The sequence below is a fragment of the Onychomys torridus genome, chromosome X (genome assembly GCF_903995425.1).
Source record: "Onychomys torridus chromosome X, mOncTor1.1, whole genome shotgun sequence".
Lineage (NCBI taxonomy): Eukaryota > Metazoa > Chordata > Mammalia > Rodentia > Cricetidae > Onychomys > Onychomys torridus.
The window spans coordinates 118,147,196-118,219,284 of NC_050466.1; the positions used below are offsets into that span (position 1 = coordinate 118,147,196).

General features: G+C 39.7%; 1 protein-coding gene across 1 annotated transcript; it reads right to left on the reverse strand.

Annotated features, from left to right (window-relative positions):
* Nucleotides 1-8,560: 8,560 nt before the first annotated feature.
* On the reverse strand, nucleotides 8,561-36,164 carry LOC118574785 (leucine-rich repeat-containing protein 14-like). Its single transcript, XM_036175665.1, has 6 exons — nucleotides 36,038-36,164; nucleotides 22,351-22,472; nucleotides 13,574-13,695; nucleotides 11,096-11,380; nucleotides 10,057-10,638; nucleotides 8,561-9,074 (listed from the first exon to the last, which is right to left on the reverse strand). Exons 1-6 carry the CDS (start codon nucleotides 36,162-36,164, stop codon nucleotides 8,561-8,563), a joined length of 1,752 nt encoding a protein of 583 aa, XP_036031558.1.
* Between the last annotated feature and the right edge of the window lie 35,925 nt (nucleotides 36,165-72,089).

Here is a 72,089-nt window from a genome sequence, read left to right on the forward strand (position 1 = left end):
TCCCGGTATAGTCTCAGCTTATTCCCTCTGCCCCAGAAACATTTCCCAGTGCCACAGTGGCAGCTTTTCTGCTTCTGAATGTAGGGGCTTTATTCTGTCTGCTTTCAGGGTCTGTGTGGTTTGCGTACAGACTGAAAATCAAGCTTCTCCTTTTCTAACAAGGGGAGTTTTTGCTACCTCTAAGCTCTCATTAGGACAGGTATACCTCCCCAAGCAAGCCTTCACCTGGCCCACTTCCCTGGTGGATTGCACGCTCAGGCAGAGCTTAGGGACAAGAGGCAATTAACCCCTCAGGGCTATACTCCCTCACTTCACTGGGAGTCAGCTGGAACCAAGCTTTTCTCAAAAAGATGCTTTCTGATCCAAAAGAACTTTACTCCTTCTTAGCTCTGTTCTTCCCTGGCTAGGCTCTTTCTCCAGACAACATTCCTGATTGGGCAGCCTAACTGCAGACACAGTTCGGCTTTACTGCTTCCCCAGAAAGGTCATTTCTCTGATAGGAAAGGTTTTCTCAGAGAGATTTCTTTTTGCAGCTGTGGACAACCAGGGACTTGCAGGCAAGCAGGAAACTGCCAGGTTTAGCTCTGCTTGTTCATGAGCAGTTTTCCCCTGGATTCTGCACCTTCCAGCCTCAGCTCTGCACTCCAGGAAGTTGTTTACAACTGTCCAACTCTAGTTTCTCTGGAATGCACTCTTAGTTGGAGGCCCTGGTGAGTCACCTCTCAGAAGCCAGGATGCAACACTTAACACAGAGTTTCAGCTCATTGCTTCGGGGATCTTTGCCTTAGGGCCATTAGGAGCACTCTATCATTTTCACTCAAAAAGAAAAGCCTTGATGCCTCAGCTCAGCTATAACTGAAAAGTCTTGGCTTTTCCCACATAAACGTATTCCTGCCCTATTGGTTTCTTCATGGCTCTTTCCCTACACTCTCCCAAGCACTTCCACAGGGGACTCTGACCCTCTACTGCCTTTTACTAGCTTGAAGAGACAGAGCTTAGAAGAGAGGTTTTTGGGGACTCAAGCACTGCCTTCCTCATAGCAGGGAGGATTTTTAAAGCTTAAAGAGGTTTTGCTAGTCTAAGGAGTTTGTGGTATTGCCTTAGAGTGAGTCACAGGTGATTCCCATACTAATATCTTCAGGTGATTCTAATTTTTGTCCTTCTGAGAAAGTTCTGAAAGGTTTTGGTTTAAGTCTTTTTTTTTTAAAGAGAGCATTTAATTTGAGAAAGATTAAGACTTTTTAGAGAGATATTCTACCAAATTTTTCAAGAAAAGCTTTTTATTTTAGGAGAAAGATTTTTTTCCCAAGAGAGAATGACCACCTTTTCACAAAACTTCTGAACTCTAAACTTTTTGGCTTCTTAGACCTGCATTTTTGCCTCAGGGAGAAATCACTTTCTCCTGCCTCTCATACTTAGTATTTCAACTGTCCCCAGGCCAAAAGCTTCCATAGAAAACTATTTTTCTGCCCTATAAGTTCAAGGAAGAGATTTACTACCAATAAAGCTCAAAGAAAGATGTTTTTCCCAGTTTGTGTTCATAGCCCCCAAAGGTAGAACATTGAAGATTTTTTTCTGTCTAATTGCCTAAATTATCTTAAGTAATTTTTTTACACAATATTACATTCTAAGTCTTTACTACACTATATTACTATACTATACCATATACTTAATTTTAACAGATAGAAATTGAGAAAGAGAGATAAGGTAGAAATCTTGATAGAGGAGATCTTTGCGCTATAACATCAGACATACTTCCAGTCCATTTTTTCTCTCTCGAGGATAAAACGCTCTGCCTTTATTAATTTCTTTACGTTCACTACAACAATGGACTGGCCACTTCAACTGGCAAGACCTTACTCTCAATTTAGCCAAAAACTCCTGCATAAAACTAAATATTACTATTGGTGAAAGTATTAAGGCAACTCCACGTGATTAAAAGGGAGGTTTATTTTGTGGGGTAACTTACAAGTAAAACGATAGTTTACAGGGTCCAGATAAGGTATAGTGCAGTCCAGCGGTGTTCTCTGGAGATCTCTGCTCGATCTACCTCCAGCGTCCAGGATCCAGGAGAAAAGAGAACCCGCACATCCAGACCTCAGGTCTTAAGCGATCCTGTCTCAGCTCTGCCTTGGAGGCGTGACAGTTACCAGAAGCCTCAATGTGGGTAGAACTTCCAGGACAAAGATGGAACAGATACCCACTACATGTGACTATTAGTATTTTCCTTCGTCTTTAGTCCCTATTCCTTTGTCGTTAGTCCCTGTTCATGGTGCCATTTTACAGGGCAGCTACCCACCAACCCCACAGCTCGCCAGAGTTTTCTTGAGAGCAGCAGGAAATATTAGCCAAAAGGACTTAGATTGTGGAGATAAACAGATAGAAAATACAGGACAGCCTCAAGAGTGCCTAGAACCTATTCCAATGGGCCCTGACTGTCTCTGCCCTAGGCTATTTATATACGGGTGGAGCAAAAGACCTGCCCCCAGCACAGCCAAGTGCAGCCCATCTCAGACACCTGCACTCAGGCCCATGGTTCATCCTCCTCTCTCTGCAGATCAGCTGGGTAAAGCCTCTAGGAACCTGAAGATGGCTCCCACACCTAGTGAGGCGCTGAGTCTAAGAGGGAAGTAGGAGGTGAATGGAAGTTGCATTTTGTTAGTTTATTGTGAGCCTGATGCTATTCAAAAACTAAAGTCTACTTAAAGATACTTCTTAAGATCCTCTAAGATATTGGAGAGGAACAAAGCATCTTTTCTTTCTTTCTTTCTTTCTTTCTTTCTTTCTTTCTTTCTTTATTTATTTATTTATTTATTTATTTATTTATTTATTTTTTGAGACAGCATTTCTCTGTGTAGCTCAGGCTGTTCCAGAACTCACTCTGTAGACCATATTGGCCTCAAAATCAGAGATCCACCTGACTCTGTCTCACCAGTGCTAGGATTAAAGGCATGCACCACCACCACCACCCAGTGCAAAGTTCTACCTTATTTTATAAGGCAAGATCATTGTGATAAAGAACCAGACAAACATTGTAAGAATAGAGAGTGATTATAGCTTACATATACAAATAAAAATCTCCTCAAAATGGTAGAAAAAATTTAGCTGTATATTAAAAGAATCTTATAACTCATCCACATAAATTTTATTTCACAAATGTAAGTTACACATTGGGTTTGGATGTGACTTCTTGGGTATACCAAATCATATGTTGCAGTCCATACGTGTTAGTATACTTAGTGCTTCACATAACAATGCCTAGAGAGAAAAACGTAAAACAAGATGGGAGAAAACATTTGTAAATCATATATCTAACAATGTTAATCTCCAGAATGTGCAAGCCATTGTATTCAGAGGCTTGAGCATGGAGAGGGACTTCAGGGGTTCAGGCTGCAATTAGACACCCTCATTGGAGAAAGATGTAAAAGAAGAGTGGTGGGGGATGGGATGGTGTGTGACACCAGCTGAACCTGCCATCTCCCTGCTGTGATCCTAGTTGGCTCAGACTTGCAACCTGGGTTTTCATCATGAAGGGCTCTGTTACACATTACTCTAAGACACACAAATGGCCAATAAACGTGAAAAGATACACAGTGTCACTCATCATTAGAGAAGTGAATGTACAAACTGCCTCATATCACAATTCTACTACCACAAAAAAATAAATAAAAATCAAGAACCCCCAACATGCATGTAGAACTTACAAAGTTGAGATTGAGCAAGTCAGAGTACAGGTGCGGGTTACCAGAGCTAAGAGTGAAGGAAACGGGGTGCTATTGATTAAAGGACTGAAATATTCAGTTTTTATGTGAATGTGTTCTGTAGTCCTAATATATAGTACAGGGATTGTGACAGTACTTAACAGTAATGCATATTATACTTGAAATAATACTTGCTGAGAGACTAGATCTGTATTCCTGTCATAAAAGTAGGTCACTATATGATTTGATGGATGTGGTCATTGGCTCTGTTGAGGTAATCATTTCACTATATATACACACATAAAATCAAGTCTCTCTATCATCTAAATCTACACATTTCTGCTTACCATTTATAGATCAATAAAACTGACGAGTAAAAAGTGATTAAATATGAATTATCATCAGTCTACACATTGGGAGTGGCAGGTCTACTAATTCCTAGCCAAGATTCAGAAGAACAGATAAAAGTGACTGTAATGAAATGTGTGTTAGTCCTTTTCACTCAGTCCCTGTGCTCACAGCACCACTGTGAGGCTGATTTTCTACCCCTTTCCATGTTATGGATGAAAACTTGAGAGATGGAGACAATAAGGATTGTAGTCATGACTCCAGAGTCAGCACAGGAAAGACCTTGAATTTGTATCCAGTACACTGTTCTGGACTCTGGGAAAACGGGGAAAATGTGTTGTTGAGTGACAGAAGGGGTTGACAAAAAATACATATTAACAGTAACTATCAATACGTTGGTGAATTTGTACAAGGTTAGAGAAAATAAGATGATTGTGACCTTGGCGAGAGAACACCCATTGCAATTTGGGGACAGAAGGCCTAGTGGAGTGGAGTGAGGAGTCCCTGTGAAGTTCAGAATCTTAACAGAGAGTGGAAAAATCTATTTATTGTCTTTTGTCTGAGAGACAGGGTTGGGAAAGAGACAGAGACAGAGAGAGCAAGAGCGTGCATGAGAGCAGATATATGATGTCTGGACATGCAGAGGGCAGAGTGGTGGGGGCAGAAAAAAAACAGAAAACAAAAATCAAAACAGAGAGTCAAAAGCCACCACCACCACCACCACCATCAATTGTAATGGCCCCCAGAGACAGGGAAACTGGTGTAGGCACAAAATATGGGAAGCGCCCCTCAGCTTGGCATTTGACTGGAGCAGTGATAATAAGGATTTTGGGGCGACACCTTGTAGTTACAGTTTTCCTGCCTGGTCCAGTCAGGACAAATCTCTCTTACCCGCCAGTCCCACAGTCGCTCAGACCCAACCAAGAAAGCACACAGAGACTTACATTGTTTACAAACTGTATGGCTGTGGCAGGCTTCTTATTATCTACTTCTTCTATCTTAAATTAACTCATTTCTGTTAGTCTATACTTTGCCACATGGCTTGTGGCTTACCAGTGTCTTTACATGTTGCTTTTCATGGCGGCAGCTGGTGGTGTCTCTCCCCAGCCTTCTACTTCCCAGCATTCTCTTCTCTCTTGTCCCGCCTATACTTCCTGCCTGGCCACTGGCCAATCAGAACTTTATTTACACAGAGCGATATCCACAGCAACACCTCACTGGCTCTCGTGGAGCTTTCTACATAAAGTACAAAAGAATGTATTTTGAACTTCTTAAACACCTGTTAAAAGGAGCCAGGGAGACAGCACAGACACCTGACAGCCTGAGTTGAATCCCTTGGACCTGCCTGGCAGAAAGGTAGAACCAACTCCTGCAGGCTGTCATATGAACTCCACATGTGTACATTTCTTTTGCATATTAAATGTGGCAAAATATTAAAATGCTTTGAATATAACAAATATAGTTATGTATATGTACACACACCCCACCCCCATATATATATATATATATATATATATATATATATATATATATATATATATATAAATCACTCCACAAAATAGTGGATTTCATTATGGAATTTTCATATTTATTTTTAATTTTACAGGAAATCACAGTTAAAAAACTTGAATTTTTAAAGAGAGCTTGGACAGTTAATGTACTGAAAAAATTAAATGCTGTGGTATTTTTATGGTCATACTCTTTTATACTGTGATAGTCACATGAGCTATTGGGGATAAACAAGGAAAGATTATAGTTCAACTATTATGTTTGTTTGTCAAGTTGACAGGGTCAACTGCACTGGTTAGTTTTTTGTCAACTTGACACAAACTAAAGTCATGGAGGAAGAGGGAACCATAGATAAAGAACTGTCTCCATCAGACTGACCTGTAGACAAGTATGTGGGGCATTTTCTAGATTAATGGTTGATGAGGTAGGGCCCAGACCAGTGTGGACAGGGCCTCCTGGGCAACTGGTCCTGGGTTGTATAAAGCAGATAGCTCAGTAAGCCACAGAAAGCCACTAAGAACCTTTTCTGCCTCTGCTCCTGTTCAAGTTCCTGCCCCGACTTCCCCAGTGACAGACTGAGATTGGGACATATAAGTCAAACAAACCTTCTCCTCCCTCAGCTGCTTTTGGACAGTTTTTACCACAGCCATGTAGAAGCAACATAGTAGACTCCCTTAGGTTAGTTTTCAAATCTAATGAAAACAAAGTATCCAGAGCTCTTTCTTGCACTAGGAATTTCCAAGAATATCATTCACATTGTCAGTATGACAATAATGAGTTCCAAATTCTCTCTTCATTGTATGGTCTAGTTTTCACCTCAGGGTGCAGTGTCTCTGACAGAAACAAGGCACCTGAGGAAGGATGGAGGAAAGAGCAAATATGCCAATATTGATCCAGTTGCATCTTCCCAGTATTCTGCCACTGTAACACACTGGTCAGAACTGTACTTCTGACAGCACCAGATCCCAGCTTACTCAGAGAATATATAGTAAGAGCCATAAGGAAAACCAAAAAAGAAAGTTCAAAGAAACAGGTGAAACTAATTTTAGTATTTTATTTAATACAAAGTGTCAAAAACTCCACAATTTTTAACTTGGAAACAATGTAGGTAAATCACTCACTGCACTTACATTTTAGTAGTTCTTTGAAATTTTGCGCATTATATGATGAATCAAGCATTATGGAAAATATGAACAAATTTAAATGTATTACAAAAGAAATATGACACATTAATTTCAGTATATTTAACATGCTTTTTCTTACTAACTTGGAAATACAATGTTACTACCAAAAAATTAATGAAAAACAAATGTTAACTGTCTTACCAGATTTCTTATTATAATAATGCCTATAAAATATAGTTTGATATATTTACCAGTATCACTATTAAAAACGAAATTCAATTACTTTCATCTGTGGTCAGACTAAAACTTAGTATGTCCTCACTTATAAAAGAAATCATTATAAATCTCTAAGACATTGCTTTTAGTAATATATTTTAGTAAGAAAACATTATGTGTAAATGATTACTTACAGTCTTCTCTTTTCATTAGTGAAATGTAGTCGTTTTGGCATTTCAACATGTAGAAGGAACAAATCCTAATTTTATATCTTTACCTTGTTTTTGCGATGCAGTATGCTGTTTCCAGAAATTAACAATATGAGTAAGATATTTTTATGTGTTCATGTTCACGTGTGGGAGGAAGTATGTGTACTTGCTTCTCTCTCTCTCTATCTCTCTCTCTTCCTCTCTCTTCCTCTCTCTCTCTCTCTCTCTCTCTCTCTCTCTCTCTGTGTGCGTGTGTGTGTGTGTGTGTGTGTGTGTGTGTGTATGTGTGTGCGCACATGCCAAAAGTCCGTATCTGGCATTATCTTCTACACATATTTTCTGAGGCAGGATCTTTCACTGAACCTTGTATCCCTAATTTGCTAGAATGTCTGGCCACATGGTCCAAAGGCTCTTCCTTCCTCCATCTTTTGACACTGGAGTGAAAATTGTACAGTTGGATACTCAGCTATTTACATAAATGCTAGATTTGGATCTGACCACAGGAGGGCTTGGGTGGTAAGCAACTGGACAAATGAGTCATTTCCTTAGTCCTGTATAAATTATTAACTATAGAATTTATATACTTCATTTCTAAGAAACTCTAGGAGATGCAAACTAAATTTATAATTGTTAGGTTCTGGAATATAAAATAAGTTGGACTTAGTATTCACACAAGGCATATCATACCAAACAGGGCACAGCTAATGGAAAAAGAATCAAAATATATACAGGGAATGATTTATACAGCTGAGGAAATAACAGGATTAACAGAATTGAGAGTAAGAGAACTAAAGGAAGCAGGGGAATATTATGGCAAGGGCGCTAAATCCCACCTAAAAAATCATCTGACAAAGGCTGGATAGCCAGCTGAAGACTTCATGAGAAGTAGTGGAAACGTTAGAGCAGGCCTACATCAAGGAAGCAGGAAAGTATATTTATGTTCTTGAAGGTTCTATTGAAACCTCAGAGCCTCTGCTATCTTTCTTTCCTGGCCTCACTATTAAATCATGACGGATTCCCAAAAGCAACCAAAACCAGCCTAAAGTAACTTAGGGGATGAAAACACTGTCTTCAAGAACCACCGCCCCTTCCACAAATATAGGCAGGAACTGCTGTCATTGTTCTGATTTGTGGGATGTACCAACAAGCAAACCAAACAGTGTGAGCAGAGATGAGCAAACTAGGATTTGATCATCCTGTATTATAAGCAATATACATCACTGTGGTCAGTAAAATGAAACATATCAATAGTAGACAAGTGATACACAGGAACTCTCAAAGTCCTCCATCTTTTCTAAATTATTCTGTGTAGGAATCAGTTACATGCCTATGTTCACTATGTGTAATTTCCTACAATGTAAAGAACCTTATATATTGTGTGTGGGTGTCCAGGAAATAACATTTAGTACTTAAGTAGTACATATCGGGTTGAAACTGTGTTGGACTGTGAAATTTATTCTAAGTAAGTGATCCAGGTCATGTCAGCCCTCTCTGCAAGCTCTAGCATCACCTTCAGTTGTAGTTGTACAAGAGCAAGCTTCCTTCGGTCTATACTGCCCTGAAAAGGCCATACTGCATAGCAATGTACAGGGATGGGATAAATCACGTATTTTAGTTTCTTCAAGGGTGTTAAATTATTCACCATAGTCACAAGCATAGGCATTGTGATGGGGTTAGAAGCAAAGCACAGGACACGGAGTTGAGTACAACGAGTCAGGGCAGGGATAAGGACAGAGATTGCAGTATCATTTATAAGGCCATGATTTATCTCTAGATGTCGAAGAGTACCAGAGAAAATTACCAGACGAGTTTGAAAAGGCTCAAAATCATTCCAACACATTGGGTTGTTGCTAAGATTCAACAGCTTTAGGCGGGAGACCTGAGAGCTCTGGGCCATAAATCTGAAGTCTCTGTACGAAAGATCACAGAAGGGCAGACACAAGAAATGCAGTCCAGGTGGCAGGACTCTGTAGGGAGAAAAAACAAATCTTCTGAAGAATGAAGACTGATTGAGGAAAACTACACCTTTATATCTAGAAAAAACTACTTTTAACATGCATTGTAATTGGGTATTAATGTGAGCTTTAGTTCACTTAATTTTGTGACTCAGAATTTTTTTTAGACAGCATCTTACTGTGTAGTCCTGGCTATTCTGGAACACACTATGGAGAATATACTGGCCTTGAACTCAGAGAATCTGCTTGTCTTTGCCTCCAGAGTGCTGAGATTAAAATCCCTTGCCACCATATCTGGCTGAAAATTTTGTTTTCAACACTGTGATACAATTTCTTTTAATCTTAAGAATGTGAGTAGTGTATTATAATAGATGATTTTAAGAAATATTAGGATAAAAAACTGAAAGCAGTTGATATACAACATTATCCATTATAGATTGCAGTTCACCTTTAGTGGGGAGGGATCAGAAAGAGCAGGAAACTGAAAATTCCCTTTGGTCAGTCCCTAAATACCAACCTCTACTTTCAGGGCCTATGCCTTGGAGATCACATATCAGTAAAGTGATCTGACATTGTGAACTATGGGCATCTGTGATTAGGTGCATCAACGCTATAGGAAAACATCTTCCCCATCTCAATCCCTCTTCCTCTTCATACCTAGAAGGCTAGTATTTTTCACCTTTAATGTCTGCACTTGTCTGTATATTGCTGGCTGCTTAATTTTTATAATTCTTTCTCCACTTTATTTATTTATTTATTTTTATTTTTATTTTTTTCCTGGAGCTGAGCACCGAACCTAGGGCCTTGTGCTTGATAAGCAAGCACTCTACCAATGAGCTAAATTCCCAACCCCTCTTTCTCCACTTTCAAATTCCCATAAGCGACAAAGAGGGAAACACAAAAGCTTTTCAGGAGTTTAGGAACACCCAAGAATGTTTTCTTTGCTGTCTCAACAGGCTCTCAGGAAACCCAGGGCCCTACCCCAAACTCTTACCTCAGCACTCTGTCCAGATGCCCTGTGAGACAGAATGAAGACAAGCTGACTTCCTTAAGGTAGTTCATACGCCGCAAGTGACCGAGGAAATTTTTAAAGACTTTCCCACTCAGAGATCTAAAAGTGACTTTAGACAGACTGAGGCTCTCTAGGTGGTCCATCTGAGACAGGACATTGGTGATATCACTCAGTGAACCCCTATGAATTGACAACTGAACAACACAGTTGAGATCAAGAAAATTCAGGGTGCATATGCTGTTACACAGTTTATCAACTTGCAAATCTTGACAGCATATGCGCAAAGACCCTAAACTCTCCATAATTTTACTTATAAGCAAAACCAAAAATTCTTTTTCCACTAAGGAGCCATCTAGGGAAAGGTCCACTAGTAACTCTACAGGCCTGGGGAACTGAATCATGGGCTCTGAATTTACAAAATGATTCTGCCCTTCTATTTTCAGGATAGAGCTGTCAGAAAAAGCACAAGAATGAAAACAGAAAGGTTCTTTGATTCTGACATCATGACATGTGGTCTTATAGCCGTTGTCTTGCCTTAAATCTAGGATCCTCAGTTTGGGTAACCTGTAGGGGTAAGAGGAGATAGAATACCTGAGAAAAATAACGAAACCGAGTAGAATCAACAATGACATCTAGGAACTAATTATTTTATCACAGCTGACACTCCTTGTATTAACTATCAATAAATGTTTCCCATGAAATTTCAGCCTCCTCCCCCCAGTCCTTTACACACCTTAGACTCCCTCCAGTCTTAAAGCTCCTGTCTTTCTCTTATGTAACAACTGTTATGAACACCCATCAATAAAACCCCAGTAACAGATTTCATAATGAACATTGAATATAATCAGTAACAAATTTCATAATTAACATTGAATACAATCTGTCTCTAATGTGTTACCAAGTTTGCGGGCAACAGCCTCACACATAATTCTTCAGCATTTACTTGTTACTCCTTCTGGGAGAGTAGCAGGCTGTAGTACAACCTCCTCTGTCTTTCCAGGTTTCTCTTATGCAATCTTACCTAGAAGCAGAGTTCTTTGAAGGACGCACTGGAAAATTCTCAATCATGGCTTTCAGGAGTTCATGTTGAGGCTTCTGTACAGTTAATGACCCAATATGGAGACAGTGAAAGGGCCACACTTTCACCATCTCACTCAATATATTCTTATGCCCACCCTCGAAGGCAGCAATGAACAGGGGAACAAAAAAGACTCTTGGCATATCCTGCAGAGCTTGGATTGCTACAGACTCATTTCTCAGCAGACTCTGTATAGCGAGATCCAACAGAGTATCCATCTTTGTGAACCTGAATCAGAAAGAGAAATATTTAGAAGTTCTGGGAAAATATACACAGTCTCTTCTTCACAACCAGCACCAGCAAAGTAGAAATTTAAAAAAAATAAATGAACCAGATAGCCAACACTTAGAAACATCTACTCTAGACACAGATCAGAAATTGTCTTGTGAGTGTATAAAGGTGTGTGTGTGTGTGTGTGTGTGTGTGTGTGTGTGTGTGTATTACTATTCCCCATTGCATGTATATATAGGATGTATGTGATAAAACACTATTAGAAAAGGTGAGTGGTGATGGAATATGCCTTTAATCACTGCAGTCGGGAGCAGAGGCAGGTGGATCTCTGAGTTCATAGCCAGCCTGTTCTACAGAGACAGTTCCAGGATAGGCTCCAAAGGTACAAAAAGAAACCCTGTCTACAAAAAACCCAGCCGCCCAAAAAAGAAATAGGTTGTAAAAAGCAGAAAACAAATTTTGTCACTTAGCTACATGACTTCAGTATTTTCCCTCAATAGTATATAAGCTATGATGAAGAAAAATATAAATCTACAAAAAAGTGGAATAGAAAATATTAAAACACCAAATTAATTGTGATTAAAGAGAAAAAGAATGACATTCTAGCCCTTGATTTGTCTCACTCCTATCACTGTATTTGTGACAGACAAAGACACCAAAACTGCACAAGACAGACACGAAGGAAGATGGTTAAGAAAACTTTAAGTTGCCCTTAAGCTTATTTTGATAATCTAGTCATGAATTAAGCCTAAAGATGAAAAAGAAAACATAAGATCAAGAGACTGTGGTACAATTTAGGACAAAGACTTTAAAACTGTTCCCTTCAATGCTGTATGTTGTCTCACATGTGGAAAGTAAGAAATAGTCTGATAATGGAGTACTGACTTTTGGTGTCTGGGATCAGTGCCAGGATGGGGTGGCAAAGCACAGTGGGATACAATTCATGTATGCTAGAGGTTGGTATGAACACATCACAATGAGTCTCATCAGGATGTATTATGAATATGTGTTATAAACAATGAATATCAAAGGCATATCAAATAATTGATATGGAGGTTAGTTTAAAACTGCAATCTTAAAAGACACAGACTGTGGGAAGAATACATTGATGTGGTTAGGAGAAACATTCAAGAACATTTGTTAATGATGGGAAAAGAATCAAAATGAGGGGGGGTTAAGAATCTTGTAACACATGGAAGAGTCAGAAAGCTCCTATGCTTTTCTTCCACTTCAGGAACAACAACAAACCCTCTGAAAGACCTACACAACACTGATAAACAGAGAACAGCATGATTAAATTAGACAGCTTCTAAAACAATATGAATAAGCCAAATAAAGAAAAATTCCAAGCAAAAACATTAAAACCATAAGAAAACAAAATTAATGTTGCTCATCACCTACCTAATATGGTACTTTCCTACAGAATCTCACACACATTATGGCATTGTCCTTGGATAAATGACTTGATGATTAAGATAAAATTATCATACTTAAGAACAAAGAAATGGTACATTTTCTTGAGGCTTACAGGATTTCAATCTCAGGGACACATCCTTCATGCAGTCCTAAAAATATGCCCCAGTTTCTTAAAATGATGGTCTTCTGTCATAGCTCAAGTTGTAAGAAAGTTTAAGTACACCCTATTTGTCAAGAACTTTATTTTGTGTGAAAAAAAAGTCAAACAGTCTTGAAAGAAAGGGCCTGGGCAGTCTCATGATACAAAGCAGCTGATTTCACACACTGTTACAAATGTTAGTGAAATATAATTCAAGAGTTTGCAGTTTGTGCTCTATTACAAGGTCACCATGTTCCGTTCCTAGGATTATCTGTGAATATTCCAGTATTTTGGTTCAAAATTCAGTTGTGGATGTGTCTGATATGATTGAATAAGGACTCCAGATTCCATTATAAAGGTTGTGGAGCAATGCTATTTAAATTTGATTTTTTCCCTAACAAACTCAACATTAAAAAAGTTCTTCCTAAGTTATTCCTATGTATAAATTTATTTCAATTTCAAAAATACCTACATTTTACTGAGTTCGACAGCATGATCTAAAGTTCATATGTGAAAGAACACACAAGAATAGCTAATAAGAGTGAAGGAAGACACTTGAGAAGAGACTCCTGACACAATACCAAGAAAATGGAAACTTCCTAGAGAATTTCTATAATTCACCTGCAGCCACTTACCTTCTGTGTGGTTCAATGCTGGTGAAATGGAGAATCCTGAGTTGCAGGTCCACAAAGGTCTCAGGGTGCAGCAGCCTCCTCCCTCTCACAGATGGTCTACTGTTGGGCGAAAAATGAACACACTAAGACCAACATTGCAGCACAAATCTCAGCGCTCTATTTCCTTCTCCTTCTCTCTCTTCATTTACTTTATTCATTTATTATTATTATATAGAACATTTTAATTAATTATTTGAAACTGTCACACATGCATACAATGTATTCTATTAGTATACAATCCCAGTCCTGCCCATATACCCTCCCATGTCCATTTCCACCTTTAAACTCTTCCCAACTACATGTGCTCTTTCTCACAGCCACTGAGTACAATTAGTCCCACTTTTACCCAAACTGAGTTTTAGTTTAATAGTTGACTGAACATTATTTCTGTGAGTATCTGATTCCTAGGTGCAGTGGCACACTAGTTGACTTTAATACTTTCTGAGTATATTTCTATATGTAGTTTGGCTACTACAGTGGTTCCTTTTCTTTTTTCTTTTTGGGACTTGAGACTGAGCCCTCCATAGATGGTATGTAACCTATGAGAAAGGGAAACTTGAACACATATTCATCCAATGTGGTATAGAGATGATAACACAAAAACATAAGAAATATGAAAAAGTAAAGCAAATGAAAATATCTCCTCAAATGCCATATCCAAAAAATTAAGGAAGTGTTTAAAATGCTGGACAAACAGTTTGAAAGTATACTTGAAAGAAAGTTCAAGGACTTTCATACATATGAATGAAGTGATGAAATCAAACTCAGAATGTATATGTATAGGTCAGCAATATAGATCAGAAAGTCATAAGGAATTTGAAAAATACCAAACAGAAATTCTGAAAATGAAAAACTCCATTCCCTCAATAAAAATCTATAGGAAGTTTCACTAATAAGCTACATTAATCAAAATTTTAAAATAAGATTTAAAAAAAACTGAAGGAAATATCATAATTATAAATGAGGAAAGAAAAAATAAGTAATCTTAAGCACAGAATTCTGGAGTATGACTACAAGAAAAATTATATCTACAGGTAGAAAAATGAGGGGAGATAAAATCTTAAGACACAGAAAACAGTCACAGAAATTAAAGCACACAATTTCCTCATTCTACAGAAAACAAGTAAATTTTAAGCACTAGAGGCATTTGGACTCCAAACAGATATAACATCTCTAAGATGTATCAGAAGTAAACTGTACTGCTATAGAACATGGATAGTATGCTAAGACTAAAGAATGAAGACATAACATTAAAAGCTGCAAAGAAACATCCATGTCACTTACAAGTGACAACCAATCAGAATAACACCAGACTTCTTGAACAGAAACCCCAAAAGCCACAAAAAATAGCAAACGATGTGTTTTAAGCATTACAGTAAATAAATGTCAAGTGAGATTATTATATCCAGCACTTATCCCCTAAGTCGGGAATAAACATTTCCCACAAACTACAGCAAGCAGTTGCTACCAAGCCAGCGTCACAGAAATACATTTAAAGGAATTCTTCATAGAGAGGAGGAATAATACAGTGTTAACTGTGAGAACACAGAAAATAATCGATCTCATGATAGTAAAAGATGAAGATTAAGAGCCAGGCAGATCTCTGTGAGTTGGAGGCCAGAGTGGGCTAAGTGAGTTCCAGGAAAGGTGCAAAGCTACACAGATAAACCCTGTCTTGAAAAACAAAAACAAAACAAAACAAAACAAAAAAAGATGAAGATTATAGAAAAACCTACAATTCAGTAAACAGTTGTGCCTATTGCAAGGAAGGGGAAATAACAAGCCAATTAATGTTTGAACAAACCATGAAATCAACCAAAAAATTCCCTGTATGAAGAAATTCTCTTAATATTAATCTTAATTACAATGGTCCTAACTATTGAATCTAAAGATATAAACTAGCTGACTGCATTACAGATAAGCCTAGATGTTTGGTGCTTGAGGAGAATGAATATATTCATCAAATATAAGTAAAATCTGAAAACAAAAAGGACTGATGTCAATATACCAAGCTCTTCGAAGCAGGGAAAAAACCAAGTCTAGTTATATGCTCATTTCTGATCAAGTAGATTTCAAGCCACAACATTATTAAGAATACATAGACAACCAATAAATATTTGGGATAACCCATCAATATGCTAACATTACAATAAATAAGTAAGCACTGAATTTTGGTATTTCCAATATCATAAAACAATACCTAGCTACTCAGTAATGACAATACTCAAACCTTTTCAGTAGATAATCAATCCAAACATAAAATTGACAGTTAACAACACAGATATAATGCACTATAGAAAATAGATTTAGACATTGTGCTGGTTAATTTTTGTTAAATTAATATAAGCTAGATTCTTATGGGAAGAAGGAACTTACAGTATTCAATGGTGCTATGAAAGCTGCCAACAGAGAAAGCAATCAACAGTCATACATAGCTTTAAGCCCATTGTTGTAAGTTATTTTTTCTACTGCTATGAATGGAAACCATGAGCAAGGAAAAATGTAAGAGAAAACGTTTTAATTAGAGGTTTGCTTAACAGTTTCAGAGGCTTAGTCCATGGCCATCAAGGTGAGGAGTACGGTGACAGGCAGGCAGGCATGGTGTTGGAGCAGTATCTGAGAGCTTACTTCCTGATCTGCAGGCAGGAAGAGAGAAAGTGAGAATGGGCCTGGAATTGGCTTTTGAAACCACAAAACCCACATCCCAGTGACACTTTCTCCAAGAAGGCCACAACCCCTAATCCTTCCTAAATAGTTCACCAATTAGGAGTGAAACATTCAAACACTTGAGCCTATGGGGACCCTTCTCATTTAAACCACTACAGTCTACTCCCCGGCCCCCATAGGCCTGTAGCCATATCATAATGCAAAATGCACTCAGTCCAACTTCAAATGTCCCCACAGTCTTTCAGTCACATGACTGTTTACACGTCCAGAGCCCAGTTTCTTCTGAGACTCAAGGTGATCTCTTAACTGTAAACCCTGTAAAATCAGAATAAAAATACAATTACAGACTTCTAGCAGTTAGTGGTAGAAAATATACACTACTACTCCAAAAAAGAGGAGGAAAGGGGCCATGGTGAGGAAATACTGGAACAAAACAAAGACTGGACAAAAACCAAAACCAGTGTCTTTCTCTGTCCACTCATATCATTTCCTGTCATAACTTTCCTAGTGCTAGGATTAAAGGTGTGTGACTCCCAAGTACTGGGACTAAAGGTGTGTGCCACCACTGCCTGGCTTCTAAGTTTAATCTAGAGGCTTGTTCTGATCTCTGATCTTCAGGCAAATTTATTAGGGTACACAATATATCACCACACTTACTAGATGGATCTTCCCACTCCTTCCAGTTATTTACTACATCATTGGCTTTCCTTATCAACTGAGCAAGATTCCACAACCCCCAAATACTTGTGTCTTCCTTGAAAAAAAATGAACCATTTGGCTTATGGTACCAAGTTCTTCTGTTTACCTGGACTAAAACCTGGGCTCATCCATGACTTACATTAATATAAGGTTTGACTTGGCAATAGTTTCTGATAGAATGCCCTGGTAGCAGAAAACCAAAAGTCCTGCTGAGACTGTCTTGATGTCATTGTTGAACTATTATCAGTCAGCCAAACTGATATCTCAGCGAGAATTCTTTGTTGAGACAGTTCTCAAGATAGCCTCCTTTGGAACAATCTTTTTGTATACTATGAATATGTACTATCTCACTGGCTAATAAAGAGCTCAGCAGCCCATAGCTGGGCAGGAGGAGGTTAGGAGGGAAAACCAGACTAGGAGGATTTGCCAGTCAGATGCAGAATGAGTCGGGCACACAAAATGGGATAAAGGTAAAAGCCACATGGCAGAATGTAGATTAATAGAAGTGGGTTAATTTGCTGGGCGGTGGTGGCACATCCCTTTAATCCCAGCACTCGCTAGGCAGAGGCAGGCAGATCTCTGTGAGTTCCAGGCCAGCCTGGGCTACAGAGCAAGATCCAGGAAAGGCTTAAAGCTACACAGAGAAACCCTGTCTCAAAAAAAAACAAAAAAGAAGTAATGTTTCTATTTAGGGTTGGGGATTTAGCTCAGTGGTAGAGCACTCCCCTAGCAAGTGCAAGGCCCTGGGATTGATCCTCAGCTTAAAAAAAAAAAAAAAAAAACCAATAGGAAAGCAGCTCTGAAAAGAGAGCTACAAGTTGACTTTCAAAAAAAAAAAAGAGGGGGTTTGGAGATTTAGCTCAGTAGTAGAGCGCTTCCCTGGGTTTGGTCCTCAGCTCTGGGGAAAAAAAAAAAGAAATGTGTTAATTTAAGTTGTGAGAGATAGTAATACGCTTGAACTATTGACGGAGAATTTATAATGAATATAAGCCACAGTGTGATTGATAGTGGCTGTGAGAGAGGAAAACTCCACCTACAGCCTGCTTTGCTTGAACAACAAGTTTCAAAAGAAGGAGGTCACATGTATCCTCTGCAGTTCTATCAACTTCCCTATATTCAGGCCCCTGCCCACTCCTATAGGAGCCCTGACCTGCTCCTTCCCCTTCACACAAGTTCCATTCCCATGGGAAAGTCGCTGCCCTCTGCTGCTGTGCTAATAAACAGTTTCATCTGTGGAGAGCAGACTTGGGTCTCTTTCATGCCTTTTGTTCCTTTTTTGTCCTAACATTTTGGAGTGGAAACCCAGGAGGGCTTCTAGGATCCCTGCCCTCTGGTGGCTCCAACCCTTCTCCTAGGACATTTTCACTTTCTTACCAACCTTGACTACTCTTAAACTTGGGGAACACAGATACCATCTGAACTCACTATATAGGCTAAACAGACACTAGTTGCAACCTGAGACCCATTGTTCTTTGTGGCTTCTGTCTCTGTGAGCAGCACACATTTAATCCCAGGCTGACACAGGTCTATCTCAAGTTCCAGTACAGCCAGGGCTACAGATAAGCCCTGTCTCAAAAATAGGAGAATGGCTCAATAAATTACTATGTTTAAATGCTGTCTCCAAGTAAGTAGAACTGTTTGAAGGTATGGCCTTGTTGGAGAAGGTGTATCAATGGAGTTTTGATGTGTCAAAAACCCATGCCAGGCCCAATCTCTCTCTGCCTGCAACTTTCAGATCAGATGAGAGCTGTAAACTAATACTCCAGCACCATGCCTGCCACACTCCCCATCATGATGGCCATGGACTCACACTTTGAAACTATAAGCAAGCCCTGAATTAAGAGTCTTGGTCATATCTATTCACAGCAATAAAGCAGTACTAAGAGGAAAAACAATACAAATAATCAGTGAAAAATGATGGTTTCGTTCAAATAGGGACAAACACCATAGTTGAACTAAATAGGAGAATGAATATATAAATAAGTAAAAACAGAGTAAAAATGGACATTACAAAGAATCACCATTAAAATTCCAAAAATGTTAAGGAACATTTCAAAACTTATATTCACAGATATCTAGAAGAAATAGATAATTTCCTAGATACAGAAGGCATAAATAACTTTAAACATCTATAAAAATCGATAAGATTAAAGCACCCCCAAACAAAGAATATCTAGAAACACATGTATGAAATAAACATTTAATTAGACCTCAAAAATCCTCCCCAGACTACTTGATAAAATGTAAAGAAAATGCCAGTCTTCTCCAGTGGACAATATACCTTGCTCAGTAACATAGTTCAGACAAATTTTTTTGAAAATGAAGTTTCTGTGATGAACATTATTAATAGATTATTCCAATAAAGTCATTATAAAGCGAATTTAATAATATATTTTAACATCATGGTCAATTGGGTTTATATTAGATATGAAATGATTTTTCACATGTAAATAGTTTTGGAGGCAGAGATCACATTATCTTGCAAGTGCAAAACAGGCCTTTATCAGAAATGCTCTGAGCTACAGAGCGAGTTCCAGGAAAGGCACAAAACTACACAGAGAAACCCTGTCTCAAAAAGAAAGAAAAGCCCTGAATAATGTAAGACTAGAGGGAATATATATATATATATATATATATATATATATATATATATACACATATATATATGTATATATATAAAACCATAAAATATCTCTACATAATAAATCTATACTCAATATCATATTAAACTTTGAAAACCTGAAATCATTTTTTCTAAGGCAGGAACAAGAAAACATGGACCAACCTCTCCAATTTTATTCAATATACTGATTGAAGTCTTACCCCACTATAGTAGGGCAAGAGAAAATGGTAAATGACACACAAACATGAAAGGAAGATTTCCAATTATTCCTAAGAAAATTTGCTATAATCTTGTAATTAAAATACTCCAAACACTGCAATAGAAAATAATTAGATTTGATAAAAGCAGCAAAAAAAAAATCAGTACTACAAAATAAGTGCAAACATTGGTGGCTTTTCCATATGCCAATAACCATGACATTGACAAATAAATCAGAAAAACAAATCCATGAACAATAGCTACAAAAACTAAGTATCAATCAATAGACCTAAATGAGGAAGTGAAAGACTGGAACAATCTAATTTAACAACAGTGAAGAAAGAAATTGAAGAAGGCAGTAGAAGAGGAAAAGACCTTCTAAATACTGGAACCAGCAAGTAAATATTAGCTGCTTTCAAATTATATCATAGAGCAATAGAAACAAAAACAGCATGTTATTGCAACAAAAAGAGATGCGTAAGTAACTGGAATGAAATAGATAACCCTGAAATAAGACCATATATCTACAATCACCTGATTTTTGGATGAAAACAGTGCCAAAAACATCCACTTGAGAAAAGAAAACTGTTTTTAACAACCCTTTTTAAAGGTAGTTTTGTAGTTTAGTAAAACTAGCCATCTAAATATAGAAAGATTAAACTGCATCCCTGTCTCTCTTTGCAAAAATCAATTCAAAATGGGTCAATGTTCCTAATGAAAGATTCGACATACTAAAACTTCTATGAGAAGATATGAGAAACACATTTTAAGATACAGTCACAGAAATGCCTCTTTAAAACACACTCAGGAAACAATAGCAAATACTGACAAATTAAAATGCATGAAGTTAAAAAGCTTCTGCACAGCAGCAGAAACAACAATATAGTGACAATCCACAGAATGGTAATATTTTCTAGCTATATATTTTACAGAGATTTACAAATTATGAAATACAAATGGCTAAAAATATAAATGTTTAACTTCCTTAACCATAAGAAAACAACAATCAAAAGTACTTTGATATGCTAAATGACAAATGCTGGTGAGGATGTGAGGGAAAGGAACTCTTATAAAACCCTGGGGAAATTAGGAAAAACCTTTACACAATATTTTGAAAAAATGAAAACTAGAACTCTCTTACTTTTCACACTTATCACCCAAAGCAATCTAAATGAACACATCCTAGAGATACCTGCACATTCAGGTTTCTCATGTTACTTTTCACAATAACCTTGGAATGGAATCAGCCTAGAATTCCATCAACAGATGAATGGATCCAAGAAATAAGGTGTACACATGAAATTATTAACAAGTGATGAAGTGAAACAAAATGATGTCATCTGTAGATAAATACATGGCACTGAAAATCAACAGTTTACTCAAAATCATCCAGTCTCAGGAAGACACATATTACATACTTGCTCTCACAGGAAGAACCTGGACTTAAATATATGAACACATATTCATATAAACACAAAGATATGCAATGAAAGTAGAAAAGGTTCTCTCTGAGTAAAGGAAAGAAGAACTAGCTTAAGAGGCTCAAGGGACAAGAGAGGACACTGAGAAGGAACAGGAGCAAAGGACCATGATATACATACTGAAAATGTTGTAATTCACATTTTATACGATAACCTGCTTCTTTTTAAGGGATGTGCTGTGGAATAATCCTTCTTTACACTGTGAATATGGATTACTCTCACTGGTTAATAAAGAAGCTGACTGGCCAATAACTGAACAGGATGGGGTTAGTTGAGAGAGCCAAACTGAGAATGCTGGGAGGAAGAAGGGTGGAATACATCCACATAAAGCCTGAGAAAGCTTTTAAAGAGGTTCCAGCCAGGCAATGGTAGCGCACGCCTTTAATCCCAGCACTGGGGAGGCAAAGGCAGGTGGATCTTTGTGAGTTCAATGCCAGCCTGGTCTACAGCATGAGATCCAGGAAAGGCACAAAGCTACACAGAGAAACCCTGTCTCAAAAAACAAAAACAAAAACAAAAATTAAAACACAAATATTACCAATTAAAATAGATTAATTTTTGAAAGTTATTTGACAGTTTTAAAATGTACACCTCTTGTTGACCTAGGAATTATGTTTGTGTCCTTAAACAAAAATGTCCTTAATAAAAAAAAGTAAATTTATGCCAGTATATAAAAAAAAAAGTTTCCAAATGCACAGATATAGAGACAAATACGGCTTCCCAGTCTCACAAATCATTAAATAAGAAGTTAAAGGATGTGGGAAGAATTTTAGAAAGAGAATACGAGGCAACTGGTCACACAGTTGAAGCTACTCACACCTCAGGAACTAATGTAATGAGCAAGAAAGTCAGATTTCTCGAAATTAGTGGAACCGAAGTCTCGAGAGAGCAATGCCACATTGTTGTGAAATTGGTGGTTAATCCCATAACAGGTTCAATGTTTTTGTTTTGTTTTTGTTTTTAGAGCTGAGGAGTGAACCCAGGGTCTTGCGCTTGCTAAGCAAGTGCTCTACCACTGAGCTAAATCCCCAACCCCAATTTTAAAAAAGAAACTTCTGCCATTTATTTACCTGGTGGGAGAGTGGGATGAATCTTCCAACTTTTTCACCACCTCGGCCGAGGCAGCTGCTTATCTCCAGACGAGAGTGCGAGGTCTTCGAATAGCCCTGTGAGGTCCCCGACAGCTCCTTTCCTAATTTAGTGCCGCAACTGGAGGACTCCAACTGGCTTAGCTGGGTCAGCTGTACTCCGATTGGTTACCTAGGGTCAACTGACTTCGGTCCCGACTCCCTCTGCGCACTTCCGGTCACGAGACTCTAGGCCCCAAGTCATGTTTAGGTGTCTATACACTTGCCTGCGTCTCTTTTGGTTAAAAGTTATATATATATGAGTGTGACTTCAGCACTGCCTGACTGGAGGATTCTCCCAAGCCAGGTCTCAAGCTCACAGACCAAAAGTCAGATAGAGTGGACAAAAGAACAGAAGCTTTCACTTAAAAATCAGGCCCTTGCTGGAGAGATGGTTCAGTGGTTCAGAGCCCTGGCTGTTCGTCTAAAGGCCCCAGGTCGGAAGGATACACAAAATGGCTCACGACTTTCGCTACTTGGAGTTTACCTAGATCCATCACACTCTTTAGGTGTCCATTAAGAACAGATGCCCTCTTCTGGATTTTGTGGGCACTGCATGCACATGGTGAAAACAAACAAACAAACAAACAAAACAAAACAAAACAAAACAAAACAAAACAAAAAAACCAAAATACATTCATGCGCAATGCGATACTGTACATTAAAAATGCATTTGTTAGAAAACACTCTCCTATATTAGTGTACCTAGTTCTCTGATGTATATAGTAGTGGGACTATCCCTGATACAAAGCTATAGTTGTGGCATTTGGGAGGCAGAAGCAGAAGACTGCCAGAGATGAGCCTGAACACAGTAGCACAACCAGGTCTTTAAAAACACAAAACAGACTGGGCGGTGGTGGCTCAGGCCTTTGATCCCAGCACTCGAAAGGCAGAAGCAGGTGGATCTCGGTGAGTTAAAGGCCAGAGTGGTCTATAGAGTGAGTACCAGGACATACAAAACAGAGAAACATTGTCTTGAAAACATAAACAAACAAACAAACAAACAAACAAATAAAAACAGAAAATGGGCTGGAGGGATGACTTACTGGTTAAGACCACTTCCTGCTCTTGTGAAGGACCCCCGGTTCATTTTGCAGTGATCTTATCGTGTCTCATAATCATATGTAACTCCAGTTCCAGAGAATCCAAAGCCTTCTTCTGACCTCCATGATCACCAGGCAAAATACTCATATACATAACATGAATCTAAAAAATTTTAAAACACAGAAAATAAAAATTACTCCCAATTCTAAAATTTTGGCAAATTTGTCTTATTTTCATCAATTGCTTTTTTTCTGGCTGGTGACACAGTCATTTTGTTTTTCTTCTTAAATTTCTTAAGATAGTTAAATTATTAACATAATGATCTCATTTTCGGAAGTTGAGTTACTGGATAACAACCACCTTTTATGCTCTGTTACACATTTTGTGTTGATAGATTTGATTTATTAATGTTTTCCTGTGGATATTTACAAATATGTACAAGTATACTGGTCTATGTTTTCTTTTGACACTTTTGCTTACATTGTCACAGAGAGTTTAGTATCATACAAGAAGCTGGTCACATTTATATATTTGAAAATGTTCTGCAGACTAGATTTATTTCATCTTTAAGTTTTGTTGGAATTTACAAGTTCATTACTATGAACCTGGGAATTATCATTATTGCATTTAAAAAAATTTCAAATACTAATTTAATATTAATTGCTTCAAGGCCAATAAAAAATCTCTGTTCTTTCTTGGGTGTGTATGTGTCTTTAAAAAACTGTTATGTTTCATCTAATTTTCAAATTATTTATCTTGTTCTTAGTGTTTTCTTACTAGAATATATTGTTTATTAGTTCTGTAATAAAACCTTACTTTCATTACTAAGAAGTTTTAATTTGTGTATTTGTCGTACAATACAATGCGTTTTAATTTGTATGTGATCTTTGTATTGTGTATCATGTTCGAATTTGTGTGTGTGTGTGTGCTAGAGTTTGATGCCAAGTGTCTTCCTAGATTGGTCTCCTCATTATTTCATCAAAATATGGTCCCTCACTTCAACCCACAGCTTACCTAGCCAGTTGGCTCTGGAGGTTCCCTATCTCTGCCTCCAAAGCACTGGGATAACAGATAGGCTGCCATGCACAACGGGCATTTTGTGTGAGTGAGTGTGTGTGTGTGTGTGTGTGTGTGTGTGTGTGTGTACTCTAACTCGGGTCTTCATGCTTTTGTGGCAAGTTAATTATTGACTGAACGATCTAGCCCCCATAATATGATGTTTTATATGTATGTAGTAACTGATATATTTCTCTGAAGCAAAACCATGACCAAGGCAACTAAAAAGGAAATTATTTAACTAGGGACTTGCTCACAGTTCCAGAGGTTTCATCCATTACCTTCATGATGGAGAGCATGGCAGCAAGCAAAGCAGAAGTAGTTGAGAGCTACATCTGATGTGCAGATAGCGAGGCAGAGAGCCTGGGCCTATCATGGGTTTTTTGAAACCTCATAGACCACTCCCAGGGACACATTTCCTCTAACAAAACCATAACTCCTTATTCTTCTAATCTTTTCAAATAGTTCCATTCCCTGGTGACTAAGCATTCAAATATATGAGCCTATTGGGGCTGTTCTTATTAAAACTACCACATTCGTAAAATTATTTCTATGTTAAGAAGTGTGACGGTTAGTGTTGATTATTAAAATGCTTTTCCTTTAGCCAACTGAAGATAATAGTTTTTCTTTGGTTTTCATGGATACTATTTTTAGTACAATCAGTATCATAAAACACTTAGTCTTTTGATTTTGACATTTTATTTTCTAAAATGTATTTTAAGAGTAATACATTTTATATAGTATAGATGTGTTTGTTTTCTTTTGATAGGTTAATATTCAATTGCATTTTACCTATCTCTATAAGTTCCTGACTATGTGCTATTTATACTAGATACTTTTTGTGATTAGTGTTGTTATTAATATTTGAATAAAAGTATTTAAAACATAATTCTGAATAGTTTCAATAGTTTCACAAGCAGAGACATAGAAAACAGCAGCATAACTGACAATGAAATTCAACTTAGAATCTGTGAAAAATCATTTTACAACTGGGAGTGTGGCTATTAAGAACAGTTTAAGTATAACAAGTGTTAGAACAACCAGTATAATTTGAGTGAGAGTAAAATTTACTCCAGCTATTATGGGAAAAGATATGTGGGCTCCTTTGATACAGAGAAATAAATGTATGAATTGATGAAGCATTCATTCCTACGAACATTCTCAAATGTAATTCTGCATTTATTACAGCACCATGTGCAACAGTGGAGATCTAGAACAGAAAATTTATGATTTGATTAGGGGAGTCCATTATACATACTAGCTTATGGTACATTCGCTGATTGCATAGTCTGTAATTATTTTATTTCTTCTTTAAGCAGCATGGCAAGGATAGTTTATTGAGTACCCGTGGAAGAGCAGCAGGCCAGGCATGGACTAGTAGTACCACCAACAATGTAAGGTAATCAGCTGAGTGGTGATCCATTTTCAGAAGCACTCTTACAGTTACAGTGAGTTTATTTGTGTGCAGTCCTGCTGTGGGATAATGCTTTTGTACACTGGTTTAATAAAATGCTTATTGGCCAGTAGCCAAGCTGGAAGTATAGGTGGGATAATCAGACAGGGAGAATTCTGGGAAGAGGAAGTCTGAGTCAAGAGATGGCAGCCGGCCATCCAAAGAGCAGCATGTAATGACAAACAGGTAAAGCCACACAATATGTGGCAACATATAGATGAACAGAAATGGGCTGAGTTTAAATGTAAGAGCTAGTCAGTGGTAGGCCTGAGGTAATGGCTGATTTGATGGTCCTTGGCCTCTGGCTCTATTGTCCTGTAACAATTAGATAGTCATTAATTAGAAGTTTGAATATATTATTAGAGACACGGAGGGTAACTGATGAAGCAGAATATGGTTAGTAGAGACAGGAGAGGGAACCAGGTAGGAACAACTTGTGGGGTGAAACCTCATTCTAAATTTCTAGAATTTGTGACAAGGCAGTTGATACTGGTGTCCTCTGTTACTTGAGAGAGCAGGGCCCTGTCTGTGTCACTGTGTATGAGGAGAGATTTTTCTGGGATGGAAGTGAGATAAAAGGCTTCAGTTGAGACAGGTGAATCCAGTGGGTTATCACATGGCTGAGATAGGAATGGTCTGCAAAGTTCCACAGGAGAGAACAAAGATGATAGAGTAGGGAACTTAATTGGTAATCAGGGAGAGGTGAAGGTTTGGATAGGAAGCCTGGGTTAGAGCTGGTCTCCCATACATGAGTTTGAATGGCAAGATAGAAAGGAGCTACCTGAGAAGATCCCAGAGCCTGAAAAGAGCTAGAGGCAATAATTTTACCCTGTGAAGTTGAAGTTCCTGTGGCATCTTACTAAGACTGCTTTTAAAGACAGGTTGGTGTGCTCCATCTTCCCTGAGGACTGAGGATGGTATGGAATTTGAAAATGCCAAGGAATATTAAGAGCCTTTGGTCATGTCTGGGAAATTGGGGAGGCAAACGCCTGACTATTATCAGACTGGAGAGAAGCAGGAGTCCCAAACCGAGGAATAATTTCCCAGGGAAGGAGATCAGTAACTGTGTGAGCCGGATTATTGGAAACAGGATATGCCTCCACCCAATTAAAAAATGACTCATGAGGAGATATTTAATTCATCTGACGGTATGCATATGGGTAAAATCAAACTGCCAGTCAGTCCCTGGAAGGGAATCTTTAGCCTGGTTGGTGGGAAAAGGTTGGCTCTGATATTTGGCATTTGGATCTGACTTTTGGCAAATTTCATAGGAGGCAGTAATAGTTCTTAAGAACTGTAAGTCCTCAGAAGTGGGATGTAGATGGGCTTTTATGAACTGAGACAGAGTAAGACTATTAGGGTGAAAGAGCTTATGTAAATAGGACACAATTTGCCTAGTATCAGTGGTTGCCTGTGAGGATGTGGGTTGTACTGTATGGATTCCCTGTGGTGGGTGTTGTGAGTCTGGATCCTGGAGAGCTGCTCTCCTAGCTGCCTGGTCATCCTGGTTATTTCCCTTAGTGATGATGGAGCTATAGGTCTGATGAGACTGGCAGTAGACAATTCCTATAGCCTTGGGTAGATGGGAGGCTTTTAGCATGGCCACTATTAGGTCTGAGTTAGATATGGATCGTCCCTTTGATGTAAGGGGCCCACGCTCTTTTCAGATAGCAGCATGGGAGAGGAGGATATGAAAATCATATTTGGTGTCTGTATAAACATTTAGGGATTGCCCCTGTGCCAATTGGAAGGCACGGGTGAGAGCTATCAGTTCAGCCTGTTGGTTAGTGGTGTGTGTGGGTAATTCCTGTGCCTCTCTTATCTCAGTATCTGACACTATGGCATAACCCGCTTTACAAGTCCTCTCATGCAAAAAGGAGCTGCCATTTGTGTACAAGGTGTAAGTGGCCTGAGGCAATGTGCTCTCCTGTATGTGTGAAGGATGGGGAAATATTTCCTCTAAGGTTTCAGTGCAGGAATGAGATGGAGAATAGTCAGCGTTAGATCAAGGAAGGAGGTTTGAAATATTAAGGGGTGGGCAAGTCTGGAAAGTAAGTGTGGCATCTTCCAGTAACACCACTTGGAGAGAAAACTCTGGAAGGAGGTAAAGTTTGTAAGCCTTTATGGGATGACACAGGCTATGGTGAGAGAAGGATGACCCAAAGTTTGGCTTCTTTGACTCCCGAATAAGGAGCTCAGCAGCTGCTAAAGCACAGATGCAAGGTGCCCACCCCTGAGTGGTAAGGTCTAGTTTTTTTTGGACAGGTATGCTACAGGTGCAAAGGAGGGTCTCAGCTGGTGTCCTGGGGCTCCAAGAGCATATCCCTCTCTTTCTGTTACATAGAGGGACAAGAGATGAGTTAGGTCTGGGAGGTGCTGGGGCCTGACAGAGAGCCTGGAAGTGTTTAGTAATGGCATGAAAAAGGGGTTCATGCAGGGCGCCCAGAGCTGCCTCATATAGGGGTGAGCAAGGAGGGAAACAGATAGAACCCAAGACTGTAAGAAGCCACTGTTCCCAGAAGGGACAGAATCTCCTGATTAGTAGAGGGGACTACAAGAGACTGGAGGGAGGCTTTCTATCAACAGTATTAGCCTTGTGGTTTGGGGTAATGGTTAGACCCAAATAGGTGACCTGAGGAGTGGACAGCAGGACTTTGGAAGGTGAGACACTATAACACTGGCTGGATAAGAAATTTAGGAGAGCAGAGGTGTTAGTTTGGCTAACCTGTAAGGATGGGCTAAAGAGTAAAATATCATCTACATACTGCACTTTTACAGGGTTTAAACTATTATGGACTATGGGGACTTTTAAAGTTGAATTTAATGCATTTCTGCATTATGATATGGCTATAAGCTATATTTGAATGCTTGATTATTAGGGCATGATGCTACCAAAGAGGGAATAGGAGTTGGAGACAGAAAGATATATATATATATATATATATATATATATATATATATATATATATATATAGAGAGAGAGAGAGAGAGAGAGAGAGAGAGACAGAGACAGAGAGAGAGAGAGAGAGAGAGAGAGAGAGAGAGAGAGAGAGAGAAAGGTGGCCTTGTGCTCAGCAGCGGGTGTGGGTGAAGAAGTGTTCAGTTGACTGCCATCCAGGAGAACTTGCAAATCCTTTCCTGGAGGAAGCAAAGAAGGCAAGGCGCTAGAAGGAAATAATAGACAAGTGAGAATAACTGGTCCCACAATAGGGTTGAGCCAGACAAAAATGGAGAACTTCCACCAGAGTAAGAGAGAAGAAGTGGGTTGGTTACGCCTTCTAACGTCCTCCCCAAGTTTCTAGAGTGGCTTGACCAGGTCTCCACCAGCCCAGACTTGTGAATGGAGTAGCAACACTCTTTCCTCAGGGACATGCAGGTGTCTGTAAGACAGCTGGAACATATTTACACCTTGGAGTCATAGCAAAGGCTATGGTTTTGAATTAAGAAGCATGAACATTTTTCCTATGTCTAGAGATCTTTATATATGGTTTAGCCCAATGGTATGCACCTTTAACGCTATACTTACAAGACAACCAAAGGAAATTTAAAATCTGGAGCTGGTGACTGAATAGAGTAGTCAGTGCTCTATCAGTTTATCAGAACTCCATTTATCAGTGCTAAAACTCTGAACTTGTAAAATCTTAGTGTAACACTAGCATAGAAAGGGGACAGAAATCTGAAACAGTTCCCATTTTCACATACCTTAAATTGCTTAATTATACATTTACAACTTGCATTTATACATCTTAAATCATTTTCTGAGACCCTCAGAACTTACTTAAGCTTTCATATCCTCAGACTTTTATGTATCTTAAACTATTTTCTTAGACCTTCAAGACTTGCACAGACTTTAAACCCTTTTTCCATCTAATCACATAATTATTAGAGACACAAGTAATTATTACTGAGAACATTCATTGCAAACCATACTCTTTTATGGAAAATTACATCTCAATCTATTTCTCCTTAATATGAAGCCTGTGTGCAAGGCAAACCTGTTTGTATTTATTAACAAGAGACCTAGTAGCTTTAACTAACTAATGAACTGCCAAGGTGGTTGTAACCTTGGTGGGGGGTGGGGCTTATTGTGTGCTGTTACCTAGCTGACAAATCTACAGTCAGCCTAGCTGTCACTGTGATCATAGATTTGAGAAGGACCAACCAGAATGACAGAGACTCATCCACAATCCTTTACCCAGACAGTTATCCCAGGATCCTGTGGTCTACAGGGTGTTGGGTGTAAGGGTACCTGGACAGCAGCCTTGGCTGCCATACCCAGAAGAAGAGGGGCTTTTCTGTGGAGGAGGAAGGGAGGGATTGACCTTACTTTGTCTAGGCAAAGTGAGGCAATTAACTCTCCAGTGTTCTAATTGTCTACAATTTGGTCCAAGCCTTGGCAGCAGACAAGACATTGGGGTAGTCTTGCCCAGTGGTCCACTGTCTTCTTGGTGCCTTTGGGGGTCACTGCCAGGATGTCAGAGTCTCTGTCTATCATATAAGTTTAAATATTTTAAATGCCATATTTAGCAAATCTCTGACAAATCTAGTATAGTTCTGAATATCTCAAGTCTTAATCATCTTTAACAGTTTATAATAAAATAATAATTTCTGAATTGAAGCTCTTTTAGTATCAAGATAAGACTTACAAACATAGTCTGCAAAGAGACTGGGAACTTCCCTGATCCTTATATAGTGTACCATTACAGTCCCTAACAGTTCCTTGTATGACTCAGTTGGCCAACATAGCTATGGCTTAACAATGCTAGCAAACAACAAGGATGGTAGACATACATCTTTAAATCAGTCTCTGTTAGCTTGAATAGACCTGAAGCAAGGAGAGCATTCTGAGAGCCAGGGTTTCCAAGTTGTTAGTTTTTGTTGTATGATTTTGTTTTTTTACTAGACTGCATAGGTCATAATTTTATTGCATCATAAGATATGAATACCTCAGTCTCTGATGTTTATCTGTGGTCCTAAGTTTTAGTTTTTATTTGCCTATTTATCAATAATCATATATTAACAAAGACATTATAATAAAATACGTTATAAATTTTATAATATCCAATAGCCTAATAAATTTAAACATTTTAAAAGCTGTTTCTTAAAAACATCCAGTTTACTTAAACTTTCTGTAAAACTCTAAAATTTCCTTTTAAAGAAATTTAAGATCTCTCAACTGTGTGTTTTGGTAATACCCAACTAAAGTACCTTTTTAATTTCAAGAATGAAGATATAGATCAAACCATAATTCGTATAAGGCAACAGCAAGTTTCAACAGTGTAAACAATTCAGTGTCACTAAAATCAATACCAAGTGGATTACTCCTATGTTACAAAGTCTGGCAGCCAGCAAGATACATTTTTGTATATGAATGCATGGAGGAGCAGTTTTAATACCTCATTAAACCTGCATTGTTTTAAATCATGTCTTTCATATCCCTTGCATTCAGGACAGGAGAAGAATTATATAAAAATCTTATCCCAATAGAAAAGTATCCTTTGAGACCTGTTATCTCTTTGGCTGATTCATACCATGTGATCACCTCAGTCAAATTTTTAACCATACCCAATCCCCTTAGCTGTTTTTAATAAAGTAGAACATCATAAAACAACCTTGCCAGGTGGTGGTGGCCCACGCCTTTAATCCCATCACTCAGGAGGCAGAGGCAGGCAGATCTCTGTGAGTTCGAGGCCAGGCTGGTCTATAAAGTGAGTTCCAGGAAAGGCGCAAAACTACACAGAGAAACCCTGTCTCGAAAAACCAAAAAAAAAAAAAACCCAATAAAACAAACAAACAAACAAAAAACAAAAACCCTCAACAACTTTAATATCATTTACACATTCAAATGACATATGAATCTCTGTTATCAAACCAGATTGATTCAGCGGCCAGAACGCACAGAGGTAAATTCTGAGCTTCAGGAGCTAGTGTCAACAGTAACAGTTGAGTTATCAACAGGACACACAGAACATATTAAACTCATGCATTCAAGACTACCCAGAAACAAACATGCAGTAGCCACATACAATTATACACTCAACTGAGCATGATGCAATTTTAGTTTTAAGATCATATCCTCAGTTTTTTTCCTAGGGGAAATCCAAGTCTAGCATTTCAGTGCCTTGTTTTTTAAGGTGCTGATGATATGGGAGCAATTTCATAAATAACTTCAAATTAGCTCTAATACAGAAATATAGACCTAACAATTCTCTAAAATAGTTAAGACCCTACAATCACTCAGGTGCTAGGCAATGAGTTGATCTGCTATTTCTGCCAGAAGTGTCTTTCACTCTTGCTCACTTTCAGACCTTGAAAAATAGCTAAGTGTATGGAGACAGATGGACTTAGGTTTCTGCAAGACCACCTGAGGATGGACTGACTGGTTGCAAACAAAAGAAGATAAAATAAAGGCAACAGTTAAGTCTGCAAGCTCCAAGGACTAAAATATGATCACCACTAACACAATGAAGGGAATAATGAGTTTCCTCCATGAGAATCTGGAGATAAAATTCCAAAGGTTTTTACTGAAGGTGGTAGTGACTCCTGTGCTTTGAATGTGGTTTTGTAATGGAGATGAAATGTGTAACTTCATCAGAATTGTCAGGAATATATAAATGACATATAAATTGATCAAATGATACCTTTCCAATATCCCAAGGAAAAGGAAATAGATTGCATATTTATGGAGAGACAGGATATGCAATTGGAGCAGGAGGATTAAATGGGGACCAGAATGAATTGGAGTATAAGAGGGAAAACTAGCACTAATGGTCATTTGAGGTATTATATGGAAGCCTACAAGTTTTTTTAAATTTATATATATATATATGTATATATAAGTATATATATATATATATATATATATATATATATATATATATATATAAGACATTTTCATGGAGTCACTAAGTAATGGAAGAGGTAAAGCCTCCACTGGTCATCTTTCACCAAGTGAAACCTCCAGTGCCAGGAATGGGTTACATCTAGTTAAGTTGTTGACCAAAGGGGTTCCATGGGAAAGCAAAGCAACCCAGGCTATTGTCAAGGCTATTGATTGCTCTCCACAATCTGATAACAAGCCCCCATTGAAGAAGATAATACTTACATTATCTCATTGAACACAGAGACATTGAACATGTGACTAACTAGAGCCTTCACCCATACTGGTCAGTGTTCATGGTACTGGAGGGTACTCTGCATGCTGTCAGGGAACAAAAGTAACCACCAACCCATCTCTAAACCCTGCAATCTACACCAGTAACCTGCTTGCATTATATGTTGGTGCAATAGTGGCACAACGGTTGTGGGAGAAACCAACAACTCTCTGATTAGAATTAATGTCCACTCCACAAGATATTATCCATGCCTCACACTGCTTGAGTGACCAAGGACTGGAGACTAGATAGGACATGGGCCAAGGGGAAAACCAAATGCTACTGTTCTGCTAAAGGAACGTAGCAATTAAATGACACCTAAAGACATTCTGCTATACCCATAGATCAGAGCCTTGCTCATTCACCATCAGATAAGCTTCCTATTGCAGTAGATACAGAGACCCCTAAATTGGTCAATGTGCAGAGTGTGAGAGAATCTGAAACTGCCAGTAATAATTGGGATGTCATCATCAACCCTCCCTGTCAAGGCTCTTGTATCTATGTGGAAGAGGTAGTTTTAAGATTGTACCAGCCCCAGGAGATGGATGACATCAAAAAAACAGAACTGATGCTCATATGAACTCACAGAAGCTGGGGCAGCCTGCACAGGGCCTGCAAAGTTTCATGCCAGACAGGGTCCCAGTGTGGAGAGTGGGAAGTGGACATGATCTCCCATTCCTAACCAAGAAGCCATCTCAAGAGGGCATTCATTTGCAAGGGAAAATTATTTTCTCCATTGTCTGTGTCTGTTTCTTGGGCTTTCTCTTTGTTATTTTAAAATCTGGTTTGTTTGCTTTTGTGTTTGCCTGTTTATTTTGCAGAGAGAAACAGTAAGTGTGATTGTGTGAATGTGGAGATAGCAAGTATCTGGGAGGAGTTGTGGGAAATGGGACATGATCAGAATATATTGTATGAAAAGTTATTTTCAATTAAAAATAAGTTAAAAAAGAGAAATGTTGTAATGAAATGCAATGAAAATGGAAGCTAGAAAAGTATGTTGATACAAAGTGTTTCCAGTTGAGGGATGTTGTAACACAGGCAAATTGACATAGTGGTCCAGATAGTTTGTCTTGGTATAAGAAAGCAGAAGCAGAGGCTTGGCAGAAACAAAAGCAAGCACAAGGAAAGAGCCCACACTTTGAAGCTGACAATTGCTAGAGATTCAAATGCTAAGTCATCTGCTAAATAAAGTAAGGGCCATGATCACTTTGAAGAGATCTAATGGGGAAATCAAGGGATAACTTCAATGTTGTGTGACAGGTCTTCCAGGGGAGACACACAACACATACACATCGACTCACCCCACAAAGAAGGCCCATGAGAGACCAAAGTACAGATACTCCCAAAGTCAATGAGTTCTATTGAGGTTACTTACAGGAATATGAGTGAAGAATTACTTACAGGAGCATTGATAACTCAAGGCAGCCACATGACCGAAACCCCACCCCAGCATCGGTAACAGCTCACAGAAGCTGGGACCCTGGAGCACACTGCTCAGCCTGCAGGTTGCAGAATGTCCTTTTCAGGTGCCCCAGTTGATTGATACCTCCTCAGGTAGCTCAGCGGGTCTCAGATACTTTTAGGCTCCTTGGCTGGTTCCTGCTTCTCCCAGGCAACTTGGCATGTCTCAGAGTGACTCTCAGAAGTTTACTGTGGGAGGGAGGGGCCTAGTGAATCTGGTCAGTTTCAAGGACTTGTTGAAACCATTGGAGTTGCTGGCTTTCTGATTTAAGGAGCTTCCCTTCAGGATGGAATGTTTCAGTCCTAAGGACTGCTACCCAACCAATGTCTAGTGTTGGTCTAAGACAAGGTGAGCAGTGGGCAATATACAATTCTTGCTCCAGTGATATTGGTTTCATTAGGCTGTGTGCTACCAAAGGATAATTTCTCTATCTCATTATTGACAATTCGTCATCAATGTTGAGAACAAGGCTTAGAATCCAAATGGACATTGAATAAATGTTCGTTTAATGGAAAAAAAAGAAATTACCTAGCTGAGGGGGAGTCAAGGTCACGAAGGGCGAACTCACTGAGACTGCTGACCTGGTTTCAGGGGAGCTCATGGACTCTGGGCTGACAGCTAGGGAGCCTGCATGAGACCTATCTAGGCCTTCTGCATGTGTGTGACAGTTGTGTATCTTGGTCTCTTTGTAAGACTCTGATCAGTAATATCAGGACCTGTCCCTGGCCTTTAGCTGGCTTTTAGGAACCTGTTCCCTATGCTGGATTACCTTGCCCAGCCTTGAAGCAATGGGAGAAGTTTGGTCCTGCCTCAACTTGATGTGCCATGCTTTGTTCAAGCCCATGGGAGGGCTGCCCCTTTCATAAAGGAGACAGAGGGAGTGGATGGGGAGGGAGTAGATGTGGGGGGAAGGGGAGGAATTGTGGTAGGTATGTAAAATAAACGAAAAATGTTAATTAAATAAGAAAAAGAAAACAAAGAAATTACCTGGCTGGCTAGGAGATGAATTCACACTTGAGCTTCAGGCTGTAAAAAGTACAGTCTATAATAAGGCAAAGCAGGAGTCATTTATATCTTCATAAGGATGGGATGGCTATGATTGCTGTACCGGCACATCCAAAGCCCATGCTTGGGGGCTAATGGACAAGCCTCTAAGGCCTGGACCATTGATTTTTTTTCCAGGAAAGGTTATCATAGCTATTATTGTGGGATTTTTAGGGGGTTGCAGATAATTTGGGTCTCATTTTTGAAGGGAGTCTCTAATTAAGGAGATGCATCATTAGGAAAGTATAAGGAAAGAGCAAGTTACTCCACAGACATTATCAAGGTGGAGTGAAATGTATGTTCAGAGGAGAGCCATCTAGACACATTACCTCACAAGAGTTGGAGGTCCTTTTCCCAGAATGAGAGTTAAGAGCAGAGTAGGAAGCCCACAATATAGGAGAAAACTAATGGTCCTACCTGTGACTTCCCGACTCATCCCAGCCCCTGTCCCATTGATGCTGATTGTCAAGTTGGATGCCAAGCTGAAGGCTTCCTTCTTCCAGGGACAGCGTCTCTGGCTCTGATGTGGAGGTCCTTCTATCATCTAGTCAGCAATGCCTGCAGTGTTCTGTATCGCCACATCGAGGCAAAGAATCTTAGGAGGATATTTGGCATTTGACAGTTTAACTTCCATTGCCCTCACACTGAGTCACAACAATCATTGTCAGTGCATTTCCTCTGGATAGAAGCCATCAGGAGATCTCAGGTCTCTCAGTCAGGCTTCAAAATGGTGTGCACGCCTTTTCTTTTCTAGACCTCTCTAGAAGCTTCAACCTAACTTTGTCCCCTCTGTTCTGTCCCTAACTGCCTGTTCTAGGAAACAGGGATGATTTAGATTTAGTAAATGGTAGTCAGAGTGCCACGTGAAAGTTTTAATATATTCTGATAATAGGAGCAGTTTGAATATAGACTGTTCTGTAAATGATTTTGCCTCCCAAGGCATTAATGTTAGACAGACTATACATTTATATACATTTGTAGAGCCATCTAAAGGCAGATTGAAAATGCAGTAGGGCTCTTATTAGGTCCCTGATCACTACTTTCTAGTTATTGGTTATATTTAGCATTTAGGTTAAAATGGTCGTTTGTATTTATCACATATATCTGGGTCTTTTATCTTGAATATTATGGTAATATTCTTTTTGTGCTGAAATGTGATTTTATTTGTATGTTAATAACGTTGCCTGGAGATCAGAGCTAAGAGCAAGCAATTTAGCAGAAGTCAGGCAGTGGTGGCACACGCCCTTAATCTGATCACATGGCAGGCAGGATCTCTGTGTGTTCAGCCAAGCAGTGACCCAAACCTTTAATATCAGTACAAACCATAGAGGTTGGGTTTAAAATCAATGAGAAGGGAGAACAGAAAGGCAATAAAAAGACAGGACACAAGAAGAAGGTCTCTCTCAGGGGAAGGACAGCAGCGAGTGGTAAGATAAGGTGGTCTTAGCTCTTGGCTACTGCTCAATCTCTGGGTTTTTAACTCTTTATTTGGCTCTGTGTTTCTTATTTAGTAAAACCATTTAGAAATACATCTACAGATCATTTGTTCAGCCACTTACATAAAGAGATAAATAGACCAAACTCTGTGGTCAAGTTTTGGTTTTGTGTTTAAGGTTTGGATACAGAATGTGTCCAGGTCCTGAGGGATGGAACTGCTAAGTGAATGATTGGGAATCAAGGGAGAATTACACATCTGGAACAGAAAGCAAAAACATGATTAAGTAAGCATGGTGGTCCGACTTAGTCAGAAGGCTGGAAATCAAGCAGAGTCTGCTTCCACAATTCCAGAGTTGCCTTGGCAGGGAGTGGGCAAGTTCCTGGTCAGGGAGGGGCTCGTTTTTTCCAGCTCTCTGTGAATTGGATGTAGCCTGGGCTTCTGGAGTTGCTTTGGCTGGCTGGCCAAGACTCACCTTTCTTACCATTTCCCTTTCCTCTCATTTCTTCCCCTTATTTCTCGTCTTCTTTCCCCTCCCCTCCACCTCTGCCCACACTCTCTCCCTCTGCACCCCGTCTCCTTCTTCCACTGTCTTCCTCAGATATAATGGGGGGGGAGCAGCTAAAAGAATCACTCTCTTGAGGTTTTGACTTGGGCTCAGTTGTGAAACACAATGCTGTCCTTTGGATTCATGATCTGGTCAAATCTGTTCTAGCTGGAATAGTTGTGCATCACTTTGTAGGACACCTGCTGAAGCTTTCAGGCTCATACATCCTAGGCCAAAGAAATGGCATAGGGACTCCTGGATAGAAACAGAAGAAGAGGCAGTTTGTTAAGAAAAGGCACAGTGTTGGGAGTGGGGGAAAGTCACTTGCTCATGAACACTATCAGTGCTAAATATAGCACCCCTCTCTTGTTGCTATCCTTTGTCTTTTCCCACCTAAGCTCCTCCTGTTATAAAGGAAGACGGTGTTTTCAGTCTTCCTCTGCTGATTGGCTTCTTGTGTTGCTAATCTTGATGCTGTTCTCTCCAGTCCCTACTCTCATGCCATATGGACCTGGTTTGTTTTCTGCTCTTGGTATCAATGTAAAGATGGCGCGTGTGCAAGGCCTGTCCTTCTGAAGGCTTTTCCCATTGTTGGACAGCTGTTTATGTGACAGGACAGTTCTAATTTTGTTCGGTAGCAGGCTCCCTTTGCTTACTTTTCTCCATAGCCCGGCTTGGCATCTGTCAGCAGGTAGTTTAATCTTTAACTCTGTGTTTGTAGTAGGGCAGCTGTTTGTACTCATCTTGAGTCATTTTGATGTGCCAGCTGATGTTATCTCTGCTGTCTGATGTTTGAATAAACACTCTGGTGTTGGTTTTACTGTGGGATAAAGATGAAATTTTTACTTATATTTCAACTTGAGTTTATTTTGTTTAGAGAAAGCATGAGACACAGTAACTCTACAATATCTTGGTGGCCCTTAGGAAGAATTCCTGCTGACTTATCCCTTCACTATTTAAGACTGCACACAGAATGAATTTAACTTTTTTAAAAACATGGTTTTTGTGTATTAATTTGTGTCTGTTAACTGGCTTGATGCAGGCTGCAAAGCTAATGACCAAAATAATAGGCATATTAGAGATTTATCTATACAATCGTTCCCTGGATACCAAAGAGAAGAGGTAACTGCCCTTTCTAGCCCATTATGAGTGACTCTAGTGAGCAGAGGTTTAACAACCATGGGAAGGACTGTCTGGCCTCAGGATATCACAGAGAATCACATCAGAAGACCACACAAACATGATGGCTTGATATGGTCTTCAACAGCTCATCTGGGAGATGCATACAAATTTAGTCATTCCAGTCAATGAGATCCACCACACCTCTTGCTTCAAGGACTTCCTAAGACACTCAAGAAGGATGATCTTACCTATTAGTGGCTTTCTGGGAGGGAATCCACATCAATTATCACACAGTGATTATCTGGAACCAGTCACTTAGTATTAACTCTTGCTTAAGGCATCAAGATGAGTCACTAACCTGAAACACAATTTGTCTCTAGAATTCCTATAAATAAATTACTAGTGTATGTACAGCCTCATCATTTTAGTGCATTTTTCTAGATGTATTTATTTATATGTGTATAGGTGTTTGCTCTCATGTATGTTTTGCACCATGTGACCCAAGTGCCCTTAGAGGCCAGGAAAGGGTGTCATCTCCTTACAAGTAGAGTTGCAGATGGCTGTGAGTTACTATGTGGGTGCTGAGCATCAAACCCTAGTTCTGGATTAACGATGAACTTTTGAGTCTGCAAACAGTTGAAAGTCATTTTTGGCTGTTCTCTGGTTGGAGGAGATTCACAAGTAAGCAGTTTGCTCAAAGAGTATCATTCATCCTCTGCTATAAAGGGCTGCATGTCATCAAATGCCACAGTTGGTGTATAAGTCAATGACTCAGAAAAGCTCTCTCTGTTGAGATGGACCTGCTCCTGAAGGTGCAGAAGCATCTATCACAGCTCTCTTTGCTGCATCCTGTTTCCTTGGTAACATCCTTCATTTCAGTGTGGGCTCATACTTCAGGAAATTCGCGGAATGCTAAGCAAGGCCTGAGATTGTCTGAGAAAGAAAAATAAGGTTGTCTCTGGAATCATGAGATACAGTGTTGGGTAAAAGCAAACCTTGACTGGAAAGAAATATCTTAGATACTTGCATAAACAAGACACGGCAGCTCAGCTTTATTTGGAAAGTTCTATTGACCATCAAGAAATTCGAGAAAAGAGGCCATCAGCTAAGTAGCAGAAACCTTGACAAGAGTACATTAAAGACACAGCACCACATTACTTAATTTTCTAAGGTTTTTAAGACATTATCCATCAGTTCTAATATTACAAATATTTTTGTTCAAATGGATCAGGCAAAAGAATAGGCAAACACAGTTCTGAAACATTAAGGGTTTATACTCTGTATGAATTGTGAGCATTTCTAACTTATCATATATTAGTCTTTAATTTTCTTTCCCTTTTTTACTTATTTGTCCTCAATCTGTTCCTGATAAGCAATGTTTTACAAGCTATAATACAAGAAGAGAACACTGGGAATATGGACGTGATCAATCATAGCATCACATCCACCACTGTCCAGCCAACTAAAACTTTGACCTGTCCTAGTGTCCACCTGTCAAAAAGAAGTAGACAGAAATAGGCTTCTCTGTGCAGCACACACTCACTTTTACACACTCATACACAAACCAGGTTCTATTATCATGACCAGGAAATTCTCCCAAGAGTGTGATAGATTCGAAGACAGAGTTCACCAGTGCAAACAGTCATGTGAAATCTGCTGTTAGAGACAACACATAAATTGACCAGGCAGCTGAGGGGCAGGAAACTCCAAAAAGACAAATTCCACTCACTCTTTCACAGCCTGGAGTAGAAATGGCCTTGGCTTTCTGGCTGGGATACCAGAAGGGAACTCTGGCTTCTCACCTCCTCCTGAATTAGAGCCTCAGCTTGAGGGACATTGGAAGTTGTGACTGAGAGTGCAGTCTGGACACTAGTCCCTCCTGAGAAACACCTTTGTCATTGGAGCTGGGTTTTCATGATGAACTTGCCATATGCCTATTCCCAAATGTTAACCCATCTCTTACATGATTTTAGGGCCTCTTCAGGGTATGTGTGACAGTAGTCTTAGAGGGCATTGAGGATGGATACCAGAACTCTGATGAGGCTCTTTAAGGAGAAGCTCCTTCCTTCTGATGGAAAGAATGGAGTACATCTCTGCCTGTGGCTGGCTGGAGACATGACAGTGTATATGACTCTGAAGTATGAATGTTACATACTGTCATGTTATCCCTTAAGAGGTAGTTAAGCTGGGTATCTTAGTCACCAGGTCAAGCAACAACCCCTCAGGCAAGCTAATTTTCCTGGAGCCGTGCTAAGGAGACAGAAGAACAGTTATCTGCACAACCAGATGATGTACTTGTCCCTCTCAGAATTCCACCTTTGGCAGGACAGAAGCTTGCAGATCATTCTTCTCACAGCACTGTGCATCTGATCAGACAAGTGAAGCTTTTAAGTTTTCTGCTTTCTGTCCCTCCCTAAACCTGTGCATGCTTTCCCTGGTGCTCTGGGCTTTCTCCCTGTTTCTCTGTAGCTGTCCATCTCCTTTACCACGTGTCTGCTTTCACAACAAGGTTCTCTCTCCCCTTCTTCTCTAGCTTCCTTCTCTGGGTGGCTTCCAAGACCCACATCTTGCCCATCCTGGAGTTTTTCTCTCAAAACTGAGTAAAAATTGTCCTTGGGCTTCCTTCTGACTCCATTTCTCAATGTATTAACAAATCTGAAAACTCACAGTAGTCCATTTCCATTTCCCCAGTATCACAAGGCTCCCCACAGGTTCCAGTAACAGGGTGAACTCAGCTCTTCAAGAGTGTACAGACATGGAAAGTATGCGAGCCTCATACACTAGGTAGCTGGGACAGTTAAAATATTCTAAATAATGTGGTATTATGAAAACTGATTGTCAGATTCACAAGACAGAATTCTATGCAAGGTTGGAAAATATGTTATATAAAAACCAGTGGAAGATGGTTTGTAGCTGGTCAGAGTAGTATTGCTTCATGTGATTTCCAGTGTGTGGGAAAGCAGGCACTTCCACATTGTGTCGTCAGGAATATAATTTGTCAATAGGTTCTCCAATGTAAAGTATTATTATAAAATACAGATCTTAGGATTCTGAAAGAACACCTTCAATATTCCGTTATAGACAAGTGTTTATAAGATGTACATGTGTAGGCAATAGAAAGTTGGCAATGGAAAATTCCTGTCACTTGAGGGCTGGTGAGATAGATTTTAACATATCCCAGACATGGGTCACTGTGCACATGAAACTCAAACCTGAAATTTCAGTAAAATTTAAAACGGTGCCAGAGAAACAAACTCTCATGCAAATATGGCCATGGAAAGAGCAAACATAGCTTATCATCACATCTGAGAAATAAAATCCCTGCTAAGAAGCTGTGTCTGGCCATGATCACGTGGCTCCTGGAAGGATCCTCCGTGAGGATGGGAATTTCAGTAATCTGGAGACATAGGAATTTCCTAGGTTCAGAGACTATTTACTTTATATTGGACTAGTGTTAGGATCCCTGCCACACACTGTATTTGAACTTCCACCTCTTAGAAGAAAACCCTCTCAGAAACTATTAACTTAGAACTTCCATCTCATGACCATAAATAAAAGTCACTTAGAAGCTATCAACTTAGTAGGCACTATCTTCCACCAATCCAAGAGCTAAAAATGACATAGACAATGTTTTAGGCCTATAAAAGAGCTTCTCCACTCTCAATGTATCCCCTTCTCTGGTGTACCTATCTACATAGTTTAAACTTGCCTTGACTTAAAACTTTTTTGTGTGCTATAAACATATTTAAAAGGCGTGAATCCACTTCTTCATTGGAACATGGAATTTGGGGTAAACTACATCTGTGTCCCTGTGTCATGGCCACTCATCATGGCTCCAGAATAAACTATCCCTCACTCCCTTTAATATGAGAGCTGAGATTTCTACATCAACAAGTCAAAAATGACACTAATTCACTTTTGTTTATGCAGATCTCTATCCAGAGGTCTCAGATTAGGAAAATGACAGAAAACCTTCCACTTCTGGTAGCACAGAACTCTCTGTTTGATACAGAAAATGATCTAATTTTCCCCTAGAGGCCAGCAGTGTCCCTCAAAGATTTGAACCTTTGAATTCCTTCAATTATCTGTGTCTTTTGTTCGTACTTCATGACTATGCCACAAGGTGGCACTATGATAAAATAACTTAAGTCCACAAAGATCTAAAGAAACATCTTGGAGCTGGGGGTGTACTCCCTGGTAGAATTCTTGTCTGGCCTGGATACAGCAAACAAGAACAGAAATACTCTGGGATGGCAGTGTAACTCATTAGCAGAGACTTTGCTCACCTAGCATTTACAAAGACATGGTTTAGATTCTCTGCACCACAAAAATGAACATATAATAATTCCCGAAAAATCCAGTTATGATTGTGCTGCACACTTTTGATTGCAACACCCACAATACATGAATAAGCAGATATCTGACTTCAAGGCCAGCCTCATATCTACAGATGTTCCAGGCCATTGAGGGCACAGGGAGACACTGTCTAAAAAATTCAGTTTGTGCACCTAAGTAAAAATGTAATTATTCTGAAAATCCGGATAAGTGTAAGGGAGGACCATGTACTTCAGGTTTCCATTAGAGTAGCAAATATCTTAGACTATTGGCTTATCAAGCAAAAGTAGTTTTGCTTGTAGTGTGAAAACCTCCCGTCCTGGACAGTTTGACTCTGTTGTTTTTGACCTTTAGTGAGGCAGTCTCATTTGGTTGACTGCATGGTAGACCAAAACCAGCCCTCTCATGGTCAGGAAGCATAGGCTCAAAGAGACAGGCCTGGGTTTCCTTTATGCATCCCTTCAGAGGTACGACCCCAGTGGCATAGAATCTCCCCCAAAGTCTTGCTTATTAAAAGTCTTACCTCCTCCCAATAGTGTTGCCTTGACAACAAAGATTCAACAAATAGACCATTGGAAAATATCCAAGCTTCAGTCCAGAGTACATGTTAGAGACACGCTAGTATACTGTGAGTGTCCATATTACAACATGTCAGGTAGTTCTGGAGTTTGGTGGGAATCACCAGCATGTGCCAGGGAAGGCAGGGGTGAGTGGAAGCTGATGGAGATGCTGGTTCAGGACCTGGCAGCGGTGTGCAGAACAGACAGAGGGAGGGACTTCAGTAACTGGACACATTTGGAGAGGCGTGTAAAGGGATGTTATGTTGGAGAACTGATACTCTAATTCAGGAGAGAAATCTCTACAGTGTGCAGAGCTCAATCTAGACAGAGGCAGAAAAAGATGAACTTGAGTGGAATGCAGGTTTGGGGTCAACAGCAAACAGAACTGTTTTAATGTGCGTGCATGTGTGGAGATGTGCCACACAGAAACACTGTAACAGTGAACATTAAGGTATTTAACTGGGAACAACTCAAAAGGAAACAGCTGTGGTGCCTCCTAGTGGCCAGGGTCAGGATTTTCCCTCTGAGAGTCTGAACAGCTTACTCTGTAGTCTGGAAAGTGAGACCAAGACTAGGAACTTGAAGGGATGGTATCAGTCTGAGCTTTATGAATATTTTAATCACTGGATGTGATCGCTTTATGTTTATCCATTCCTAGGATATCTAACTGAAACAGATAATCCGAGGCCTCTCTGCAATGAGGGAAAAATTGCACCTGGGAATGTATAATGCTGGAGGAGACACAACCACATCCTCACTCACACTGGACATGTACACTCAAACTAACAAAACATCGCTGTTACCTACTTTGTTCCTCCACGACATTGAATACAATGCTTGCTTTTCCGAAGATCTGTATATCCAAAATACTTGTGTCAATTTGCTCAAAATTATCTTCTGTGATTTTTTAAATTATGAAATTACTGGTGTCTTCAAGGCAGAAATTTAAAAACTAGAGAAAATGATGTTATAGAGGGAAATAATTTTCTCAGGGTCCAGTTCCTTTCTCATGAGTCAAAGGTGTCTCTTTCTCATAGAATGGTGCACTCTTCTTATACATTAGTGTATCCCACAAACATTACATCTTCCCACATATACACACTATTTCCCACTAGTAGAACTACAGCAAAGAACTTCCATGAAAGCTATTCTTTTCCATTTAATATTCTCATGTTTTCTCAGTAACTCATGAGTGCAAGAGTTCATTGCAAAGAGTCTAGTTCAAGGCCTCTGACTACTGCTACACTGTGGATGCTGGGCCCTCATGCGACTCCTCTTGGATATCCTTGCCCTGTGTCATGGAGACACTGCAGCTTTGGATCTGCAGGTCTGGCTCCTTCATGTGCTCCAGCAGATCATAGATGAGGTGGATGTTGGGGTGGGCTAAGTCATAGCCCTGGTTCTGGGCTTTGGTGGTTGCTGGGTTGATCAGCCTGCCAGCTCTTCCCTGTCCTCACCACCAGGGTGAGCTCTCTGGCATTACCCCAGCTGGTTCACCCTATTCAGGAAGGAGTGAGGGGCAGGACCAGTTCTGCTTTCATGTTCCCAGGATCGGCTGTCCCACACCTACACCATCAGGGACAGCTCTACTGTGTTGCCCAGGCAGGGGCAGGGGCACCCTCCCTAGTGTTACAGCTGGTGAGGGTTAGGGACAGCTCTCCTGCTCTTATGATCTTAGGGCCAGCTCTCCCTCCTGGCATAGGTGGTGTGGGGCAGTGTGGAGGGGAAGGCATCTCTCACTCTAACATACCATCTTATGGCAGATGAGAGGTGAGGCTAGATCTCCCATGCTCTTGTTCTTGGGGTGTCTCACCAATGCCCCTGTCAACAGGGTCCACTCTACTGCCCCATCCAGCCCAGGCGAGGTGCAGGGCCAAAATCATCCCACAAAATAATAGGTTTCATTATTGAATTTTCATAAACTTATTTTTAATTTTACAGGAAATCACAGTTAAGAAACTTTTAAGTTTTAAAGAGATCTTGGACGGTTAACGTACTGAAAAAATTAAAGGCTGTGGTATTGTTAAGGTCATACTCTTTTATATTGTGATATTCACATGAGCTACTGGGAATAAACAAGTAGTTAGGTTTGTTTGTCAAGTTGACAGGGTCAACTGCACTGGTTAGTTTCTTGTCAACTTGACACAAACTAAAGTCATGGAGGAAGAGGGAACCATAGATAAAGAACTGTCTCCATCAGACTGACCTGTAGACAAGTATGTGGGGCATTTTCTAGATTAATGGTTGATGAGGTAGGGCCCAGACCAGTGTGGACAGGGCCTCCTGGGCAACTGGTCCTGGGTTGTATAAAGCAGGTAGCTCAGTAAGCCACAGAAAGTCACTAAGAACCTTTTCTGCCTCTGCTCCTGTTCAAGTTCCTGCCCCGACTTCCCCAGTGACAGACTGAGATTGGGACATTTAAGACAAACAAACCTTCTCCTCCCTCAGCTGCTTTTGGACAGTTTTTACCACAGCCATGTAGAAGCAACATAGTAGACTCCCTTAGGTTAGTTTTCAAATCTATTGAAAACAAAGTATCCAGAGCTCTTTCTTGCACTAGGAATTTCCAAGAATATCATTCACACTGTCAGTATGACAATATTGAGTTCCAAATTCTCTCTTATTGTAGGGTCTAGGTTCACCTCAGGGTGCAGTGTCTCTGACAGAAACATGGCACCTGAGGAAGGATGGAGGAAAGAGCAAATATGCCAATATTGATCCAGTTGCATCTTCCCAGTATTCTGCCACTGTAACACACTGGTCAGAACTGTACTTCTGACAGCACCAGATCCCAGCTTACTCAGAGAATATATAGTAAGAGCCATAAGGAAAACCAAAAAAGAAAGTTCAAAGAAACAGGTGAAACTAATTTTAGTATTTTATTTAATACAAAGTGTCAAAAACTCCACAATTTTTAACTTGGAAACAATGTAGGTAAATCACTCACTGCACTTACATTTTAGTAGTTCTTTGAAATTTTGTGCATTATATGATGAATCAAGCATTATGGAAAATATTAACAAATTTGAAATGCATCACAAAAGAAATGACACATAAATTTCAGTATATTTTAATATGCTTTTTCTTACTAACTTGGAAATACAATGTTACTACCAAAAAATATTAAAAACCAAATGTTAACTATCTTGACAGTTTTCTTATTATACTAATATCTGTAAAATATAGTTTGATATATTTACCAGTATCACTACCGAAAACAAAATTCAATTATCTATAGTCAGACTGAAACCAAGTATGACCTCACTTAAAAAAGACAACAATATAAGGATCTAATCCATTCCTTTTACTGATTTATTTATTTATTTCAGTAAGAAAACATTATGTGTAAATGATTACTTACAGTCTACTCTTTCTGTTAGTGAGTCAGTGAAATGTAGTGGTTTTGGCATTTCAACATGTGGAAGGAACAAATCCTAATTTTATATCTTTACCATGTCTTTGTGATGCGGTATGCTGTTTCCAGAAATTAACAATATGAGTAAAATATTTTAACTGTCCATGTTCATGTGTGGGAGGAGGTACATGCACTTGATTTTCTCTCTCTCTCTCTCTCTCTCTCTCTCTCTCTCTCTCTCTCTGTGTGTGTGTGTGTGTGTGTGTGTGTGTGTGTATGTGTGTATGCTCACGCACATGCTCACAAAGAATTTAAAAATATCAAATACAAGTATTTCAAAGGAAAACTTACAGACTAAAACTCTGATTCCCATATAAAGAACTCAAAAACTGAGGAACAAAGCACCAAAAAAAGAATGAAAATGAAGAAAAGATATGAACTAACAGTTCACACAAAAATGTCGAGAGACAAAACAAATAATAAATGTCCAAATGTAATGATAATTAGATGTATGTAGTATATTAAAATAAAACACTGAGTTATAGCTTAGTCTCTGGTAACGTACAGGCAAAATTATAATGTGATAGTGTTCTATTATTAGTGAAACTGTGAGGAATAAAATTTTTAATATCTTACAAATATCTACTTCTATAAACACAGACCAAAGGACATTCAATGAAGCATTATATATAATTTCAAGATATAAACAATTAAAAACCTCACACAGAGGTAGATTAAAAATGGTACAGAATAGCCATACAAATGTGTCTGATGCATGTGTAAAAAAGAACAATGAAAATCTCCTAAGAAATATAAGGGGGACATTTGAAGACATGCTATTAGCTTGGAACACTCAGCCCTAAATGGAATATCTCCTTCAACTCCCTCCCCAGAGGGGATCAGGAACCTCTCCAAAAGAGGAGGCAGTTCATTACTCCCACTGTCATCCAGGTTGTTCATCTAGATCTCATCCATTTCTCTGTCATTGGGTGATCCCTGGGTCTTTCTTAGGAGCTTAGGGGAGCAGGAGATCCCAGCTGGATCAAGAACAGAAAGGGAGAACGAGGAGTAACAGACCATGATAAATGAAGACCACATGAGAACAGGAATAGGCAGAGTGCTCAATGGGTCCCCAGAAATCCACAATGATATATCCTCTGTAGACTACTGGCAATGGGCGAGAGAAAGCTTGATCTGACCTAGTCTGGTGATCAGATGACTAAACACCCTAGCAGTCGTCTTGGAACTCTCATCCAATAACTGATGGAAGTGGATGCAGAGATCCTCGGCCAGGCCCCAGGTGGAGCTCCAGGTGTCCAACTGGCAAGAAGGAGGAGGGAATGCAACAGCGTGAATTGTTGAATCCAAGACTGCAAAAAGCTTCAATGTTGTGGGATAATCTTTGTACACTGTGAGGCTGTGTCTTTTCCAAGGCACCTTCTGTTTGGTTTAACTAAATAGCCAATAGCTAGGCAGGAGAGGATAGGCAGGACTTCCCAGAAGAGACAGGAACTCTGGGAAGAAGAGAGTCAGAATCTTCCAGTGAGACACGGAAGTCAGACAAACAGTGTGCAGGAGAGGTGATGGTTCATGTGGCACAATGCAGATTAATATAAACAGGTTAATTTAAGTTTTGAGAGCTAGTTGGGGACAAGCCAAATCTAAGGCCAAGCTCTCATAATTAATAGCAACTCTCCATGTCATTATTTCGGGGCTGGTGGTCCAAATAAATTCTGAATGCACTTCAGATTTTGTTTTTATGAGTTTTCTCTGCATGTGAATGTGTGTGTCTCTTGTGCTTTTTCTGCTGTTCTTTTTTCTGTTTGGTTGTATTGTCCTATTCTGGTTTGTTTTTATTCTATTTTAGTTTATATTAGTTTGTTAATCTTATTTCTTTGTTTTCTAATGAGAGAGAGATATAAAAGGAACAGATTTGAGTGAATGCAGTGGTGGGAGGATCTGGGGGAGGGGAAACTACAATCAGAACATATTGTAGGAAAACAATCTATTTTCAGTAAAGAAAGAAATGCTCTTAAGTAAAAAGCAGAAATGTGCACCCTATGCTCTCATGTAAGAAGGCAATGTAAGAAAACATGTTACTTTCCCTTGTGCAAAATAAATATAAGTGATAGAGCAAAAAGTGAATGATATGTTATTCCTTCGGTGAAGGATAGGAAGAAATGGGGAATGAGAACAAGGTAGCAAGGAGTGGTACTTTTCCAAATACACAGATTTATATTGGATTATCTGAATAATAGTAATATTTCACATACCCAAAATGTAAACACAGTTGAACTTCTACAGAAGCATCTGTTGTGGAATATTAGTTTAAGATGTGTTACATGTGTTCATGCTGTGGAATATTTGTTTAATGATGCAAGGATGTGCTGCATTCTTTTACGTTGCATTTGTTTAACTCTGTAAAGCTGTGTTACTTTGCCTGCATAAAACACCTGATTGGTCTAATAAAGAGCTGAACAGCCAGTAGCTAAGCAGGAGAAAGGATAGGCAGGGCTGGCATGCAGAGATATTACACAGGAGGAGAGGAGAGGCAGGAGGGAGAAAAGGAGAAGAGAGGACACCAGGGACCAGCCACCCAGCCACACAGCAAGCAGCAGAGTCAGAAGTAAAGAAAGGTGTATAGAATACAGAAATATAAAAGCCCAGAGGCAAACGATGTAGGGAAAATGGGCTGGCTAAAGAAACCCACCCTGACCCTGGAGCCCAGAACTAGGGAAAGATGGCTCAGTTAGGGACAGTGAAAGGAAACAGTTTGGCTCAGATCAGATCCATCTCTGCCCCTGGCCAGCAGACTTGTGAAACCAGCCAATCAAGACAGTAGCACCCTGTCCCTGGGGCCCAGGACCAGGGGAAAAAACAAAGCCTGGATTTGGGACCTGAGCCAGAGAAATGAACACTTTATCCCCAAACCTAGAACCAAGGAACATGCCCTGACTCTGAAACCAGTACAAAATAACACTCTTGGTCCCTAGAATCAGAGTCAGTGAAAGAAATGTGCCCTGGCTTTAGAAGCAGTGTCAAAAAGTCAAGAAAGACCAGTCAAAGAAACACAGTTTGGCTCTGAAATCAGGGCCATCTCTGTGCCTAGCCCACAAAATTGGCCAATCCCTGGGCAGAAAAAAACTAACCAATCACTGGTTGACTCCACCCCCAAGACATCCTATATAAACTGCCCTGCCTGGTCAGTTGTGGGCTGTTCTCGCCACCCTGGTAGAGGCAGGTACTCTCCTGGACTCCTCCTTCCCAAATAAACCTCTTTCTTAAAAGAGTTTTAGGTGTGAAGATCTTCATTCACTGGCGTAAAGAAGATCCTTGCTGAGATGTCCCTCAGTGGACAGAGCAAGGAGGAGCTGAACAGACAAGCCTTGCTGAGACATACCCTCAGTGGACAGAGAGAGAGCTGAACAAGTAACACTTTCTCCAGAGCCAGAGGAGATTGCTACATTTCTTAGGGGTTTCCTCTTTTTGCGGAGCAAAGCAAAAGAAGCAACATTTTAGTCCAGAGAAGCAGAGCTCTACTAGGAAGCCTCCTTAAGTGGGGGCTGAGCAAAGCTCAGCTGTAGTGGCTCTCCAGGAGAGGAACAGGATTGCTATATTCTGCAGGGAGGCCATCCTCCACCACACCAGGTATACCCTGACTCTCTCAAACAGTCAGTATACCCTCCCCTACTGAAGCAGTTCCAGGCCTGACACTCCCCAGCAGTCAGAAAAACTCCCCTTCTAGGCCTGAGATGTCTCTTTGCAGCTCCAGCCATCACAGCTGTCCTAAGCAGCTCAAGATGCCTGACTCCCCGAGTAGTAGGATACCTTTGCCCTGAGTTTCAAAAGTCATGTTTTGGTGCCAAAATCTGGGACCAAACCCACAGAGTTGAAACAAATTTACTTACAAAAGGTAAACAGGATAATTTAAGAAATGCTGGCTAGAAACAAGACAAGCTAAGGATGGGCATTCCTAAGCAAGAATAAGTCTCCATTTCTTTATTTGGGAGCAGGGAAGTGGGCACCTAAGAGTGGGAAAAAAAAAACTACAGGTATCCTTGCATGTTGTGAAGATTTCATGTCTGCTACCAGGTATCATATATCAAGCCATTGCTGAAACCCTACGGTGAACACACCTCCCACACCAAAATGACCAAAGGGAGTATGGACGCCATTAGAACAGTTATTTTTGTCAGAAATGTATAATGCAAATACAGTCATAAGAAAACATGAAATTCTTTGGTAAAATGACCTTAGAAGCTGTGTAGAAACTACATGGTGAGCAGAAAGTGTCAGAGAACTAGGTGTAGTCACATATGCCTGCAATCCCAGAACTCAGAAGGTAGAAGCAGATGGACTAGTAGGTCAAGGTATTCTCAAGTATATAGTGAGCTAAAAATGCAGCTTGGGATATACCACACCCTATCTCAAAAGCAAAATCTGTACAAACAAGCAAAAGAGAAGCCAGGGTAAGAAAATATAGACTAATGAAGGGGAGAAAGATTAAAACATCAGGAATCTGCTGGGCGATGGTGGCGCAAGCCTTTAATCCCAGCACTTGAGAGGCAGAGCCAGGTGGATATCTGTGAGTTCAAGGTCAGCCTGGTCTACAGAGTGAGATCCAGGACAGGCACCAAAACTACACAGAGAAACCCTGTCTCAAAAAAAAAAAAAAACCCATCAGGAATCACAAAGGAAAGGCTAGGGCAGTTTAAAAGTACTGAGAGATAGAAAGGTTACCCATGCAAGAGTAGCAAGCTCCAAAATCTCCAGTTCAGTTTCATGGTGGAGGTATGAGGAATGAAGAAAACCTAATTAAAATGTGGCACTCTAAATATACTGTGTCTCTGAAAAAAAAAAAAAAAGATGAACATCCCTACCCCAAAGGTCAGCCCAAGATTCTCACTAACATTAATTTAATCTGGGAAGTCTGAGATTGGGACTGTTATTAGGAATAGTCAACATAAACAGAAAAAAAAATACGTTTTTCCTCTTCAGTGTCAGAGGAGTATCTAGCCAGGTACACTCTTAAGAGAGGTTAACTCTGAGACAAAAATACTCTTATAAATAAGAAACAAGGAACAACTGCAAAATGAGAAGGACTAGAGAGTCTGCCAGACCAGCTTTGTGGGAGACACCTGTCGAAGGCAGTGATGGGTTGTGTGAATGACAGGCAAGGACACACTATAAAATGTAGGCAGTAGATCCTCTGGTACTGAAGGGCCCACTGCTCTGAGGTCCTACCACTTGTGTGGTCATGAGCAATCTCCACCATCTGGTGATAACTGAGGACATTGGTGATCCCACGCTTGAGGTTAGGGAGCATTTCTACATCTGCAGCCACTTACCTTCTGTGTGGTTCAATGCTGGTGAAATGGAGAATCCTGAGTTGCAGGTCCACAAAGGTCTCGGGGTGCAGCAGCCTCCTCCCTCTCACAGATGGTCTACTGTTGGGCGAGAAATGAATGCACTAGGACCAACATTGCAGCACAAATCTCAGCGCTCTATTTCCTTCTCCTGTGTCCTCTTCATTTACTTTATTCATTTATTATTATTTCTACTTTTACAATAGAACATTTTAATTAATTATTTGAAACTGTCACCCATGCATACAATGTATTCTATTAGTATTCAATCCCAGTCCTGCCCATATACCCTCCCATGTCCATTTCCACCTTTAAACTCCTCCCAACTACATGTGCTCTTTCTCACAGCCACTGAGTACAATTAGTCCCACTTTTACCCAAACTGAGTTTTAGTATAATAGTTGACTGAACACTATTTCTTTGAGTATCTGATTCACAGTTGTTGGGGCACAGTAGTTGACTTTAATACTTTCTGAGTGTATTTCTATATATAGTTTAACTATTACAGTGGTTTCTTTGCTTCTTTCTTTTTGGGATTTGAGACTGAGCCCTCCATAGATGGTCTATACCCTATGAGAAAGGGAAACTTGAACACATATTCATCCAATGCGGTATAGAGATCACAACACAAAAATATAAGAAATATGAAAAATCAAAGCAAATGATAACATCTCTTCAAATGCCATATCCAAAAAATGGAAGAAGTGTTCGAAATGCTGGACATCAGTTTAAAAGTATACTAGAAAACAAGTTCAAGGACCTTCATACATAAGAATGAAATGATTAATTCAACTCAGAATGTGTATGTACAGGCCAGCAACATAAATGAGAAAGTTATAAGGAGTTTGAAAGAAAACAAACAGAAATTCTGAAAATTAAAAAACTCAACTTCATCTATAAAAATCTGTAGGAAGTATCACTAATGAGCTAATCACTAATCAAAATTTAAAACAAAGTTTTAAGTAAAGTTGAAGAAAATATATTTATACATAAGTAAAGAAAAAATAAGCCATCTTGAGCACAAAATTCTGGAGTATGACTACAAGATAAAATATATCTACAGGCAAAAAAAAATGAGGGGTGATAAAACTTAAGACACAGAAAACAGTCATAGAAAATCTTAGCCCACTGTAGTAGGGCAAAAGAAAATGGTAAACGATACACAAACAGTAAGGGAAGGTATCCAATTATTCCTAAGAACATTTGCTATATAATTTTATAATAAAAAGACTCCAAATGCAAACAGTAAAGGAAGGTATCCAATTATTCCTAAGAACATTTGCTATATAATTCTATAATTAAATGACTCCAAATGCTCCAACAGAAAATACTTAGGAGTTGATAAAAGCAGCAAAAAAAAATCAGTATTACAAAATAAGTGCAAACATTGGTGGCTTTTCCATATGCCAATAACCATGACATTGACAAATATATCAGAAAAACAAATCCATGCACAATAGCTTCAAAAATTAAATAGCAAGGAATAGACCTAAATGAGGAGGCAAAAGACTGGAACAATCTGATTTAACGACAGTGAAGAAAGAAATTGAAGAAAACAGTAAAGAGCAGAAGACCTCCTACATACAGGAACCAGCAAGCAAAAATATCGGCTGCTTTCAAATTGTATCATAGAGCAATAGGAACAAAAACAGCATGTTATTGCAACAAAAAGATACGTGTAAGTCACTGGAATGAAATGAGACAACCCTGAAATAAGACCATATATCTACAAATCACCCAATTGTTGGAGGAAAAGAAGTATCTAACAAAACATCCACTTGAGAAATGAAAACTGGTTTGTTTTTGTTGCTGTTGTGTTGTTGTTACTGTTGTTGGTTTTGGTTTTTTGAGAGAAGGTTTCTCTGTGCAGCTTTGTGCCTTCCTGGAACTCATTCTGTAGCCCAGGCTGGCCTCGATCTCAGAGATCGGCCTGGCTCTGCCTCCCTAGTGCTGGGATTAAAGGTATGTGCCACCACTGCCCGGCTAAGAAAACTATTTTTAACAACCTTTTTGTAAAGGTAGTTTTTGCTAGTTTAGTAAAACTAGCCATCTAAATGTAGTAAGATTAAACTGCATCCCTGTATCTCTTTACAAAAATCAATTCAAAATGGATCAATGTTCCTAATGTAAGACGCAACATACTGAAACTTCTATGAGAAGATATGAGAAACACACTTTAAGACACAGGCACAGAAATGCCTCTTTAAAACACATTCAGGAAACAATAGCAAATACTGACAAATTAAATTGCATGAAATTAAAAAGCTTCTGCAGAACAGTACAAACAGCAATATAGTGACGATGGACAGAATGGTAATAAATTTTCTAGCTATACATTTTGCAGAGAATTAATATATAGAATCTTTAAAGAACTTAAAACATTAAATACCAAATACAAAAGCCGACACACTGATAAATGACTAATCAACTGGACATGTCTCAACAGAAATACAAACGGCTAAAAAATATAAATGTTTAAATTCCTTAGCCATAAGAAAAACATAATGAAAAGTACTTTGATGTGCTAAATGACAACAAATGCTGGTGAGGATGTGAGGGAAAGGAACTCTTGTAAAACCCTGGGGAAGATAGGAAAATCTTTACTCTGAAAAAATGAAAACTACAACTCTTACACTTATCACCCAAAGCAATCTAAATGAACACACCACAGCGATGCCTGCACATTCAGATTTCTCATGTTACTTTTCACAATAACCTTGGAATGGAATCAGCCTAGAATTCCATCAACAGATGAATGGATCCAAGAAATAAGGTGTACACATGAAATTAAGTTATTACCAAGTGATAAAGTGAAACAAAATTATGTCATCTGTAGATAAATACACAAAACTGAAAATCATCAGTTTACTCAAAATCATCCAGTCTCAGGAAGACACAAATTACATACTTGATCTCACAGGAAGAATCTAGATTTAAATATATAAATATATATTCATATATACACAAAGATATGCAATGAAAGTAGTTAAGGTTCTGTTCGAGTGAAGGAAGGAGAATTATCTTAAGAGACTCAAGGGACAAGAGAGGACACTGAGAGGGAACAGGAGCAAAGGACCATGATATACATACTGAAAATGTCGTAATTCACATTTTGTATGATAACCTGTTTTTAAAGGATGAGCGGTGGAACAGTGTGAATATGGATTATATGGAGTAATAAAAATATAAGCCACATAAAGATGGGAAATACATAGAGTCTGGATCCTATATTCTATTGTTTTATCTTTTAATTTTTCACTGCTAAGAGACACCAGTTTATAAAATCTGCTAGATTTGACCAAGCTAGATTTTTTAATATCTTGATTTCAAAATTTAAGTCAAAAGATATGTTAACTATAGGGGAAATGTCATGCTTATATTTCCACAGGAAATGAGAGGCTATGGATTCATTCCAGGTTAAGGAAAATCAGGCTTGATTGAGGAAGACCTCATGAAAAATCTAACTACAAATGTAAAGAAATAAACCGAGAAAAACTGCAAGACGTGATGTATATTCTAACTGCTCAAAAATAAACCAAAAAAATCATCTTTGCCTGACTTATGTACAATGCACACTCTATACTTGTATTAATGCAGATATGTATTAATTTATGTATTTTCAGAGCAAGGGGACCAATCACCAACAAAACGGATAACCTGGTGATTCAGCATTTTGAAATGCCTCTGTGACAGTCTCCTCAGAAGTCTGCATCCAGAAGAGTTTCAAGGCTGCTGCCTGAGATGATACAGCCTCACAAAATAGTCCAGTCAGAACTTGACAATAATCCTAAATTTTCTCAGGGTCTCCCAAAGAAAACAGTACCCACAAACAACAGGAAACAGTCCAGAGAACTATGCCCACATTCCCAAAAGATGGGTTATGGATATTTATTATCATTTAAGGGTGGTTGATTCAAGTTGTTTTGGTATGTTATGTATTATCAAGTTGTTATGTATTGGTAATGGTCAGAAAAAAATATGAACAAAGAACATTAGATTCAGGGATCACATTCTAAATTGAAAAGGGGAGAGTATAGAAATGATAGGAAAAAAGGTAGATTACTGAATCTATTTTAATCCAAAAAGCAACTATTAATCTTAAATATTTTACATTGCTATGGATTATGGTTTATTGATACAAATTTAAAGTTAATTTTGTTATACTGTATGTATATTTCTACTCTTGTCTAAGATATTATGTTTATGCAGCTCGTTTACAAATGTAATATGTAATTAAGAAATACTGATTAATCATCATCTATAATAGTCAAACTTATAGTCATATTAGGTATGTTTTCAAGGCCATATACAGACATACTTATATAGATAGATGGTTTTCAAACACTTCAAAGACCCACAAATTATGGCATTTAATATGTTTAATAACCCAAGGCTTTTAATGACAGTGAGGCATGCCTACTCCTGGCAACACCAATTTACTTCAAAGGAAGAAGATGGGCATAGAAGAACCTCCATATGGAGTTTGTGTTCCTTATGGCAAAAACTAGCCATTTGGGCAAAGAAACTTACCTTGTCTCAATTGCTAACAGTTATTGTCCAAACTGAACCAACAGGATACAAAAGAATGTGACAGCCAGACATTGCCAAAAAATTCCCTGCTTCACAGGAAAGTCTGTCAGATATGCTAGACCTGTAGGCAAGAGTTGCCAGGACTCCAAATCATGCTTTTGTGACAAGTGAATTATTGACTGAACTATCCTCCCAGCCAACAACATATATATATATGATGTTTTAGTCACTGTTCTATTTCTCTGAAGTGAAACCCTGACCAAGACAACTGAAAAGGAAAACATTTACCTGGGGCCTTGCTCACAGTTTCAGAGGTTTCCTCCATTACCGTCATGATGGAGAGCATGGCAGCAAGCAAAGCAGGTATGGTGCTGGAGAAGTAGCTGAGAGCCACATCCTAATCTGCAGGTAGAGAAGCAGAGAGCCTGGGCCTATCATTGGCTTTTTGAAACCTCAACTCCCACCCCCAGTACCAGGCTACTTCCAACAGGGACACACCTTCTCATCCTTCTTAAATAATGGTACTCCTTGATTGTGTTACAACTCAGATATGAAAGGTATTCTGGCAGTTGGGGGTCAAAGAAAACCACAAAGTCATACCACACAACACGCCTCACACAAGAGATTCATTGGGAGGGAAAAACCCAGGAGGATGGCTGCCTCAGCTCTGCTCAGGCAAGAAGCATCAGAGAACTGAACAGAAGAAAGGGTTTATACATTTTGATTTCCAGGGTCACCTGGTATTGGAGGGAATATATGGCCTATTCTTGGGGCAAGTTCAGGGATTAGTGGGATATTTTTCTGTAGCTAGAGTTTTCCTGCCTGGCCCACAGTCAGGACAAATCTCTCTTACCCACCAGGCCCATAGACACTCAGACCCAACCAAATAAACACACAGAGACTTATATTGCTTACACACTGTATGGCCGTGGCAGGCTTCTTGCTATCTAGTTCTTATATCTTAAATTAACCCATTTCTATTAATCTATACTTTGCCACGTGGCTCATGGCTTACCAGTACCTTACATCTTGCTTGTCATGGCGGCAGCTGGAAAGTCTCTCTCACTCAGCCTTCCATTTCCCACAATTCTCCTCCTCGTCCCACCTACCATATCCTTCCTGCCTGGCTACTGGCCATTCAACACTTTATTTATTTTAACCAATCAGAGCAACACATTTGATATACAGAACATCCCACAGCATTTTTCTATAGGGCATGGCCTGGTAACTCTCCTACCTTCAGGGGACCATTACATCCCTTAGGGTCTGGGAGAACATGGCCTGGCCTTTGGAGCTACTCAAGGCAGGGATAGGGAGGTAGGGGGTGGCGGGATGGCCACTCACATCTTAGGGGGTCAGGCCTGCCACTAGTGCACTCTGGGGGGTGGAAATTAGTGGCTAGAGGTCTCCAGGGCCATCTCTACGTGTAGAAAGCTTCCCCCACCATCCAGGTTGGCACGAATACCTAACACTGATGACTAAGTATCAAAGTTATGAACCTATTGGAACCATTCTTATTCAAACTATCACATTCCATCCCTGGCCCCATAGGCTCACAGCCATATCATAATGCAAATATTCATCCAATCCACCTTCAAAAGTCCTCATAGTCCATAACAGTGTCAACACTGCTTAAACGTTCAAAGTTCAAATCATCTCTGATACTCCTGGTAATCCATTAACTGCAGTTCCCTGTAAAATCAAAACCATTAAGCAGATCATGTACTTCTAACATACAATGGCACTGGCTATACATCTCCATTCCAAAAGGGAAGAAAGGGCGCATAGTGAGAAATACTGGACCAAAGTAAGTTCAAACCCAGCAGGACAAATTTCAGATTCTGTATCTCCATGACTGATGTCAAAGCTCTCTGCAGAACTCCAACTCCTTCCAGTTTTGTTGACTGTAAGATATTGTCTCTCTTGGGCTGATTCTACTCCTAGTCTGCAGCTCTCCTTGGCAGGTATCCCACAGCTCTGGCTCCACCTTCACAGCTTTACAAAATGGCCTCTCCCAGCCTCCATTCAGGGAATGCAAGGTCATGTGCCTTTCCTCAGCTGCTCTGCTTAAGCATAGAGGAAGGTTCCACAACCTCTATCTTCAATCCTTGACACTGAAGTCAGAACCATGTGGACAAAGCTGCCACGTTCTGACGCTTGATGGGGCTGGAAGTCCAACTACATTTGGATTAGATTGCTGTTGTTTATGGTTTCTTTCACTGCTAAACTTTTCTTTAATTGCTTTCCACAAGTTGGAAGTTTAGCTGGACAGGATCTTGCTCTGAGGTCACCACTGCCTTTATTCTACTTACCATCAGGCATTTACTTAAACTTTTTATCTCCTTGAGTACTGAACTGAGCTCATTATACTTCCTAAGGTTCCTACAGAAATTTTGGACAAGGGCAGAAAACAGCTACATTCTTTACCAAAATATCACAAGAGTGGTCTCTAGGCCTTAGTAATATTCTTCCCCTCTGAAACTTCTTGAGCTGGGCCCACATTGCTCTCAGAGCTACTGTCTTCCATCCTATCAGCACAGCCCATTAAGGCCCACTTAAGTGTTCAGCTGCTTTTCTATTCCAAAGCCCCAAAGTCTTCCATATTCCTCAAATGACAGCATAGTTGGACCTTTCACAGTGAGATCACAGTCTTTAGTACCACCTTCTCTCTTAGTCACTGATTTATTGCTGTGAAGAAACATAATGGCCAGGACAACTCTTAATAAAGAAAGCAATGGGGGCTTCCTTACAGTTTCAGAGGTTTAGTCCATTGTCCTCATAGCAGACAATGTGGTAGCAGGCATGACAGGCATGGTGCTGGAAAAGTAGCTGAGAGCTACATCCTGATCTGCAGGCACAGAGTCACAGAGACTGGGCCTATCATGGGCTTTTTGAAACCTCATAGACCACTCCCAGGGACACCTTTTCTCTAACAAACCACATCTCGTGATTCTTCTAATCCTTTCAAATAGTTCCTGGTGACTAAGCATTCAAATATAGGAGCCTATTGGGGCTGTTCTTATGCAAGCTACCACATTCCTAAAATTATTACTAATGTTACAAAATGTGATGGTTAGTGTTGATTATTAAATTTCTCTCCCTTTAGCTGATTGAAGCTAATATTTTTCCTTTGGTTTTCATGGATACTATTTTTAGTATATGCAGTATCATAAAATACTTAGTCTTTGATTTTGACATTTTATTTTCTAAAATGTATTTTAAGATTAATACATTTTATATAATATAGACTTATTTGTATGTCTATATTATGTCTATTAAGAAGACATACATATATGTCTATATAACAACTATTAGAATTACCAGCAAACTTTGAGTGAGAGTAAAAATTACTCCAGCTTTTATGGGAAAAGATACGTAGGCTACTTTGATACAGAGACATAAACTGATGAATTGGTGACACATCCATTCCTGGGAATATTCGCAAAAGTACTTACACATTTATTACAGCATCATGTGCAATAGTGGAGATCTAGAACAGAAAATTTATGTTTTGATTAGGGGAGTCTATTACACATTCTAGCTTATGGTACATTCGCTGGTTGCATAGTCTGTAATTATTTTATTTTTTTTCTTTAAGCAGCATGGCAAGGATAGTTTATTGAGTACCTGTGGAAGGGCAGCAGGCCAGGCATGGACCAGTAGTACCACCCACAATGTAAGCTGAGTGGTAATTCAACTGGCAGAAGCACTCTTACAGTTACAGTGAGTTTATTTGTGTACAGTCCTTGCATATAATTCATACCACACAGAGGGGGATATTCCAGATTGTCAGGTGTACAGTTCTGGGGTGTTAGCATGAGCCATGGTACAAAGAATTTACATTTTCATGATCTTTGATTTGTAAATATGGGTTCATGAGTGTCAGGGTCATGGAAATAAAGATAGTCCTGGTTGATCAAATGTCAGCTCATGTCAAAGTCTTGGGTCACAGACTGTAGGCCTGCAGCTCTCAGGTGTCAGGTTTATGAAAGGTCCTAATGAGGACCAGCTTCATTCCCTTGGGTCTTTTAAAAATTAATTTACTTTTTGTGTTGGTGTGTAGGAGGTGTATTCATATGCATGGGGGTGCTCATGTTCATGTGCATGTACAGTCCAGTGGTCAACTTTGGGTATTATTCTATATCACTTTCTATCATATGCTTTGAGGCAGAGTCTCACACTGCATGTGGGTCTTGCTGTTTTGGCTAGGCTAGTTGTCCAGTGAATGTTCAGATGCATGCATCCCAATGTTGTGGAATAATAATTTAAGATGTGTCATATTTATTTATGCTGTGGAATATTTGTTTACTGATGCAAGGTTGAGTTGTGTTCTTTTATGTTGCATTTGTTTAACTCAGGAAAGTTGTGTTAGACTATTGCTGAAGATACCATACACTAAATGAAAAATATGAAGATAGCAACTGGTACTGATATGGAAGCTTCATTCCTACATGCTAGCTTTAATAGTACTGAAGGGTACTATATATAATACCAAAGGGAGTCATTTTCATTTTTACAAAACTGGAAATGTTGTGAGCTTATGATAATGACTGGCCTGGCAAGACATGTCCACTGGTATAACAGTAGCGTGAACATCATGGAAGGAACCAACCACTTTCTGATTGGATTTCAGTCCCACTCCACAAAATGAAACTCATACCTGGAACCATTGTTGGACCAAAAACTTGTAGCTAGCCAGGTCATAGGCCCTTAGAGAAGAACCTACTACTATTATTCTACTAATGGGCACAGTATTATACCAACTCCTAATGACTTATTGTTATCCCATAGATTAATGCAACTCTCAACCTTCCTCAATTAAGCTTATAATTGCAGTAGATGGTGGTTAACACTGAGACCCAAAACTGGCCCAGTTGTAGAAAATAAGAGACTGTAGCTGCTCTTAAATGGGACATATATGTTGCACTTCCTCCTCTCAAAGCTCACAGATAATTGCAGGAGAGGAGGCAAACAGACTATAAGAGTGAGAGGCCTTTGATTAATACAAGGAAACCACATCTTCCAGACACATCAGAGCAGCTGCACGTATGAACTGACAGTTACTGTGATAACATGCACAAGTCCCATGCAAGCACAATCCAGACAAAATCCTGGCATGGAAATGATGAGGTAGGCTTAAGTTCCATCCTTTGTTCATCTGTTTTGTTTTTCACTTTTTGTTTACCTGTTCTGTTTTTCTTGAGAGGGAACATGAAGTTGCCTGGCTGTGGAGGTGGGGAGGATCTCTGAGAAGTTGGGGGAGGTAAAATAATATGATCAAAATATATTGTATTAACAAAAAGACTGTTGACCCTGGTAAGTCCACCATGTTCATGTTCCAGTGGAAGGCCACATATCCAGGAATATATGGGCAGAATAAATTGAACTGGTTTGGTGAAAAAAAACCCTCCAATTTGGGGGTTTAGGGAACAAAAGATAGACCTGAGAAGAATGGTGTGGTAGTTTGAATTAGGAGGAAGTGTGTCACTGGAGGTGGACTTTGAGGTCTCAGATGTTCAAGCCAGGCCCAAAGTAGCACTCTCTTCCTGCTGTCTACACACCCTAATGTAGAACTCTCACCTACCTCTCCAGCATCATGTCTGCCTTCATGCTGCCAGTCTTTCCCCATGATGACATGGACTAAATCTCTGAACTTTAAGCCAGTCCCAATTAATAGCTTTTCTTTATAGAGCTGCAGTGGTCATGGTGTCTCTTCACAGCAGCAGAAAACCTAACTAATACAGAAGTTGTTACCAGGGACTATTACTGAAATTATTTAAGGCCACTCCACATAGTTAAAAGGTAGGTTTATTTTGTGGGGTAACTTACAAATGAAGGGATAGGTAGGTTGCAGGGTCTGGGAAAGGTATGGCACAGTCCAGCAGTGTTCTCAAGAGAACTCTGCTTGGTCTACCTCCAGTGTCCAGGGTCCGAGCACCAAGAGATCCCTCTCATTTGGATCCTGGGTCTTCAGTGTTCTCTCTCTGCCCCACCTTGTAGGCATGACCATTACCGAAGCCTCAATGGGGGTTGTAACTTCCAGGCCAAGGCTGGAATGGTTATCCACTACAAGAAACTGGGGTATTTCTGTGACAGGCCAGACTTGATTTTTAATTGAGTCGGGATCACAAATATTCTAGAGTTAAAGAGAGATTGATGTTAGATAGTAAGATAGTACCCTGTACAGTATATAGGTAACAATATGTCCTTCCTCTATGTGGTGGACATCTAGGAGTCCAAGATCTTATGAGTTCTTGAAGATGGATATTTCTATTATCCTGAAAAGACAAAAATCAGAACCCTTCCCTGACCCTTGTTTGTTGGCTTTTTCTTACAACTTGTAGAGTTACATTGGTGGATGAGCTATTACATCTCATCAAGGGGTTTATCCTGCTAAAGTGAATTTTTATTAATTTTCTTTGTACCCATAGATTTTTCTCTCCTGCAGAAACAAAAGCAAAACCCTTCCCCAATGTAGGACATATTCTGGTTTCCATTCTGAGGCCATCAACATATCTTTGAAGTAAACTGGTTGGATTAGCTTAGGAGTTTTCTCTGTTGTTCAGTGTCTCTCTGCAGCTGTTGTTCCTTTCTCATCATCACTGAGAAAATTCAAGGTTAATAAAGCTCGATTGTACCTTTCTATGACTGTTTGGCCTGTGTTATTGTGTGGTATACCTATAATATGCTTTATATTGCAATATGCAAAAAACTGTCTCACTTTATTTGAGACATATGCTGGGGCATTGTTGTAGCTAGATTCCTGGCAGTCCAATAGCCCACTTATAAAATAAACACACAGACGCTTATATTATTTATAAACTGTATGGCAGCGGCAAGCTTCTTGCTAACTATTTTTATATCTTAAATTAAACTATAATTTACCACATGGCTTGTGGCTTACCGGTATCTTTACATGTTGCTTGTCATGGCATTGGCTCGCAGTGTCTCCCTGCCTCAGCCTTCCACTTCCCAGAATTCTCTTCTCTGCTTGTCCCGCCTCTACTTCCTGCCTGACTACTGGCCAATCAATGTTTTATTTATTATCCAATCAGAGCAACACATTTGACTTACAGTACATCCCACAGCACATTGTCAATCTTAATTTGTACAGGTATTCCCATTATGGCCATAACTTCTAATAGGTGTGTAGTCACAGAGTCAGGCTTTTCAGAACTCATAGGAGTTGCTCATTGAAATCCTTAATAGGTGTCCCCACAGCACATTGTCAATCTTAATTTGTACAGGTATTCCCATTATGGCCATAACTTCTAATAGGTGTGTAGTCACAGAGTCAGCCTTTTCAGAACTCATAGGGGTTGCTCATTGAAATCCTTAATAGGTGTCAATGGTATGGTATTCAGATTTTAATCTTCCAAATTCCAAAATGAAATACATCCATCTACCACATTTCATTTCTTTGTATACATTTATGATTACTCCCTGCAGGTAGTAGAGTTTGGTTATAGAAGAAACAAGTAGAAATTTTCTTTTACAATTTCCTTGGCTTGTTGGCAAGTGTTGGGAAAGTCCTTTTTAAAACTTTTGGTATTTATATAGTGTTTCTTATGAAATTCCAAGACTTCTAGCACATTACCTATTAATATTTGCTCAATCTCATCATTACCTTGTACTAGAGGACCTGGCAGACCTGTATGGATATATGGATATGAATATATATATATATATATATATATATATATATATATATATATATATATCCTATTTCTGATGATTTCCTATAATTGCACAAATAGTGAAGTTATTCTGTATTATCCAGAATAAATTCAGCAGTTTCAATATGTAAAGCAACTCTCTCTGCATATTGAGAGTCAGTAACTATATTGAGAAGTTCTGTGAAGTCCATTAGTACTATAAGAATGGACAGTCTGCTGGCATTCTCTTAGCAGGTAGGGAGGGGCCTGTGGCCCAATCTGGCTGCTACAAACACAGAACTAGAAAGGCACCTTGCACAGGCACCTGTCTCTCTAATGGGGTGCTCTATCCACCACAGAACATGTTTGTTTCTGGCAGTGTATTCAGATGGTCTCCAACCAGCGGTCAGGCAGTTCCCTGGGGATTCTTACAGGCTCTGCAGGGTGGAGCAACTCACCAAAAGCCAACTGAGGGCACCAGGGTTTGGTCACACGAGTCCAGCAGGGGTGTGTGGGTTCAGATCCAAGTAGTTGGGCACCAGATTAAGCAGTAAACCCATGGGAGTCTGTTTAATAAGTATTAGGGAAATTTATTAAGGTATATTGAAAAAATACACTCACGAATACAGAACAGAGTAGACAACTAAAGTCATTGTCTGATCTGATAGGGAGAGAGTCACCTTGCAGGCAGAAGCAGGGAAAAGGGGCATGTGACCCTTCTCCCTCTCCTTTTAAGAGGGCATATACAACAGCAGGGAGCACCAGCTCCTTTGGGCCCTGTAGCCCAAGGTTATGGGCAGAGCAAATACTACTACATAGCTTGTTTCCCCTACCTCTTCCACTCAGCCTCTATGTATAAAATAACAGGTAAGATAGCAAGGGATCCTTAGTCAGACTTCACTTACATATGCAACCACGCCCACCCTAAAAGTTTTCTCTGTCAAGTGCTCCTGCTTTGAGCCATGTGTGTATGTCTTGCCTACATACAGGGTCAGTTGTTTCACATTCATGCCTCTCCCATTTGTAATTTCTATCTTTTACTGGATGCATATTGAAGCAAAGTATGAAGACTCCTGACAATAAACTCCCAGAGCTCAGTCCAGTGCTTAACTGTGGATCTCTGCATCTGCTTTAATCAGTTTCTGAATAAAGGCTCTCTAATGACAATTAAGGTAGTCACCAATCTGATTACAGTAGATGACCAGTTCAGACACCCTCTCTAATATTGCTAGGAATCTTAGCTGAGGCTCTCCTGTGGATTCCTGAGAGTTTTCCTGGCACCAGGTTTTTTCCTAACCCCAAACAGTCCCCCTCCATCAAGACATCTTTTTCCATACTCTCCATTTCTGTGCTACCCCCAACCCACCTCCTGCACTCAGCTAGTCCAACCTGTTCCCTCAAATTCCCATCCCCTTATCGCTTCCACCCCTGTCCCCAGTTTACCCAAGAGATTTCTTCTATTTCCCCTTCTCAGGGAAATCCATGCATCCCTCTTTGCTCCTTCTTCATGAACTAGCCTCTCTGGGGCTATGGATTGTAGGTTGGTTATCCTGTACTTTACTTCTAATATCCATTTATGACTGAGTATATACCATGTTTGTCTTTCTGGGTCTGGGTTACCTCATTCAGAATGATTTTTTTTCTAGTTCCATCCGTTTGCCTGCAAATTTCATGAGGTCATTGTTTTTACAGCTGAGTAATACTCCATTGTGTAAATGTACCACATTTTCCTTATCCATTCTTCAGTTGAGGGACATCTACATTGCTTCTAGGTTCTGGCTATTATGAATAATGCGGCTATGAACATAGCTGATCAAGTATCTGTAGTAGGAATCTTAAAGAGTCTTGTTAATAAAACTCAAACCCGAGGCCAGTTATTGGGGTGAATGCTGGAAGATCAGAGACACAGAACAAGCCACAGTTTCCTCACCTCGCCAGTCCCTCAGCTGGTTTTGTTTCATCAGACTGGAAGCTTCTGAGTCCTCCTCCCAATGGCCCTCAGCTGAACTGTGTTGCTCCAAAGCTTAACTAACTACATGCTTTTTTTTTTTTAGTTCCTGGTCCTCACGCCTTATATACTTTTCTCTTTCTGCCCCTACTCCCTAGGATTAAAGGCGTGGGTCACTATGCTTAGCTGTTTCTAAAGTGGCCTTGAACTCAGAGATCCAGCTAGCTCTATCTCCCAAGTGCTGGGATTAAAGGTGTGTACCACCACCGCCCAACTTCTGCTATAGCTTACTCTTCCCATTTTCTAGCCACCATTTTTGGCTTTGTTCTAGTGGCTGTCTGTTCTCTGACCACAGATATGTTTATTTCAGGGAACACACAATATTTTGGGGAACACAATACCCACCACAAGTATCCTTGTGGTATAACTGAGCATCCTTTGGGTATGTGCCCAAGATTGGATATAGCTGGGTCTTGAGATAGATTGATTTCCATTTTTCTGAGAAACCACCATACTGATTTCCAAAGTGGCTATACAAGTTCACACTCTCACCAGAAGTATTCCTCTTATGCCACAGGCTCTCCAGCATAGGCTGTCAACAGTGTTCTTGATCTTAGCCATTCTGACAGGTGTAATATGGTATCTCAGAGTCATTTTGATTTACATTTCCCTGATAACTAAGGATGTTAAACAATTCTTTAAGTGTATTTTGGACATTTGGGATTTTTCTGTTGAGAATTCTCTGTTTAGATTTGTACCCTCTTTTTCAATTGGATTGTTTGCCATTTTGATGTCTAGTTTCTTTATATATTTTTGAGATCAGACCTCTGTCAGATGTGAGGATAGTGAAGATATTTTCCCATTCTATAGGCTGCTGTTTTGTCTTATTGACAGTGTCCTTTGCCTTGCAGAAGCTTCTCAGTTTCAGGAGGTCCCATTTATTAATTGTCAATCTCAATGTCTGTGCTACTGGTATTACATTCAAGAAGTGGTCTCCATTGCCGATGCATTCAAGGCTACTTTCCACTTTCTCTTCTATCAGGTTCAGTGTAACTGGATTTATGTTGAGGTCTTGGATCCACTTGGACTTGAATTTTGTGCAGGGCAGTAGATATGGATCTATTTGCATTCTTCTACATGCTGGCATCCAGTTATGCCAGAACTATTTGTTTTTAAGATGCTTTCTTTTTTCCACTTTACAATTTTGGCTTCTTTGTCAAAAATCAGGTGTTCATAGGTGTGCGGATTAATGTCAGGGTCTTCAATTCAATTCCATTCGTCCGCATGTCAGTTTTTATGCCAATACAAAGCTGTTTTTGTTTGTTTGTTTGTGGGGTTTTTTTTTTTTTGAGACAGGGTTTCTCTGTGTAGCTTTGTGCCTTTCCTGGATCTCGCTCTGTAGACCAGGCTGGCCTCGAACTCACAAAGATCCGCCTGCTTCTGACTCCCACCACCACCGCCCGGCTTTGTTTGTTTGTTTGTTTGTTTTGTTTTGTTTTTTTGAGACAGGGTTTCTCTATGTAGCTTTGTGCCTTTCCTGGAACTCACTTGGTAGCCCAGGCTGGCCTGGAACTCCAGAGATCTGCCTGGCTCTGCCTCCTGGGATTTGACTGTTTCGTACAATTGCCAGAAAAGTAGATATTTTTTATACTTACAGTTAACATAGGAGAGGAGATAAATAATAAATACTATGTTGTAACAGATCTATCAAGGACTCTACTAATGAGTCCATGTATATAATGTTCTTCACTAGTTTTTTTGTATTTCTATAGATGTACATGCATATATATACAAAATGTAAACATTAACTTTTGGAACCCACAATATCTTTAATAATATACCCCAAAGGGCATGGACTGCAAACATCACTTCATATCATATGGATAATATAGGTACAAATGATAACTCAAGCAAAAAATGATGTTATAATGGCTGAAATTTTCTACTTTAAAAAGTACTTTTAAAAATATTTGTTTTATTTTATGTGCACAGGCATTTTACTTGCGTGTATGTCTGTATGCCATGTGTGTGAAGTGCCTGTGGAAGCCAGAAGAGGAGTCACAACTGGAGTTATAGAGGATTTTGAGGCAACATATGGAAGTTGAGAATTAGACCTAGGACCTCTGGAAGAACAAGGGTCCTTAACCACTGATCCATCTCTCCAGCCGGTTGAGAAGTACTTTTAAAATAGATAGATAGATAGATAGATAGATAGATAGATAGATAAAAGATGTACAGTCTTTTAATGCTTATTATGTTTTCACAAAGGAGAAAATGTGGCTAATTCTCATTTACAGATGAAAAACTGAGACAGAGAAAGTGATGTCTTTGTTCAAGGCTGCACAGGCAGGGAGTGAGACAGTTGAATGGAAACCCAATATACAATGCTTCTGAGCCTGGGAAGCTGTCAAAGATCTCCTGTTAAAGAAGCAGGCTGCACCCTCAGGATACGAAAGACAGTTGTTTGGCTTGAACTGTTTGGGGGTGGGCACCCAGGCAGGGGGATTGGGATCCATCCCTGGTGCATGGGCAGGCTTCTGGAATCTGGTGCCTGTGGTGTGACACTTTGCACAGCCTTGGTGCAGTGGGAAGGGGCTTGGACCTGCCTAGGCTCAGTGTGCTGGGCTCTTCTGAGTCCCCATGGGAGACCTTGATTTGAGGGATGAGGGGATGTGGGGTGGCTTGGGAGAGAGAGCTGGGGGTGGGAGGAGGGAGGGGGTGGGATCCGTGGGTGGTATCATGTGGAGTGAGTAGAAAATTTCTTTGTTTTTTTAATAAATAATTTTTCTTTATTATTATGTGTTTTAAATTTTATACATCAGCCATGGGTTCCCCTGTCCTTCCCCCTCCCGCCCCCACTCCCACCTTCCCTCCAGCCCCTCCCCCCCATTCCCATGTCCTCCAGGATCAAGGCACCCCTGGGGATTCATTTAAACCTGGTGGATTCAGTACAGGCAGGTCCTGTCACCTCCTTCCAGACTGAGCAAAGTGTAAGCCCAAGGTTCCAAACAGCCAGCTCATGCACTAAGGACAGATCCTGGTCCCACAGACTGGATGCCTCCCAAACAGATCAAGCTATTCAATGGTCTCTCTTATCCAGAGGGCCTGATCCAGCTGGGGGCTCCACAGCCTTTGGTTCATAATTCGTGTGCTTCCATTCGTTTGGCTATTTGTCACTGTGCTTTTTGCAATCTTGGATTCAACAATTCACGCTCTTGCAGACCCTCCTCTTTCTCGACAGTTGGACACCTGGAGCTCCACCTGGGGCCTGGCTGAGGATCTCTGCATCCACTTCCATCAGTTATTGGATGAGAGTTCCAGCACGACTGTTAGGGTGTTTGGCCATCTGGTCACCAGACTAGGTCAGATCAGGCTTTCTCTCAACTGTTGCCAGAAGTCTACAGAGGATGTATCATTGTGGATTTCTGGGGACCTCTCCAGCACTCTGCCTATTCCTGTTCTCATGTGGTCTTCATTTATCATGGTCTGTTATTCCTTGTTCTCCCTTTCTGTTCTTGATCCAGCTGGGATCTCCTGCTCCCCTAAGCTTTCTTTCCCTCAAATCTTGCCCTTCATTACTCCCACTGTTGTCCAGGTTGTTCATGAAGATCTCATCCATTTCTCTGTCATTGGGTGTCGTCTATACTTCAGGAGGTACCCCAGAGCCGCTTGCTCCTATGCCTAGCCTTTTTGTTGTTCTTCTTCATTTGTTTGTGGGGTAGTTTGAAGTAAGACTGTAAGAACTGTGAGAACCAGAAAGATGAGGAAGAGGAGAGCTATGGGAGTTATGTAAGATCCATTTCTGAAGGCAGAACAGAAGAGGTAGCAGTCTCTTATCAATTTTTGTGAAAGATGAGGGCCTGTGCTGAGCAATGCATTTCTCCTTCCAAACTCTCCAGTCAGTTAAGTCATGTCTGCCATGAAGGAGTGTTGGAGAGGAAATGTGTATATTGTTCACAGGTGCCCTTCCATGTGGAAGAAAATATCAGGAATGGAGGATAAATTATTCCTCAGCGTAAACCAATATGTGTTTAAAACGACTAGGCATCGCCCTAATTAATGGCCACTTGATCTAGTCCTAATTCTTTGAAATAGCCCTAGAATTATATAAATGGCATTTTTTCTATATTCTTAGTTCATTTAGTCACAAGACTGTAGACAGATTTTTTTTTTTTTCTTTTTAAGACAGAGTCCGGGCTGCCCGCCAAATTTACACTACCATGACCAACCAGCACAGACACACGTTTCTGCCATAGATAGCTAATTATTTATTATGATGTGTGGTATCCTTGAATCTCAGAGTACTGGTAATACCCTCCCAAGGTCATTTATTATTTTTTATTATATTCTTGAGAATTTTGTACAAACAAAATGGTTGACAGTATGGACTTCCTTTCCTTTATCATAATGAGCAGAGTTGGAGAATGTTGCTGGTCCTAGTTAGTTCCACCAACTAATGTGATTTCTCAAGTGGTAGGCTGAAGAGTGAAGTGTTTTTTCTCTCAGTGAAATGCAAAAGGCAGACAGCTGTGTGGAAGGATTTCTAATGTGAAGACTGGCCTGCACAGCACAGTTGCCATAGAAACCTGCTGTCTTGCTGGCGACCTCAATTACAATATTGGAACAGAGATTTCCAAGGCTTGATTGGAAGCACAGGGGCCCATCTCTTGGTGTTTTAGACTCAGCTGGAGGTATGAGAACCCTGCAGTGCCGACTGAATCTCCTTGAAGAATGGGGAGACGGAGATCCTAGAGCCAAGTCCCATATTGTGTGTCTCCTCCTAAGGGAGAGAAACATGGAACCATCACAGCCCTAGGGAATATGCTGTGCTTTTCAGAGTGTCCTGAACCTACTTTCCATATACAGGCAGGGTGTTCATGGGAGAAGACTCTTTTTTAGTCAATTTGCCCAGTCTGTGAAATATCATTGGAATGCTCACAGAACGGTCCCAACCTTCAGTAATAGGACAGGAGCAAGCACATAGCCCTGTCTTTATGAATGAATCCAGGTCACCTCTTATTCCTTCTCAGATTTGTTAAGAGACAGCAAGGGATGAGGAAAGCAGGTGGGAAAAGGCCTAGGGGAGATGCTCCCGCACCTTTTAGGTGGTGATACAATTTTATGAAAACATATCTTATATTTCAAGATACTGGAACTTTGGCTGGATCTCACAGCCAAGTTAATAATCATCCCTGGAGGTCACTTGAGCTTTAGCCTGCTATCTTGCTGTACTCTGCCTGTTTGTTTATCCTGCCTTTAAGAGAACAATGTAACAACTGACCCTGCTTACCTGGGATTTTCCATGGAATCAGCTTTGACAGCCTAAGCTAATACATACCTGTAATCTTAAACTATATACTCTTCTATGGCCCTGACTCAGACAGTAATGCTACTGTGTGTGTGTATATTATGATTATCATTTGCTGAAAACAGAAGACAGGTTAAAAGTGTCATTACATAACAAATATGTACCATTAAGTGTTGTAAACAGCATATGGATATTGCACAATAAGAGTATTTGCCTTACTGGATGCTTTTTGGGTCAGTTGGAGTTAATAACTTAATCCCCCTTGTAAAACTCTGTTAAAGATTTCTGTAAAGTATCCCTATTCCTTC

Excerpts from the sequence above, each read along its gene's own strand:
- LOC118574785 (XM_036175665.1), bottom strand. The coding sequence starts at position 36,164 with ATGATAGAAGGACCTCCACATCAGAGCCAGAGACGCTGTCCCTGGAAG. Across the intron at positions 11,381-13,573 it reads AGCATTGAACCACACAGAAG|GTTCACAAAGATGGATACTC; the intron begins GTAAGTGGCTGC and ends TTTCTGATTCAG. Across the intron at positions 10,639-11,095 it reads TCAAAGAACTCTGCTTCTAG|GTTACCCAAACTGAGGATCC; the intron begins GTAAGATTGCAT and ends TTACCCCTACAG.